The following is a 60,948-nucleotide window of genomic DNA, read 5'->3' on the forward strand; positions in this document are numbered from 1 at the left end:
TGAATTACTCCCACACACACTTCCTGTAAGGTGTACAGGAAAGACTGACTTTGCCCTGTTTCCTAAGAAAAGAACTCCAGACAAGAAGTCCAAGAAGTGGATGTGAATTCAAAACCTTCCATGGACAACTCCAGGGAGACTGCTCAAATTAAAAAGGGGTCCATTTTCTGATTTTCGACTTTCACACATGCCCTTTCTTACATTTGATTTCTCAGAGAATGAGCCTGCATTCACAGGAGTCATTCTTTCAATCATGAGGTGGAGTATCATTCAGGCTCAGCTCTTCGCACTGTGCTGTGCCCTGTGTATAATGGCTCCAGGCTACCAAAACTGGATAAACATTAACATTAGTTCTAACAAGGCCTCCTTGGGTAGTTAATCAGGACGCTTTAAACTTACCAGGCCTCTAGACTTTCCCCACCTTATGTATGTATGCTTTAGAAAGTTGAAGTTCACTGAAAGACTTCTGTTTCAGCCCATGATTGAGTAGTCTGGATTTTAGAGAATTCAGAGGATATTTGGGCCTATTTTTGCATGGTTTGAATCAAGGGCATCAGAAGAGCATGGGTGACTTATATTTACCATTTTAAAAGTATGTTGGATTTTTGATGGACTATCACATTCTTTCTAGATGTGTTGTGCAGAATTCATTGTAAAATTTTACTAATGTATTTCAGATATAGTATACTTTATTCAACAATATAATTAGAGACTATTGTATCAAATCATATTATGGAGTGTTCGTATGTTGGCATGATTTTTATTTATTTCATCTGATAAAATGCTCAGTGATTTCAGTGGCATTTAAAAAGAAGAAAATTTATTTAGAATCATTTAATATTTTAGATATGAATATTTATTTATTTATTTATTTGGTACCAGAGACTGAACTCAGAGGCACTCAACAACTGAGCCACATCCCTAGCCCTATTTTGTATTTTATTTAGAGATAGGGTCTCTCACTGAGCTGCTCAGCACCTCGCTGTTACTAAAGCTGGCTTTGAACTCATCCTTCCTCTGCTTCCCAAGCCACTGGGATTATTCCTATAATCACCTTGCCTAGCTAGTAATGAATATTTAAATATGCAAGAGAGTATTTAGTTTTAAAAGCTTTTTTAAAAAAATATTCAAGGAAAACATTTGTAAGACTTCAGGACTAGAGCTTGACTCTGAAAGCCAAACAAAAACTGTATGTAGAAAGAACATTCTAAAATATTAATAGTTTTTTTTTTTGGATTATGGAAGTATGATTATTTTTACTTTTTTATAACATCTTTTTTTAAGGATTATTCCATTACATGTGATAATCTTAAAATATTTTAAAACACTGAACTCATTAAAAAATTAGGAAAAATTTAAGGGAAGGGATATGCCTAGGAGGCTCTTTCTTAGACAATTCTAGACTATGATGCAGCTGAAGATAATTATTGACAGGTCTAGTGATGCACGTACTTCACCAATGCAAACTCAACTCTAAGTGGAGAAGAAAGTTTTTATCCCATTGACCTCCCCTTTTCTCTTCTTCCGTCTTTTTCAAAATAGACAGTCAACTTTAAGTGGTGTTCAATCCCTGGGTACCAAAAACAAAAACAAAAACTAAAACAAAAAAAAAGAAACATTTATGGTCCATCATGCTGAGTTCTATTTTTCTTTTTAATCTGTGAAAATATTTTGAACATTAAGAAAGACTTCAAAGTATTTTCCCCTATGGATTGGTGAGAAGTGAGTGGAAGAAAATTTTATTTCTTCTATTATTTCTATCATTTATAGCAATTGTTACAAATTTTTCATTAAAGCCAATAATAATGATGATAATAATAAAAGTAAATGATACTAAGTTTCATTATTAATAATAATTGTTATTAGTGCATTTCTGGTATGGTCTTTTCTTTTCAAAGAAATGACCATACCAGAAATGCACTAATAACAATACCCAGGGATTGAACACAGGGACATTTAACCACTGAGCCACAATCTCAATTCTTTTTTATTTGTTATTTAGAGACAGAGTCTTGCTGAGTTGCTTAGGGCCTCACTAAATTGCTAAGACTGGCTTTGAACTTGGAATCCTCCTGCCTCAATCTCTCTATCGGCTGGAATTACAGACTGGGGTGTGGGACTACTTCAATTGCCCACAAATTTGCTGAATGTTTATTATGTATACAACATGTGATAGGATACTTTAGGAAATGCACATATGAGTAAACACTGTCCTTTTCATTTTAATTTTTAAATTATAATTGTTAATGCATATTAATTGTACAACATGATAAGTTTCACTGAAACAATACCCATATACTTTTCCCCATATACTCTCTTCTAAGAGTGTCCTTAAACACTCCAAGTTAACATCTCTTTTTCTAATTGCTATTAATAAAAGTAGGCCATTACTTAAACTTTTTAACTTTTTTTTTTTAATCTGTGAAACAGCCCATGGTTGAGAGAAGCATTCCAGAGCCAAATCTATCTGAGGTTAAATTCAGCTTGGCCATTTACAGGTTGAATACCTTTAGACAAGTCACCAATCTTTTTCGCTATCAGTTTTCTTCTGTCAAATGTGTGGATAATAATATAAACCATATAGGTGTATAAATTAAACATGATTACATTTATAAAATGTACATTGAAGAGTCTGGCAAAGAAGTGTTCAATGTTAGTCTTGGTTATGGGGATAATGTGAAATATGGCAAAATTTCTATCTTGAGTTCAATGCTTTTCTCCTTTCCACACTAAAAATTGAATGCCATTATGAAATGGAAAAAGCTCAAGTGAAATGGAGTAGAAGTTTACATAAGAAAAAATATATATAACATTGAAGTCTTCAGCACTATACTTGAGACCAGACCAAAATTCTGTTGGGGGGAAAAGAAGCAGTTGTTTGTTTTGTCAACTATTTCTCTTGGGAGAATCTTCTGGTAATTAATGTGAGCATTTCCATTTAATATTTCAGGCAGTAGTGGTGCCCATGTAGATCATTGTTAAATTCTATTAGAGTATACAGCTTAAGCACCAAAAACTTGAATGTAATTTTCATCATTCACAATTTTCAGGTATGACTCCATGATTATAATGAGGAAGAATTATTACCAGTCAGTAGCTGACTATCTTTTTCATAATATTTCTCCCATGTGCTTTATTTTTCCTCATATAATTGGAGCCAAAATGGTCACATATGTAAAAATGTGTAAAGGCAATTTATAGTATAAATTAGGTTGTCAAATTGCTACTTTCTCATTTCATTGAGTAAATCTTGAATGATGAATTTGATTTGTCTTCTTCAGACTTATCTGACATATTTCCTGCATGGTCCTTACTACAGCCTCATATATAAGAACCTTTATATTTTTCTCAGATTTTCTTATTAATACTGATTAGTTGTTAAATAATATTTGCTGTTAAAGAATATTTCAATATATTAAAGTTAAGTGTTTGTTCATGTTTCACTCTAAAAAACAATAGAAAGCATCATTAAATCCAGAGCACAAGAGAATTATATTATTATTCAGTATATATATATATATTTTAAAAGAATGTTACTACTTCATTTTTTATCATGTATCACTTCTTTTGTGCATGAAAAAAAAATTTAGATATGTTCTCTTCTTCAAATCCCCAAATTTGAAATTTATCCCATTATTTAAAAACTCTAAAACTCTAATTTCCTTTTCTTGAAGAGTTTCTTAACCTCATTAGATGACAGTATTGCAAGCTTTGTATAGCACGGTGATTTCTTACTATATAACTCCTTAAATATGCTGCAACTGCAGCTTTTGATATTTTGTCATTCTCCCATTTTGAATATTAGAGTCTTATGAGTAAAAAAATAAGAAAAAAGATTTCACAATTTTAATGTGCTTGTGTTTACAATAGTCAGATTTTTTTCATTATAACTGACAAAAATCCAACTCAAACCAAGTAAAAAGTGGGAACAAATGGAAGAAGAATGGGGTCTGTTATAGAATTGGTAGAATTTCTGAGGGGAACAGATAACTTCAGTTGCTTCAGGGAGAGGAACTTCAGATCTCACGTGACCAGGACTTGGCACCATTTGTACCTCATCCGCTAAACTTCATTGTCTCCTCCAAGTGTTTTGTCCATGGAAGGCCAGGATTACAACTTTCTCATTCTATGCCTCAGGAAAGAAAGAGTCCCTTGAAAATATCTAAGAGAAGGATCAGAATGATCTATCTTGGAGACTTAATCACCCTTTAGAACAATCCCTTTCTCTAGAGATGAGGTGCTATGATTGACCAGAACAAGATCCTGTTCCTATCCCTATGGACCAGACTAGGGTGATATACATAATCAGCATTCCCATCACAACTAATTGGAAAGTGGGAAGAACAATTTCCCCAAGGTGGGGAGTAGCTGTTAGCAGATGAAAGTGGGAAGGGGAAAAGTATTCTGCACTGATAAAGATAGTAGATATCCTACTTCATGTACAAGCAGAGAAGAGAAAAATTGTTAGAGTCTGTAAACAAGTCTGGATGGGGCCTGGCAAAATGCCAGAGGGAGTGGTTTGTGAAGTAATAAAAGCAAGCCATTAAGTGTGGAAATTCCTTATTGGTTGACTGCTGTACCTAGTTTATGTTAATTAAGATAAGCTGTGTGAATGTATAAATATCGCTCCGGTCCTACAATAAACGGCTCCTGGAGCGTACATCATGGGAACAAATTTTTACTCCTCACACTTCAGATAGAGCCCTAATATCCAGAGTATACAAAGAACTCAAAAAAATTAGACAATAAGATAACAAATAACCCAATCAACAAATGGGCCAAGGACCTGAACAGACACTTCTCAGAGAAGGACATCCAATCAATCAACAAATACATGAAAAAATGCTCACCATCTCTAGCAGTCAGAGAAATGCAAATCAAAACCACCCTAAGATACCATCTCACTCCAGTAAGATTGGCAGCCATTCTGAAGTCAAACAACAAGTGCTGGCGAGGACGTGGGGAAAAGGGTACTCTTGTATATTGCTGGTGGGACTGCAAATTGGTGCAGCCAATTTGGAAAGCAGTATGGAGATTCCTGGGAATGCTGGGAATGGAACCACCATTTGATCCAGCTATTGCCCTTCTCGGACTATTCCCTGAAGACCTTAAAAGAGCGTACTACAGGGATACTGCCACATTGATGTTCATAGCAGCACAATTCACAATAGCAAGACTGTGGAACCAACCCAGATGCCCTTCAATAGATGAATGGATAAAAAAAAATGTGGCATTTATACACCATGGAGTATTACACAGCACTAAAAAATGACAAAATCATGGAATTTACAGGGAAATGGATGGCACTAGAGCAGATTATGCTAAGTGAAGCTAGCCAATCCCTAAAAAACAAGTGCCAAATGTCTTCTTTGATATAATGAGAGCAACTAAGAACAGAGCAGGGAGGAAGAGCAGGAGGTAAAGATTAACATTAAACAGAGACATGAGGTGGGAGGGAAAGGGAGAGAAAAGGGAAATTGCATGGAAATGGAAGGAGACCCTCATTGTTATACAAAATTACATATAAGAGGTTGTGAGGGGAATGGGAAAATAAACAAAGAGAGAAATGAATTACAGTAGATGGGGTAGAGAGAGAAGATGGGAAGGGAGGGGAGGGGGGATAGTAGAGGATAGAAAAGGTAGCAGAATACAACAGTTACTAATATGGCATTATGTAAAAATGTGGATGTGTAACCGATGTGATTCTGCAATCTGTATTTGGGGTAAAAATGGGAGTTCATAACCCACTTGAATCTAATGTATGGAATATGATATGTCAAGAGCTTTGTAATGTTTTGAACAACCAATTAAAAAAAGAAAAAAAAGGTGGAAAAAAATAAAATAAATGGCTCCTACTCCTGCTGTATCAATCTACACAAGTTGTTCATCACCCCCCGGTTATTTTGCTGCAGCCGGACTGCGGCAAAATATTCTGCTCCATTTGTGTACAATGAATCAAAGAGCTTTCTACTGTCATGTATAACTGATTAGAACAACGAGCACAAAAAGATAGTAAATACCTCTAGCCTAGAGTGTGGGCATGTTGAACACTTAGGTTACCAGCTTCTCTGGATACAGCTGAGAATCTGTTGGTGGTTCATATCCTAGGATTTGTTTATATGAAAGTCCTTGGAGCTTCCTTGAAAAATCCTCAATCCAGGGCAAGGGATTGTCATGGCACAGAAGTATGCTTTAAGGATAATGAGCTAGGATAAAGAATAAGTAATAGCTATGGATATGGATATGGATAATGGATATGGAACTGGCCCAGCCCCTGTGGAGTCATACCTAAGTCCTTGAAAGGGGTACAATAAAAATGTGAGTAAATATGAAAGACTATTTCACTATGATCTCTGCGGGACTCTGAAATGAAAGAGGTCAGAACAGTTCATGACAATAACTTCTATAGTGACCTGAGGTGAGGGTCAGCAGTGGGAATGTGTTATACAAAGGTGTGACTACCTGGAGGTGTGGCTCATTGGGAGCCACCTTTATAAACCAGCTACCATGGCCAGAGAATGCAGCTTTGTAGCTATATTGATTCTGTTTTCCCAACAGGCAATCTGGTAAACACATTAAAGCTAAAAATATTATTCACTTATTCATGTATTCATTAATTCATTGAACAGATGTTTATGCAATGTGCAGCAGACACCATGCACAGTAGAGAAGATATTAAAAGGAACATGACATAGTCATTGAAATGAGCACAGACATAGGAACACACAACCACAATGCAGTAGTGTCAGAGCTAGAAAAGAAGTGGGTGGGGTGTGAGAGCACAGAAGAGAGGGAACAGGGTGTGAAAGAAGATTTTTTTCCTAAAGGGCAACAACTAACTTGAGTTTCAAAAGATGCATATGAATATTCACCCAGCATATTAGGTAAGAAGAGGCATTCTCAGAAGCAGCAGCAATAGTAGAAAGCATAATACAGTGCATTTAGGGACCCGAATGGGATGAATGTTGGGTTGAGGAGAGTGGACAATGAAATAGTTCACTATACCAAACTTGTCAAGGATTTTGTAGCTCACTTGGACAGTTGGATATTATGGTGGGGAATGGAAAGCCTTTTAGAACTCTTAAGGACAGGATAGTAATAGAAAATTATTTTAGCTCACTCTAGCTATACTGTGGGTTATGGATTGGAGGTAGCTGAGAATGGAGGAAGTTCATTTACTTAGAAGATGTAGGTAGGGGTCCCAACTGAGATTCTGTGAGGGTTTAGACTAAGGCAATGCGCAATTACAGAAGGGAAAAAGAGTAAAGGAGGAATGAGAAGATTTGGTAATTAGTTGGATGTGGACAGAGGAGAAGAGATTTTTTTTTTGCATAGTGCTCAGTTAGGATAGGTGAAGTTACTCTGTGGTCACAACAAACCCTGAACTCTCTCAGGCTTAACCTCAAGACTTTTTTTTTCTTTCTAATGCAGTCTCCTTCATTTGAAGCTATCTGCTTGGAATTCTTGCCCTCTAAGGATGCCACCATAGGAATCCAGAATATGTCAACCCCACCTGACATGAAGATTTTTGAGCAGAAAAGCCCTCTGCCCTCCCTCAATTTCCCTAAAAGCAGAACATAAGCTTGCAAAAAGTCCCCTCCTGCCGTCTCTACCAGGAAGGGTAGAAGTTATCATATGGGACAAGTTTCACTAGCTCAGAGTTGGTTTATCTTCATACGTCTACCTGTCCATGGTGTCCACCTCTGGAGACCTAAACTTGTTTTCCCTTATTTGTCACTTCTCTTCATAGTTCTCTGTGGAAGACACTGTATAAGGCAGAGTTCTGAGCCACTGTTCTGAGTTGCCTTTCGTTGAGGTTGCTCCTGTGTGAGGTGCACTGAGCACTTACAAAAAAGTGGTTTGTCCTTCTCTTGTTAATCTCTCCTTTTGTTACAGGGCTCTGTCCTGACTATGAACTTATGAGGATTAAGAGGAAATTGTTTCCTCTCTGACACCCTAACTAAGGGGAGTGGGGAGTGTGAGAAGAGTAGCGTTTCTTAACTACCATGTGGAAGAGACACTATCACTTCCATTCCCATTTTCCTGTCCATAACTAGAGGGACAATCCCAGTGTGATTGCAAGAGAGGTGAGAAAATGTTTAGAAACATACAAATATTTGATGTTGTTCTCATTAATAGTGTAGATTAACAATAAAGACTCTGAAACATGCTGTCTGGGTTTAAATCTCAGTTCCTGTTCTTACTAGCTCTGTTGCTATGGGCAATCTTCACTTATAGAATTCTTTTGAAAATTAAATAAAATTAAATGTCCATAAAATACAGAGTACCTAGGATGGTAGGCACTTAATATTTTATGTTATTATTAGCCGTCTTAAGATGATTCCAATATTTCATTCTGAATGTGACATGAAAAGGGAAAAAGGAGGGGAATAGAACAAGCTTAGGAAGGAGAAGTGAATGTGTAGCCATGTTGAGTTTGCAACATCTGTGGGACCTCCAAAGAAGATCCTTCCTAGGCAGTCACAAGATAAAAATGGAGTTTGGGAGACTGGTGGGGGCCAAGAGCTTAAACCCAGGAATCATCAACAAATAGGTGATGCTTTGAAACGTGGCCATGGGCAAGGTCACCTTGGGTATTTGAATAAGTTCAAGGAAAAAGAATTTTGAGGATGGAACCCTATAGAATACCAACATTTAAAAAGTGAGAGGCATGGAAAAGGAGTCCACATAGATATACTTGTTACAGGGCTGGGGCCTTCCAGGAAACTGAGGCAGCACGAAGACACCTCCAGCCTTGAAACCCTTTTTCTTGTAAGTCAGAAAGATTTCAGACATGTCAATCAAAGTAACAGGCATGAGTTTATTGAAGAGATAGGAAAAAGGAAAGGGGACATTGTCAAGGGAAAGAGTAGATTCTCTTAGAGAGGAGGGGGACTGTGTGCCTTTCCTGCACTCCAGTTTTTTGTTGTTGTTGTTTTATTTTGCATTTTGTAGATGGACACAATAGCTTTCTTTATTTATTTGTTTTTGTTGTGGTGCTGAGGATTGAACCCAGGGCCTCACACACACTTTACCACTGAGCCACAACCCCAGCCCCTGCATTCCAGTTTTATTGTGGATCCCAGAGAAGTTTCCAGAGAGTTCCACCCATATCCACCTCTTGACTTTTGACTGACAGCAGAATGACATCAGGCTTTAACATCCCCACTGCCAAGACAATTCTAGGTCACTTTGGCCTGTGTTGACTGATTTTAGTTGGATTCTTTGCCATAAATTCTTACATATTTTATACTAGGAGAAATTATCCTCATCTCCCTGTGTTTTAAGATCTGGTCTGTGAAAGGGTCACAAAAGTCTCCCACTTCAGTAACTTGGGTTCTTTTTATCAACATTATTTTGGACCTTCATTTCTCCTATAGATCACAGGTAGTTTGCTGAGGAATGTGACATAATCTGTCCACTTAAGCCAGGCAGGCTGTAGGTAACTTGCTTCTTGAAAAAAAGAATGTGGGGTCAGTACAGTGGGCCCATTTTATAGAATTATTCCCTTAACCTCATGTTCCCAACATTTGCACTCTCTGTTCCTATCATAACCAAATTAGTAGGAGGAAACCAAAAGGAAATAGAAGGGGAGTTTGAGAGAGCATTAATCATTTAATAATTAGTAACAACTTACCAATATTTAATTTTTCCTTTAGTTCACCATAATAATACTATTTGATATTAACTTCTAATTGAATTTAGTTTATAGTTTTAAAATAAATCATTATTAAGCAAGGCACAGTGGCACACCTGTAATTCCCAGCGGCTTGGGAGACTGAGGCAGAAGTTTCACAAGTTCAAGGCCAGCCTCAGCAACTTATTGAGGCCTTAAGCAACTTAGCAAGACCCTGCCTCAAATTAAAATAAAATAAAAAAGGTCTGGGGATGTGGCTCAGTGATAAAGTGTCCCTGGGTTCAATCCCCAGTACAAATAAAGAAGAAATACAAGATAGAGTTGAGGTTCATTGGTAGAGCACTTGCCTAGCATGTGTGAGGCACTGGGTTCAATCCTCAGCATCACATGAAAAAATAAATAAATAAAATAAAGGCAGTTGGTCCATCCACAACTACAAAAAAAAGTTGAAAAAAAAGAAGAAATACAAGTGTAACTGAAGTGGGAAAAAATCAGGTTATAATTATCAGCATTTAGAATCCATTTTTTTTTGTCAGCATTGAGTTAAGAAAGCAACTCTTCTCTTACCAAAGAAAGATCTTCTTGTTTCTATAAGGAATGCTAATGAGAAAGATACAAATCAGGCCTCAGGAGCAGCAAAAAATAAAGACACACACAAAGTAAAAGTGGTTCAAAAAATAAAGACACATACAAAGTAAAGTGTTAAGTATTAATCCAGTGGTTTCCTGCTCCAAAGAGGCAATGCATGAATCTATAATAGGTTCATTATAGATTGCGGAGAAGCAAAGTACTTGTACTGTTGACAGTGGGCCTCACACTTGCTGTCTATGACCACATGACTCCAGCCAAGCTCAATAAAGGGTATTTCTGAAATCCTACAACATAGTGATAGTAGCTTACCCTCTGACCGGAAAAGGGCACATCGGCCGGGAGTTGCTTTGCAGCTTTGATCATGAGCTATTTGGTGTCATTTCAAGTTATTACTATTTTTAAGTTTCTAAAATTTCAACCATCTAAACTTTAGTATACTGCCATCAAGTGGTGGGAGGGTCTATAAAAGTAAGAGTGCATTGTATTTTTTCTGCATTTTATTCTACTCAAACTGAGGAAGTTCCCAGGTCTGTGAAAGTGGAAATGACTGGAATTTGTTATAAAGTAGGTGTGAGGAGATGGTTGGTTTGAACCTCACAAGAGGTGACTTTTTTTTTAAATAAAAAGCAAATAAAGGTGTGAAAAGGACATCAGAAAGCTGAAGAATATTGTCACTTCTCCCAGACCTCATAATCTCTGTGGGGAAAGGGCAAAATAAGCTGCCTTCTTCAGAGAGGGCAGAAAGTGGGGGTTTTCACCATTCTGAGCTACTAAATAGTGGACCACATGTAGAAGATGTTTAGTAAAGAATCTGTAGAATAGAATCTCTTGCCCAGAGAGAAAGTTTGACCTTTACCCTGGCTTTGGGGAAATAAACTGGGCCCTTGGGTTGTTGAGCCTGATAGGAAGATCTTTGTTTGCTGGGTACCTTGAGTCACACACAATAGCCTAGCAGTGTAATTCAGGGTGGGGAGCTGACCACACCTGCACAATCTTCGGGAGGATGCTGGCCACTGAATAAAGATGAATAGTGTGACTTAAGGTGAGGGCTTTGGTCATATGATATCAGTCAACCTAGAAACCCATTAACCATGTGAGGAATCAACTAATCAGGACTTTGTGATGAAATCCCACTAAAAACTTTGGTAACCTTCAGGTGAGTTTCCCTGGTTGCATGAGCACTGCTTTAGGACAATTCTGGGACAGCCAGTTGTCCTGACTCCACCAAAGGAGTTTGAGGGAAACTCCGTGCTTGGTACTTCTACTGCACACTCAAGGATATTTGCCCTATGAGCCTCCTCCCTTGGCTGATTCTCATTTGTGTCCTTTTTTGCAATTAACTATAATCCTAAATATAACAGCTTTCAGTGATTTCTGTGAGTCTTTCTGGTGAATTGTCAAACCTGAGGGCTCTAGTCAGGGTTTGAGAACCCTGAACTTGGTGGCAGAAGTAATGACAGTCTTGAGAAGCATGGCCTCCAGCTTTGTAGCTGACCTTTGTAGTTTTCCTCAAATTAGGAAAAAGTCTACAGATCTGACTTTCTTTGCCTTCTGACAGAAAAAAAGTTTATATTTTAAGGACTCTGTATGCTTTCTAAATGAAACATCCATTAGGCTCTTTTATCCAGTATTTTTCTAAAATAAGTTCATGAAATCATTTAGTAGATAACCTATTGAGTTTAATTGAGGTGTTTAAAGTAGTTAAAAAAGAATTAATTTGAATTATTTTTGTGTACATTCTACCAATTTTTTTAATAAAAGAGAAAATAGCATGTTGTATTAATACTTAGTAATTGTATGATGTTTGGCAAGTCACAATTTCTTTGCATTCAAGATGGAATTTGAGACCAGGGAGAGATGCTGAGTCTCAAAGGAAGGGCCTTTGACCCTTGCCCTTGTAACATGAGGGCAGTATTCAAGCACAGAGAGCACTGACACAGCATTGTGAAACTCTGCCAGGGCTTCAACTCTAGACCTGACTCCAGCATCATCCCACACCATCAGGCTGCTGTGTCTCCCTCTGGAGATGGCCTTTATTCTCCCTTGATTATGTCTTTACCTTCTTAAATAAGATGTGTTTATACTTTTGACACATGCTAAATTCTTTCTCATGGCATATGCCAAGAATCCCACTGGTCTTGAAACAAAAACCCCTTCTCAGAACCTTCTTTGGAGAAATTTCTTCTCCTGTGACAATGACTTCTAAAACTAAAGATAAATACATTTTCCATAGGTACTAGTTGAAGATTAAGGATTAGTGAAAATGAAGGCTGAAATGAGATACTATTAATTTTTATTATCTTTTTAAAATTCTTTTAATCTTTGTAGTGTTATCAGAGTTCCAGATGTTTAACATTTGATCAGATCAAAAATAAGTGGAAGAAATTGTCATTTGCTCATTTGAGTCATACTTCCCTGTGATAGTGTTCTCTTGGTTTAAAATGTGGATCTAAATAAAACCTTGCCAAAGGGGAGGGAGGAAGAAAGGGGGAAGGGGTGGAATAGGGAAGGAAATTGAACAACTTAATGTGCATGTACAAATCCAACTATTATGTATAATTATAATATACCTGTAGGTATAAACGTGGCTGTACAACCAATGGGATCCTGCAATCAGTACATGTGAAAAAAATAAGAATTCATACCCCATTGAATCAAATGTATGATAAGTCAAGATCATTGTAATGTTTTGAGCAACTAATAAAAACATAAAAAAATAATATACCAATAAAAAATTTAAAAAGAAACCTTGCCTAGATTCTGAACTATAACCAGGTTGGACACAGTATTTCAAATAAGCTTAGCTACACTAAGGCTCGGGGGAGCCATATCCACTTCAGTGAAGAGAAGAATCCACCAAATAATCCCCTCAGGAAGTTGAGCTGCAGTATTTGATATTGAAGGATTATTCCACCAAATAAGCCTGGTCAGCCAGGACACAGACCCTCTAGTTTCTATTAAAGCTGACAATGATGCCATCTCCTCATCACTCAATTTGAACTCAATGACCTGAAAGTTCTCAAAAAATTATGCCATGCCACAGACTTGGGAATCACCACCATTTGCCTCTGGATCTAGAACAAGATCAGAATCTGCACCAGGGAATTTGTGTGTGTGTGTGTGTGTGTGTGTGTGTGTGTGTGTGTGTGTGTGTGTGTGTTTTGTAACAATCTCTTTAACCGGGATTCTCCAGAAGTTAAGAGTATTTTGGCTTGGGCCAAGGTCTATCTGGAGAGCCCAGGGGGTCCCAGACTGATACAGCAATGCCCTGGGAGTGGCAGTACTGGATCAGTTTCTCCTGGGTGAGGTATGGGTGACACACGACCTGATTAATCACTGGTTCAGGTCTGAGTCCAGGCTTGCTCAAGATGAAAGTGATTGAAGTAGAAGACACCAAGGGCTATAACCAATCCCTTATTTACCAGCTCCTCCACAACCTTCCAGGCATCTAAGAATGTTAATATACTGATGAGGCTATTGCCTTATCATCTTTGGGGAACAACTCCTTCTCAGGCTGAAATCCTGTGGCCAGTGAATAAGACAGATGTTCAGACGGCCCAGTTCTTCTGACAGGCTTCCTTCCCGAGGTTTCTCTCAAAGAATGTATACCACAACTGTCTAAGAATGAAGAGGTATTTCTATGTTATAATTTTCTCTTGGATCTTGAATGGCTTCTCCCACCTCATTCTCATTCTAATAGATGCATATACAATCTATCTGGAGATATCCTGCATCAGTGTCTAAATTCACACCTTCTTTGATTTTGACTGGAGTAGACTTCAGGTGCCCAGACCCAAAATGGGCATTTGGCTTTGGTGCTGAGCTCCACAAAGGTGGCCATGGTGGTACAGAAATAGTTCTGAGAAAGCAGATAGATGTCTAGTGTCATATTATTTTTAAAAATTTTTTTAGCCAAATATCTGGCATATAGTAGATGTTCCAAAATTTTAATTAAGAAAATGACAATATTCTAAGATTTTTATATAAGATTCATGCTTTATAAATTTTACTGACTACAGAGTGATGAGTAGCTAACATTTTTACCTTAATTTTCCTTTAAGAAGCTAATTTTGCCAGGTGCAGTGGTACATGTCTGTAATACCAGAAGCTCGGGAGGTAGAGGCAGGAGGATCACAAGTTCAAAGGCAGCCTCAGCAACTTAGTGAGGCCCTAACAACTTAGTGAGACCCTGTGTCAAAATTAAAAAATAAAAAAAGGTCTGGGGTTATGTTTCAGTGGTTAAGCACCCCTGGGTTTGATCCCTGGTATGAAAGAAATAAAGGAAGAAAGGAAGAAAAGAAGAGGTTAATTTCATCTCTGTATCAATTTATGAGCTGAAGGTATAATAATCTTAGGCAAATTACCACAATCAACTACATTGTAGTTACCAATTCTGTACAAATTATTGTTCTTAAATGAATATAGTTTTTTTAAATTTATAGAATCAAACTACCTTATCATTTTATTATTGTATTTTTATATATTAAGTATGTGAAATAAACTGATACCATTGTTTTTAATGCATTTTGACTAGCAACTTGTAGCCACAAATTTGTGTGTGTGTGTGTGTGTGTGTGTGTGTGTGAGAGAGAGAGAGAGAGAGAGAGAGAGAGAGAGAGAGGTGGGAATTGAACCTGAAACAAAGACTTAAACTTTTCACTTTTGCCTACAAATGTCTTGATATGTAACTAAAATCAGGATTAAAGATTTGGCATCTCTGCCTCCATTTTATATCTGTTTCCTATAGTCTGAGTCACTTTAAATTCCAGAATAACAAGTCTGATGGATAAATATCTTGTGACAAGGGTCAAAACTATGTCCAAGGCAACAGCAACTTTCTCATAGTGACAAGAGCCTGATAGCCAAATCCTGAGATAAAGATGGAGACCACTACTGACCAAGATCATCTGACCAATATCATCTGCAGCAGCAGCTGTGAAGAAAAGCCTCTAGCTGTGTAAACACCCAATCCTTGACCTTATTCCCCTTTCTACAAGATCTCAAAGACATTGTCAGCCCCTGGATAGAGATAAGGACACAGGTTCCCTTGTCTCCCAGGATAAATACACTGATTAAAGTTTCTTTCGTGCTTTTCACAATTACTTTTTCTATTTGTTTTTTGGGGCAAGTGGCCCAGTCTCATCTGTTGAATTCCCAGAATCAGGTCTACCACTCTGTAACAAACCCAGGGCCTCAACATTCCCAGCCCTAGTCAAATTTTGGTTATTACAGATCCACAAACATACTTTTTTTGGGAGGGTGGGGGCAAATTTCTTGCATTGCCACTAGCATTGACTTATCTTTTAGTCATTAATGCTATTTTTAAAAACTTTTCTTTTTTTTTTATTTTGATATATCAGACAAGGTATATTCTTAAAATGCTTACCAAGATAACTCTTGAGTAAAAATGTAATCAATATTTTATAGAAATTTCCTGTTATTGTTGATCAAATACAAGGTGTTTTCAAGTCAGTCTGTTTTGTATTATGATTCTGCTGTGTGTGTGTGTGTGTGTGTGTGTGTGTGTGTGTGTGTCCCCACACCTGCTATACAATTTATATAGTACTAATTAGAATAGGTACGTTCTTGGCCTTGTGAATAAGATATATTCTTTTTTTCACTTCCTCAGTCATGAAAAAAATATCCTATCAACTATTCAAAAATAGGCTATGGACCTCCATTCGAACCTGCAAGCTGTATATTTACTCTTCTTTTTGAAATTCTGCCTTACCGGGAAAATTACAAGAGGAAGAAGTGACAATAGAGAGAAGCAACGTTAACTGTCCCTCAGTTCTTTGCCCTTGCTCTTCTTTTCCTGACCTCTCTTCTTTCCACTCCTTCAGCATAATCAGCTTTAGGCCCACAAGAATTTGGTGAGTCACTTTGGCCTTTAGTGACAAAAGTATGTGGGCAAACGTCTCCAGACGAGCTCTGGAAACTGTTTCTATGGACACAGGACGCGTTGTTTTCGGATCAGCGCAGCGGGGAGTTCGGAGCCACGTGGTTTGTTTGGAAAAGCTGGAGATTAAGATTTGTAGGGAGGTAGGAGAGGCTCTTTCCACCTCCTCCGGCAGGAGAGTCTGGGGGAGAGCGCGGATGGGGAGGCGCCTGTTCGCCTGGGCAGGGGTGAGAACGGAGGGAGGCTGGCAGATAGAAAACCCCTTTGCCTGTTCTTCACATTACCGAGCTGCCTCAATTTTGTCCCAGATTTTGGCTTCCCATTAAATCATTGCAGCATAAAGTGTTTCGACTTGTGCTCCCTACTTTCTGAACCGCGTGGAAGGGGCAGGGGAACTGGGGGCGGGGCGAGAAGTGGGAGATGTGCTCAAGGGCGCAAAATTGATGCATTCCCAACTTGCCCAAGACAGAAAATACTTGGAATGGTTGGCAGGAATTCATCACTCTTGTGGTTGGTAATTATGGTGTGATCTCGAGTTGGCCAATTAATTCATCGAATCCTTTTCTGATTGGTTGCTCACAATATTACCAAAGCATGTATACCATACTTTTAAAATTCTTCGATTTTTTTTCCTCCTTTGGAAACTTCTCTTTTAACCTCAAATTGGTGACAATTGTAGCAAAGGTTAAAAATGAAGAGTAAGCTTTCTCTCAATTTCTCTTATAACAAAAAGGGGCCAAGAAAATGTATGTTATGTCTTGAGCTGTCATCATATGTGAACAAATTTAAAACAAATAAAATTTTAATACATGTTTAAAAAGAGAGAGAGAGAGAAAAAATGTATGTTATGTCTCTGAGCATATGGACCAGGTTTACAGTTACATCTTTTTACAAAAAATTTTTAACTAGTTCTCCCTATTCAATGGCTACCTTAGTTTGCAGGTCATAAAGGCTTGGAGGTAAACAACAGAAATTTGTATATTCACAAAACTGGAGGCTGAAAACCCAACAAGGTGTGGGCAGAGCTACTTCTTCCAAGATCTCCTGGCTTGCAGGTGGCTGCCTTCTCTCTGTCCTCACAAGGTCTTTTTGTGTTGTCTCCCACCCTAATCTCTTCTTACATGGCACCAGTCATAAGAACCAAGGCCCACCCTAACAGTGTTATTTTAGCTTGACCTCTTTCAAGGTGGACTTTCCAAATACGATCACATTCTGAGGAACTGGAGGTTAGAACTTCATCTTATGAGCTGGATGGGAGGTATAATTCAGCCTATAACATGAACCATTTATCAACATTTTAGATTTAATAGAAAAAAAGATTCCTCTGTGTCTGCATTTTGAATATGAAGTGCAGGAATTCACCACTTTTTTCATTATGGAGTAAAAATCAACCATTTAGGAAATAAAATGAGGACTTACTGTGGTCTCAGCATAGTGTTTGGAGTCTGTGTTAGATAAAAACACAAGACAGGGGCCTTGTCCTCAAGGAATAAATGTTTAAATTGATAAAGCCATAAAATGGAAGTAAATTTTAATGTCTCCATTTTCTCGATAATTGCTCACTTCTGCTCTTCAGTTTGTGAGTTTAGAGATTTTTTTGGTTTCCCTGAATTATTAAGAGGAGACATTGAGAACTTGCTAAAGAAGCCTTCTCAAGGGAGCTTATTATATCGACAACCCTGGGTTTTGTTTCTTTTTCTTTTCAGTCCCCAAGGTGCACACTGTTAAAATAAAATAGTGTCCCTAAAAGTAGGTTTTTAAAAGCTGTAATATTTTAGTAATGACTCGTCTTCTGTTGTGCTAATATGTTGATGCTGAAATAAGTCCAATGTGGACAGATCTTTGATTTACTACAAGAGAGATTTTGGAAATTTATTGGGTCCTAATTAGCAAGTTCTCTATTTCACTATATTTTTTCCCTCAAGAAATGGTCATTGTTGATCCAGTAATTAAGAACATAAATCTGAGTTTAGATTTGGCAAGAACCACATTGTGTAATAACTCACTGTTTCATATTTCATCCTCTATCTAGTAAGTCATGAAAGAACATTGTTCATTACAGATAAATCGGAATGTTTATCCCTAAAATGTTATGTTCAGGGACATCTCCAAATTAAAATGTCATTTTTCAGATTCAGATAGTTCTAAAATGATCTGCCTGGTGCTGAGGATCAGAGGTGGGTAGCCCAATTCCTGCTTTAAATGAGCTTCAAGACAGTGGAGAAGAGATGTGTCAAAGAGTGAATCTCTTTAACATGAAACAGTGTGTGCTACGTGTGGCAATGGGGGACAGAGTGCAACAGGAGCTCACAAGAAACAGACTGTCACAAGGCAAGGAATGAGTGGACGCCAAGTAGAGTTCTTAAGGGGACACTTTTACACCAGGATTTGATAGAGTAGGCTTGCGACTGGAAGTCAGGATGAGAGAACATTCCGAGTGGAAGAAAAAGCATGAGTACAGCACATGGTGGGAAAAGGGGTAGGGAATATCCAGGGAAGGAGGAGGGTAGAATATGGCGGATGATAAAACACTGTGATGGGAGATCACTGGAAAGGGAATTCAGCCAGATCTTGGGCTGTCTTTTCTTGAATGGCCTCGTATGTCTTCTGAAGATTTGGGGGATCACTCTGCAACTAATAAGGATCAAGCCAAGATTTGCACACTAGAGCTGGATCTGATCCTATTTAAGACAGCTCCAATAGCATTTTGAAGGATCAACATTTGAAGGATGCAGAGGAACTTTAGGGGTAAGCAAATTAGAAGGTGCAGTAATCCAGGGGAAGAAAACCAGAAAGCTGAAGATTGGACAGGGAACAATGACAATGGAAATCAAAGCCAGGATCGGAAAGGTCCGGTCCTCTTTGTGTCCATGCAGACTCACTCTTCATGTGACAGACTGTGCCCATGTCTATCCCTGAGATTCTATGAGGTAGGCTTCTATGACCACTTAAGAACCTTGTATTCTAGATGGAAGCATTCCACCCTAATTGTAAGAACATAAAAGAATGCTTCAGTGAGAATTCTTTGAGATCATCTCTCCCACCTCAGTTACTATATCAGTTGAAAGGGGATAATTAGATCTACTGAATACAAAACTAATTTTTTTTCGGGGATGGGGGTATGGAGACATAGTAATGATTGGGCAATTTTCCTAAATAGTTCCTATTGATTCAGTTCTACCCTTGGGTTTTATAGGACCATGAGTTTTAGTTTTGAATTCGAAATAAGAATTTAACAAAAATTCAAAATGAAACCAGGAGGAAGTTAGGGAAGGAAACAAGCTAATTAGATGACATTATTACAGAAGATCTTAAATTGTTGGATTATAATACAAGATACCAAAGTGCTTAAAATTCTTAATGTTTCCTAAGTTCCAAAATGATTTTGTAGAGGTATAGTTGAAGAAATATACTGAGAAGGAAACAAGCAGCCAATCAGACATATGGAGACCATTGTTGACTGCTTGGTGGTGGGTATGGCAGAAAAACATAAAATGGACTACAACTGGAGAACATACGTTTTGCAACATTTATAGGAAGGAAATCCCATTTTATCTCTAACTGGTAAGTGTATCTTCACTTGGATTATTTATTCTATCAAACACTTAACATGTTGTCATTTATATTTGCACAATTGAACCTCATAACAATCCCGTGAATAACTTTTATTATTTCTATTTTTATAGATGGACAACACAGCAAGTTAAACACAACTCATTACATTCACACAGCTCTTATGTGGTAGAGTTAAGAATCAGTGCAGGCAGTCTAATCTAGAGACCATGTCCTTAAGCAGGATACTAGGCTACCTTTCTAAGTTTGAAAGTTGGGAAGAATCAATGTTTGCTATATTGCTTTTAAATATGAGATCTATTTCTTTTTTTTTTAAAGAGAGAGTGAGAGAGGGGAGAGAGAGAGAGAATTTCTTAATATTTATTTTTTAGTTATCAGCGGACACAATATCTTTGTTTGTACGTGGTGCTGAGAATCGAACCCGGGCCGCACACATGCCAGGCTGTGGTGAGCCGTTTCTGCAGATTATGGTCGCCATTGCAAGATGGCGCTGGCTCCACTGTGGTCTGTAATAAACAACTCCTTGTTTGGGAGAGTTGGTGCATGGTTTCTCAGCACCCTGTGAGAAAGTTCCACGTGGCAGCTTCGCATTGGGGCTTGGGATGCTTTATTAAGGCTGGGAGGGGCATCCGAGGGAGATTAGAAGAAATATCAGGGGCCTGAATAAACTGCTGAAAGAAGATTCCTGAGTTGTGTCTTCCTTGCGGGCAAGGGGTCGCGACACCAGGCGAGCGCGCTACCACTTGAGCCACATCCCCAGCCATGAGATCTATTTCTTTAATTCTTATTTCCCTTAAACCAATTTTCTCCTTATCCTCCTTCTCCTCCTCCCACTCCTTCTCCTCTTCATCCACCTGTCTCTTCTTTAAGCTATGGCTTTATCCAGAAGAACCTTGATAGGCTTGTCAAAGATTTGTACATACTCATGAAGTAAACTAAAAGCAAAAGCTTGAATGTAGGTTGAAAGCAGCAATAGCATTTATACTTGTGCATTTCTTCTGTGACTGATGGTTAACTCATTTTTTTAAGTTGTTAGGTACACTGAAATATGAAGATAAATTAGGTTCCTACCTTCAATAAATACATAGTAAGGAGGAGACAAGTATATGAAATATTTAGTTAGAGCAAGTAAGTGTTAGTCTAGCAGTGTACATAAGATTTCATATAAACAAAGACATTTGGCTTCAAAATCATAGGATTGGGGAACACTTCCTAGCAGAGGTTTCACTTGTGTTGGGTCTTGAAGGAGGAGGAAAATTTAGGAAGACAAGGAACAGAAGAATGGCATTGTAGGCAGAATATCATAAGTAAAGGAATGCCGGGCGTGGTGGCCCATGCCTGATAATCCCAGTGGCTTGGGAGGTTGAGGGAGGAGGATTGTGAGTTCAAAGCCAGCCTCAGCAAAAGCAAGGTGCTAAGCAACCTCCTGAGACCTTGACTCTTAATAAAATACAAAATAGGGCTGGGCTGGGATGTGGCTTAGTGATGGAGTACCCCTGAGTCAATCCCTGGTACCAAAAAAAAAAAAAAAGTAAAGGAACAATAAAGAGAGGTACAACATTTGAGGGACCACAGGTTGTTCATTTCATTGTGATAGAGTTATCAAGTGTATTTCAACAACAAGCAGGTTAGGTTAAAGACTTAGCCAGAGGCCAGACCTTAAACCTCATATGATAAATTAAGGACCTTGACATTTGTTTGTTTGTTTGTTTGTTTGTTGGCGGGGGTGGGGGGTGGGGGGGTGGTTGCTTTGCAATATAGGAAGTTGAACCCAGGAGTACTCTATCATGGAAATATATCCCCAGCCCTTTATATTTTTTTTTTGTTTTAAGTAAACAATCCAGGCTGTCCTTCAATTTATGATCCTCCTGTCTCAGTCTCCTAAGTAGCTGGGAATACAGGTGTGTGCAATTGCACTTGGCCTAAAATTTGTTTTGAAAGCAGTTGGAGGAATTGGAGCTCTAAGCAAAAAGCATATGATTATATTTTTTTTTTGAAAAAGTAATACAGATGTGAAGAATAGAATGGAGAATAGAATGGATCCAATGTAAAGAAATTTTTTTAAAAAAATATATGAATGTTATATTTTTATTTTAATTTGTTATATGTAGCAACAGAGTGCATTATAATTCATTAAAAATATGGAACACTTCATGAATTTGCGTGTCATCCTTGCACAGGGGCCATGCTAATCTTCTCTGTATCGTTCCAATTTTAGTATATGTGCTGCCGAAGCGAGCACTTAAAGACAAATTTTTAAGCTGTGAAATAATCCAGGAAAGAAGTTATGAATCCTAAATGGAGGCAGTAGCAATGTAAATGGGTAAGAAAAGAAGAGCTAAAAAGATATTTAAGATGTGGCATATACACATTTAGGTGGGGTGGGAGTAAAAGAGTTTTCCAGTAAAGTGGGGACCAAATTCTGTTTTTTGAGAAGAGCTGCATCACAATAGCATTAAAAACAGATCACCAGTCTTCAATCAATTCTAACTGAGAAGGTCTGGGGTGGCAACTGGGAATCATATTCCTTGGAGGTTTCTTGGTTCATTCTGCAGTGTAACCAAGGTTGAGAATCATTATGACACCTAAGAGTATGAGCTAGAAACCTAAGAGATGCTAACGTGATAATGAAGATTGGAAGAGATTTTTGGTTGGGGGATAAAAACAACAGGGGAAGTTTACTCTGAAATCTGCAATTGCAGTTCCTATGGGAGATATAAGTTAGCTGGCAGTGTTGGTTTGGAATTCAGAAGGGAGATTTTGTTTGAATACAGGTAGCAGTAGATGAAGCCATGGGTCTTGAGAGGTTATCTTCCAAGAATATATTGAAAGATGAGAAAGATGGTCAAGCCCTTATGAGCACCAGTATTTAGGGGGTGAACTGAGGAAGAAGGACCAAGTTGAAGAGACAAGTAAACTTCAGAGAAGGCAGGAAGATGTGACTGTTGTCAGAGAAACCAATATTAGCCAAAGTTACATCAATTCAAAGAAAGAGCAGAAAAGTATTCATAAACTTGCTAACACGGACTTTGGTCTCTCATTAAGGTTTGGTTTTGGAATGCAAATGAGGTTTTTCAAAGTCTAGCAAAATCAATCTTTTATAGTTTGTATATATTTATATTAATCATTTACAAGGACTGGGAGTCCACTGCATCACCAATCAAGAGGCTTTGGTGAATAACCAAAAGTGTCCAACATAGAAAATAAGTCTTTATTAGTCAAAAGTATAAGAGGTTTGACCTCATTGGAAATATGAAAAAGCTCAGTACTTGGAAGATATATGAAAATACTCACCATGAATATTATGAGAAGTTGAATAACAAAGTACCTTTTTTTCTAAAAAAAACTATTTTAGGCCACAGCATGTAATGGAACTTATTGCTATTTGAAATATCATTTAAAATAGGTTCATATATTGAAGAGATTATGTTCAGTAACACCTCTTTACTGATATATAATAATAGATAGATACCTTTTAGAAGACATACCCTCTAGAGTTCATTCCTAAATCTCTGTACTGTTTCTTACCTTGGTTCTTTACCTGGTAGCTTTAGCATTACACAAAATCAGGTGGATCAGATTCTGATTAAATGTGGCAGGTGGGGGTTCTGTGTGTACCAGTACTCCAGCAGGATCATGTAAAAAACAATTTTGTGGGGGAAAAAAATCCCCAAATCTGTTCTTCTTGATGGTGAAGGTGAAGCCTTTCCAGATCACTTCCTGAAGGTTTCCACCTTCCAGAAGGTGGAAACAGCTCTCGGCTTCACCTGCTCGCTGTAGAGCTGTTTTTTAAAACACACTCATGAATGATGTTTGGCAAGTCTTTAAAAAATGTGTTTTTGGTTTTGTACAGTTCAATGAAGTGGTGTTAAATTTTTAAAAAAATGTAATTCATCCTAAGAAAATATATAAACCATTGGAATGAAAACGTCATATCATGCTATGCTGTTAAATGTCTTAGTATTACAGAGAATAATAGCTTTAGAAATATATTGTAAACATTTTATTTCCAATCATGATTGCAACTGAATTTTGTGATTCAAACTGGATTTTGTTTTAAAATTTAAAATCAATAAAATATTAAAAATTGAAAAAAAGTACTCATTAATTTATAATAGGCCTTTTGTATTCTTGGTTTAATGAGAAAAGCAAGAAAGTTAATTTCTGGTGTTTCTTCACCTCCATTTTCTCTCAGGCCATTTATCAGGCATGATTGGCACATTGCCAAAGATCCATGAAACTGTGCAAAATGGAAGAAAAAGTGTTGGTTCCAAAGTGTAAGACTTCGAAGTGAATCATATTCTGTTAGTTTCACTAACAAATTTAGTATTCATAAAATTTTTATTGACACTCAAAAATAATTGGTTAGTTTTTCTCAATTTAAAAATTTTGTGATATGTGTAGTGATTTTCCAGAATTCATAAGATAGCCAAATAATTCACTCATAGCAAAATAATTTTTAAACAAAACCATAAATATTGTTCCTTATCATAGGATCCCACATATATAAAACTGGATGACATGGAACATTTTAAAATGTGTGATGTGAGGTTGAAGATGGGAGGACTCTAAAAGTAAGAGGCACAGGACATCTTACTCTAAAATTAACTGCTTTCTGTTTCTTACCACAAGTAAGCAGTGTGCTGCAATTGTCCCTCATATAATTTATACCTTCCCTAAACTGGGAAGCACATTCACTTCAATATGCTGGTCTTTCTGGTTATTTACCTTTCTGTCTCTTATTGAGAGATAGAAATCTTTGATTCCCATGAAAGCAATTGTACTGAGGAATAGAGACGTCTTACCCCCTTGAATTCACAGAAACTAAAATACCTTAGGGCACAAAAGGATTGGTTCCTGGGCCTCAAAAAAATATGTAGTGTTTAAGTTATCTATTATTCTCCTCTAAAATCTGTCCCTGCTTTCCTGTAGGAGATTCAGAGTCCAAGGAACTCACATGTGCCTAACACCTTTATTCTGCATCTCCCCTTGCCCAGATACATCTCTGGTTATGTAGGTCATAATAAGGCAAGCTATTTACCCACAGAATAGAATTTCCTTTGCATAAATTCTTTGTCACATTCGTGCTATGGTTTGGATATAGTTTAAGGATGCCCTCCAAAGGCTCACATGTTGGGAGTTTGTTCCTGAGCCTACTATGTGTGAGGTGATAGAGCTTTTAGGACATGGAGCCTAGTGGGAAGTAACTGGATCACAGGAGGTCCTGCCCTCAGAGGGAGTTAGTACAGTTCTCCAGGGACTCTGGTTATTTCTCATGAGAGGTTGTTATAAAAGAGCAAAACTGGCCCTCCCTACTTTCTGGCTTTGTGTCTTGCCATGCTACGATGAATCTCTTTACACTTCCATCATTGTAATATCATCTACCACTAGGCCTCACTTCAGGCCAAAAAAATGGGGCTGCTTGATCCTGAACTTCGAGTCTCCAAATTTGTAAGCTACACACACCTATTTTCTTTATGGAGTACTTAGCCTCTGATATTTTGTTATAGCAATTAAAAAAAAACCCTAATACACATAAAACTACATCATGAGATGAAGATGAATTAAGTGGATATAGCGAAGTGGCAGAGAGCATGCTGGAACAGGAAGGGGAAAGGTACTATCAGAAGCTTTAAGAATTTATACATGGTGCAATGTGTAGTAAAGGAAAAGTGTTGAAAGAACTGAAAGAAATCATGTACAAAATAATGTGAGCTTGAATCTTTGTCTTTTATGCATAATTGTCTCCATGTGATGTTGACTGAATCATACAATATTGGATAAATAGGGTTTGTTTTTTTTTTGGTTTTTTTTTTGAGCTAGGAAGAAGCTAAGTGTGTACACTAAAAGCATTAATGAGTTCAATTCTACAATTCATATTAACTTAATGGGCTTTGTTTAAATCCATGCCATAAGTTCAGGGGGAAATAGCTTTTTATATGTAAACTAGCATTAGAATTAGAAAGAATTGCTAATTGTATGTCTAGTTTAAAAGTCTAGAAAAATATGCTTCAATTAATGCAGTTATCTAAATTATGTCCTTACTTTCATCAAGGATTAAGTAAGTTATTCTTAGTACAATGATTCCTAGGAATAATTATTCCTAGGAATAATTCTGTATCTCCTATCAATGAATAATTGGTCTAGCAGTAGTAGCAGTTTGGTCCCTTAGCTTAGGTGATAGTCATTCTCTCAGTAACCAGCAAACAAAGGTCAGGTGAAATATGTTTGGCAATGACTTGCCCAACTTTGTCTGCAGACCATTGGAAACATCAGAAAGAAGTATTTTCTCCCATAACCAATAATAATAGTAATAATAATACTACTAATAATAATAAACATTGATGAGTTCAATACTTTCTGTGACCCATATAATACTTACACTTAAATGCCACTGGAGCCTATTGAACTCACTGAGAAAAGATTTATGAAATGAATAGTCATTTGCTCAATTTTTTAAAATAAATAAAGGGAGTTTGAAGCTACCCTTCCTGGATTCTTGCCTCCACTCTACCCCAAGATATTTGTCTTGCACCAAGAAGGTACTTTGTGGCCTTCTGTTTTCTCATCTGAAAACAGAACTAAATTAGACAAGGTATTCATGTTTAAATAACTTACCAAATCTCTAATATAAACTGCTTGACCCTGATGGCATTTTCAGCAATATTAATTAACTAGAAATATGAATTATTGCCACAGTGGGACTAACCAGCTTAGTTGCTATGCTTTCTGTGTGACTAATTGCCTGCTAAATGCTATATTAACAGTCTTGGATCATAGACCAATTTAATTTAAATGCAATGAATTATGTAAATGTGAACTCTGCATTTAGTTTTATTAAAATTATATCATGGCAAAATAAAATAGTCATAAATCAAGCCATATGTCCTTACTTCAAGCCTGAGTCATTTCTAGTTCTCATATGATAATCTTAAAGTTTCTCCAACTCAACTTCCTCTTAAATATAGAAATTCCTGGGACCTACACATATGTGGGAGTACTGATCACATGACCTTCTGAAAAAATGTGGATACATGTATAATTCTATGATTTATTCCATGATCTATGCAATTCTATCATTTATCTAATATAGTAATGTATAACTAAAAATAAATATTAAAATTATCTCTCTCTTTTCCTCTCTCACTCTCTCTTTAAAAAAATTAAAAAAATAAAATAAAATAGTAATGTAAAGATGAGTCATCTCTTATGTCCAAACAGTTACATGTTTAAATTCTAATTGATTCAGAGATTTTTTTTCTTCTCTTCCTTTTTAAGTAGGAATCTACTGACAGACGATGACAGAAAGAGTCTTACAGAAGTTAGAACTCCTGGATAAGCAAGCAAAGATACTCATGAACAGAAGAATAAAAGTCTGTAAAGTGAAAGTTAAATTCAATTTAATCATTAAAAAATTGACATTTCAAGGGGCTGGGGTTGTGGCTCAGTGGTAGAGGGATTGCGTAGCATGCATGAGGCATGGGGTTCGATCCTCTGCACCACATAAAAATAAATAAAGGTATGTGACCTTCTACAACTAAAAAAAAAATTAAAAAATTAACATTTCAAATAATAATAATTTTGATTTTTAGTTAATGATAGATTAACCTGAAAATATAAACTAATTTATAAAAAGCAAATCATTACATTAGGTGAAAGAATCTCTAAGTGGATAATAAAAAGAATTGATTAACTGTACAAGAAAACCTCCAGACAGCTGCTACAGTAGGTTATGGTACATATCACACCTGCTTAGAAATCCTCTGCTGCTGAATATTAAATGTGACTACTGCTATAGTTCTTACCAATGTACTAAACATATGAAGAGTTACTTCGTTTGGGCATGTTAAAAGGAAGATAACATTTGGGATAGTTACCAAATTAGAAATAATTAAAACTTACAGAAATAATTGAAGTAAACTATAAATAGGAAAGACTCATAGAATTCAAGAAAAATATTAAAAGAGAATATGGTTCTCAAAACCCAATTTGGGACATAAAGAAACAATTAAATTTTGGTTTTCTGGAAATTCTTTTAAAATTATATACTGGAGCTGATGATATAGCTCAGCTGGTAGAGTGCTTGCCTCGCATGCACAAGGCCCTGGATTCAATCCCCAGCACCAAAAAAAAAAAAAATACACACACACACACACACACACACACTATATATATATATATATATATATATATATATATATATATATATATATATATCATCTTTTAAAACATTTATTATTTTAAAATTGTAAATATAAAACATACCTTTGGGAAAAAGTTAAACAATGCATAAAGATGCATAAAGAAAAGTAGACATAAAGAAATTAAATAAAGAGAAGTTAATTAGTAGTCTTTGGCCTCTTTCCTATAATCCACTCATCAGAGGCAAATACATTTTTTTAAGAGAGAGTGAGAGAGAGAGGGAGAGTGAGAGAGGGAGGGAGAGAGAAGTTTAATATTTATTTTTTAGTTATTGGTGGACACAACATCTTTGTTTGTATGTGGTGCTGAGGATCGAACCCGGGCTGCACGCATGCCAGGCGAGCACGCTACCGCTTGAGCCATATCCGCAGCCTGGCAAATACATTTTGACAATTAGAGTTGGTTCATTCATATCTTTTTATGTACTCTTATTAAGATAGACATAAAGACATTTATCTTTGCATATAAATTATATGTATTTAGAATAAGAATACACAGACACACAGACACCTACATACATAAAAGTAGATTTTATCTATTTTTTAACATGAAAATTAGCTAAAACATAAATCACTCTGGTATTTGTTTTTTTAATTTTTTTTAAACTTAAAAATATTGTAGACCCAGTTTTTGCAGTTACAAAAACAGTATAGCCAATCCCGCGTACCTTTTACCCAAGTTACCTACAATGGTGACATCTTATACAGTTATGGTACAATATTAAAACCAAGATGTTGATACCTGATGTCTGTCAACAGGACTACAGATTTTCTTCAGTTTTTACTTGCAGTTTATTCATTTTTTGACCAGCATGAATTTCTATGTGTGTGTGTGTGTGTATGTGTGTGTGTCTGTGTACACCTGTGAGTGTGTATGTGTAGTTTCATGCAGTATTATTCCATTTACAGATGTGCGTAACCACCACAATCAAAATCCAGCCCTTTTCTGTCACTATACACAACACTCTCATGCTACTTCTTTTATCCACTGCATTCACCATCTCTCTGTGAAAAGGAATCACTGATTTGTTTTCCATCTCCACGATTTTGTAATTTTGAAAATGTTATACAAATAGAGTCATCCGATATGTAAAGTTTTGAGAGTGACTTTTTCACCAAACATAGTGGACTTTGAAGTTCACCCAGATTTTTGCATGAATCTATAGTTTTGTTATTATAAATAACATGCAAATTTTATTGCTGAGTAGTATTCCATTATATGGAAGAACAGTTTTAATCACATATCCATTGAAGGGCATTTGGGTTCTTGTCAGGATTTGGCTACAAAAAAATAAGACTTCTAAAAATAAAATAAAGCTGCTACCAACATTTTTATACAAGTTTTATACAAGTTTTTGTATAAATTTAAGTTTTCATTTCTCTGGAGTTAATGCCCCAAAATACGACCACTGCTGCTGTCTTTCATCTGAACTTAACAACAGCAAGGCCAGAAAGTTTGGTTTGAATTCCCCCAGACCCATAGGGTTCCCCTTCCCTGAACCTCAGCCCAGAAATTGCTCTAGGAAGTAATCTGGGCTATTGCAGAATTCACCTCATTTGTTTTTCTTCTTTCCAGGATTCATTCCTGCTGAAGAAGGTAGTTTTCATATATTCTGCCTGATTTACTATAGCACTTAATCCTTCATGGGCAGATGCATAAGCTCCCTCTATCTTTTGACTTTCTTTTTCGTTCCTTCCTTCCCTAATCGCCCCACCCCCACCCCCGCACTTCTGTACTGGGATGGAAAAGGGATGCCCTACCACTCAGCTACATCCGCAGCCATTTTTACTTTTGAGATGGAGCCTTGCTAAGTTGCCCAAGCTGGTCTTGAGCTTGCAGTCTTCCTGCATCAGCCTCCAGAGTAGCTAGGATCATCAGCATTTACCACTATTTCTTTAACTTTCCTTTCAAAAGTTTTACCTTTATTCCTCTATGCTGTACTCTGAGAGAATTTTTTAGAGATAACTTCCAGCTCCTTAACTCACTCTTTAGTTATATTCTTTTTTCTTTTCTCTTCAGTCCATCTGTGTAAATATTTTATATTTTAATGATTTTTTTTTTTTTTTTGGTCTTGAGGATTGAGCCCAGAGGTGCTTTTCCACCAACCCACGTCCCCAGCTCTTTTTAGTTTTCATTTTCAGACAGGGTCTCTCCAAGTTGCTTTAGAGACATTGTCTTTGCTAAATGTCATAGGCAGGTCTTTCCTTGTATTCTGAATGTTAGAGTTAGAAGGGAGCCTAAGTGGTCATCTAGTCCAGTACCCTCATTTTATAGGTGGGAAGAGCTTGCTCAGGTCACACAGCAAAGGTATAAAAGTTGGGGCACAAGACCCCAGTTTTCAATCTGTATGTTCTGTCAATATTGCCTGCCGCATGCATTGTGTGTGTGTGTGTGTGTGTGTGTGTGTGTGTGTAAAGTGAGATGAATTTTTGTCCTATCCAAACAGGATATTCCCTCTAGGAAAAGTAATTATTTGTTGTCACTTTGGTTTTGTTGCAGAAAAACAAGCTTTAGTATGTAGGAACAGAAAATACTTTACCCCTGACATTTGATTATCATTCAGAATTTGAAGAGGGTAGTGCTACCCTTCAATCCGCATCGAGGACAGCATCAAAGACCATGGAAGATAAGTCACGTGACGTTAAAAAATCAAAAAAGTAACTATCATAACAACCTCAAACTTTCAGTTTGAAGGTTGCAAGCATTGCTTTATATTTGTATTAAATTATGCAATGTATATAACATGAAAACTTTGTCATATGGCATATTTTATAACAATTATGAGTTAAAATATACTAGATAACTATTTGAAGATTCCCATCATATAAAATATTGTTACGATATTTCACTAGCATAGATGGTAATTTCAATTATGAACTTTTGTTTTTATTTACTTTTTTAAATACTTTTTTTATTTTTCATAGTGCTTGGAATGGAACCCAGTACTTCTCACATGCTAGGCAAACACTACCACCGAGCTACATCCCCAGACACAATTCTGAATTTTAAAGAAAGTTAGTCAGTGACATTTCTCCAAATTAATGTCAGGATTTATTTTAAACTTTAATTAATATATTACAAGAAAATGCCTGCCTAGAAAACTAAATAAGGCAGTTTCTTTGTGTACTTAACAATGGATAGCCTAATCATGCCATACTTGGTCTTTCCTAGCATTATGTACATGTGTAATGCTCTGTAATTTTTCCAAGCATCAGAAATGTAGAGAGCCTGAAAAGAAGTATAAAGAAATAGAATCAAACCAGGTCAACTGGACATTGGTGGTAATGTTGATACTGTTCTTAACTCATTTATTTTATGTCACAATCCAATGTGGGAATTACAGTTTTACTGATGAAAAATCCATGTGTTAGGTTAAATAACTTCCAACGTCACACAACTAGCAAGAGGAAGGATTTAAAGCCTAGTAGTCTGATTTCAGAGCCCATTCTCTTTATCACCATCTAGTTCAATAGGATGACCTCAAACCTGGGCTTGATGCCCAGGTACATGCATCATAGTGCTTTGTAGAGAATATGTGGATAGAAGCAGTTCTATCTTGGGTGAGTAGGAGGATTAAGGTGAGAAGATCTGGAATTTATTTTGGATCTGTTAAGTTTTAGATGCCTGTGGGGAATTCAGGTGGAGGTATCTGGAAGAAAGTTGTATAAATAACTCCCAATCTAACATAAAACATGATGTGGAAAACTGTAACTACTACCTATTGTTTTGCTTGTAAGCATTCTGATAGCAGCACAAAATACAGCTCATTCAGATTTTTTAAATTTGTGATTTACCAGAATATCAAAATATGTCCCCATTGTGAAGCAGTAAGTTAAGAGAAAGCAGTTTGTTCCTAACACAAGTAAATATCAATGGTTTATGTAATTTAATTTTATTGCAAACTTCTTACATTACTACTTTGTTTTAGGTAGATAAACCAATAACTTCAAAATCATTTTTAGAACTGTCCCTATTAAGATGTAATATTTTAATAATTCATAGGAAAAAATTCATAGAATGGAAGTAGCGAACGTGGGGAAGGACAAAAATCATGTGTGGATACACACACAGTATATATGGTTATGTTGTGTGGATTCATTTTTTTTTAGCAAGAAGAGAAATTCATGTATGGAAAAATAATTAAATATGAATAAAGGGGGCTGGAGTTGTGGCTCAGTAGTAGAGCATTGGCCTAGCATGTGTGAGGCACTAGGTTCTATTCTCAGCACCCCATATAATTAAATGAATAAAATAAGGTCCATCAACATCTAAAAAAAATATTTTTAAAAAACATATGAGGGCTGGGGTTGTGGCTTAGTGGTAAAGTGTTTGCTTCACACATGTGGGGTGCTGGATTTGATTCTCAGCACCACATATAAATAAGTGAGTAAAATGGAGGTCCATTGATAATTAAAAAAAATATTAAAAAACAACAACAACATGAATAGAGGATACAATTGCAGTCTATGTAGATTTTTGTTTTCCCCTTGTGCTACTGGGAATCCAACCAAGGGCCTTACACATGCTAGGAAGGCAGTCTACTACTGTGCTTTACCCCCAGCCCATTAGTGAATTTTAATGAGCCAAATTGTTCTCTTAGTTCAATAGACATCATGTAATCTGAGTGATATTAGCCTGGTTTAAAGATTAAGATGGTGAAGTTTACAGACTCATCATCAGGTTTGTATACTAGCTTTGCTTTCTTTTAGCTTTACGACGCAGGGCAAGTTATATAACTTCTCTATGCCTCGGTTTCCTATTTTACAGGGGGGATAGTAATAACATATATTCCATAGGGACTTCATGAGAATTAAATATGTTAATGTATGTGAAAAATTTAAAATTTATTGCCTACACATGGTAGGCATAAAAAAATACCACAACAACAATAAAATTAAAGCTTAGTTTTTGCAATGTACAATCATACATGCTAATCTTTAAAAATAAGACAGTAAGGAAATACACTTAAGTCATGTTTACAGAAGGCAAACTTTTCGGAACTGCACTCTGAAGTTTCAAGAGAGCCCGGAGCCTGAGCCGCAGGCAGGGACAATGGAGGAAAACGAAAGCCAGAAATGTGAGCCGTGCCTTCCTTACTCAGCAGACAGCAGACAGATGCAGGAACAAGGAAAAAGCAATCTGCATGTAACATCAGTAGAAGATGCAGAATGCCGCAGAACCAAGGAGCGCCTTTCTAATGGAAGCAATCGTACTTCAGTTTCCAAGTCTTCCCGAAACATCCCAAGGAGACACACTCTAGGGGGGGCCCGAAGTTCCAAAGAAATACTGGGAATGCAAACATCGGAGATGGATAGAAAGAGAGAAGCTTTCCTGGAACACTTAAAGCAGAAATACCCCCATCATGCCACAGCGATCATGGGCCACCAAGAAAGGCTGAGAGACCAGACAAGAAGTCCCAAACTGTCTCACAGTCCTCAACCTCCCAGTTTGAGTGACCCAGTCGAGCATTTATCAGAGACGTCCGGTGATTCTTTGGAAGCCATGTCTGAAGGGGAGGAGCCAAGTCCTTTTTCCAGAGGCAGCTGAACTCGTGCAAGCCTTCCTGTGGTGAGGTCAATCAACCAGACGAAAGAAAGATCTCTGGGGGTTCTCTATCTCCAGTACAGAGATGAAACCAAGCAGCTCAGGATGCCGAATGAAATCACAAGTGCAGACACCATCCGTGCTCTCTTTGTAAGTGCCTTTCCACAGCAGCTCACCATGAAAATGCTGGAGTCGCCCAGTGTCGCCATTTACATCAAAGATGAAAGCAGAAATGTCTATTATGAATTAAATGATGTAAGGACCATTCAAGACAGATCCCTCCTCAAAGTGTACAACAAGGATCATTCACACGCATTCAGTCACACACCAAAAACTGTGAATGGAGACCTGAGGATGCAGAGAGAAATTGTTTATGCAAGAGGAGATGGCCCTGGTGCCTCTCGACCTGGATCCACAGCTCATCCACCCCACTCAATTCCCAATTCTCCACCATCCACTCCTGTGCCTCATTCCATGCCTCCCTCCCCATCCAGAATTCCTTATGGGGGCACTCGCCCCATGGTTGTTCCTGGCAATGCCACCATCCCCCGGGACAGACTTTCCAGCCTGCCGGTCTCCAGATCCATCTCACCAAGCCCAAGCGCCATCTTAGAAGAGATGTCAAGCCCGATGAAGACATGAGCAGCAAAAACATCGAGATGTACAGAAATGAGGGTTTCTATGCTGACCCTTACCTCTATCATGAGGGAAGGATGAGCATAGCCTCATCCCACGGAGGGCACCCTCTGGACGTCCCTGATCACATCATTGCATATCACCGCACAGCGATTCGGTCAGCGAGTGCTTATTGTAACCCCTCCATGCAAGCGGAAATGCACATGGAACAATCACTGTACAGACAGAAATCAAGGAAGTATCCAGATAGCCATTTGCCCACTCTGGGCTCCAAAACACCCCCTGCCTCTCCTCACCGAGTTAGTGACCTGAGGATGATAGACATGCACGCACATCATAATGCTCACGGCCCCCCTCACACCATGCAGCCAGACCGGGCCTCGCCAAGTCGTCAGTCCTTTAAAAAGGAACCAGGCACCTTGGTATATTTTGAAAAGCCCAGGAACACTCCAGGATTATCCGGCATTGTGGACCTTGGCCCTCCTCTAGTTGAGAAGCAAGTTTTTGCCTACAGCACTGCTACAATCCCCAAAGACAGAGAGACCAGCGAGAAAATGATGAAAACGACAGCCAACAGGAACCACACAGAAAGTGCAGGAACTCCCCACATTTCCGGAGGGAAGACTCTGGGTGCCCAAGAGGCCACGGTGCCACCCAGCCAGCCCCTGCCTACAGGCGCCTCAGCCATCCACATGAGCCTGCTGGACATGAAGCGAAGTGTGGCCGAACTCAAGCTCCAGCTCCAGCAGATGAGACAGCTCCAGCTGCAGAACCAGGAGCTGCTGAGGGCCATGAAGGCTGAGCTGGAAATCAGCAGCAAAGTTGTGGAAACAATGAAGAGGCTGGAGGATCCCGTGCAGCGACAGTGCACCCTAGTGGAGCAAGAGAGACAAAAATACCTCCACGAAGAGGAGAGGATTGTCAAGAAGTTATGTGAGTTGGAAGACTTTGTTGAAGACTTGAAGAAGGACTCTTCATCCGCTGGCCGAGTGGTTACTCTCAAGGATGTGGAAGATGGGGCTTTCCTCCTAAGACAAGTGGGAGAAGCAGTAGCCACCCTGAAAGGAGAATTTCCAACCTTACAAAACAAGATGAGAGCCGTCCTGCGCATAGAAGTCGAGGCCGTGCGGTTTCTGAAGGAGGAGCCACATAAGCTGGACAGTCTCCTAAAACGTGTGCGCAGCATGACAGACATCCTGACCATGCTGCGGAGACATGTCACTGATGGGCTCCTGAAGGGCACCGATGCAGCCCAAGCCGCACAGTATGTCGCTATGGAAAAGGCCACAGCCGCTGAAGTCTTGAAGAACCAGGAGGAAGCAGCCCATGGCCCCAGCCAGCCCTTCCATGGCACGGGACTCCCTGGCAATGTGAAGTCGGAAGTGGTGCCTTTGTCTGGCATGACCGTTCACCACGCACAGAGCTCTCCTGTGGTCATCCAGCCCTCCCAGCACTCCCTGGCCCTGCTGAACCCTGCCCAGAACTTGCCTGTCGGGACTGGTACCCACACAGCCAACCCTCCTGCAGTCACACAGGAAGTAACCTCTGCATCGCAGTCAGCTCCAGCCCCACAGTCCCCTCAGACACCCACGAATGGTTCCACCATGCAGAGCTTGTTCACTGAGTAAATCCACAGTGTGAGTGCCAAGAACAGGGCAGTGTCCATTGAGAAAGCAGAAAGGAAATGGGAAGAGAAAAGGCAAAATCTGGACCATTATAATGGGAAAGAGTTTGAGAAGCTCCTGGAAGAAGCTCAGACCAACATCATGAAGTCAATTCCAAACCTGGAGATGCCACCAGCCTCGGCCCCATTGCCAAAGGGAGATACCCCCGTGGACAAGGGGGAACTCTCAGAAGACTCACCAAATTCAGAACCAGACTTGGACAAGCTGGGGGGGAAGTCACCCCCTCCCCCTCCTCCACCTCCTCGGAGAAGTTACCTGCCTGGATCTGGGCTAACTACCATGAGATCTGGTGATGTGGTCTACACTGGCAGGAAGGAGATCATCACTACCAAGGCCAGCGGTGAAGATGTTGGTTCAAGCCCACAGACAAGAGCCACAAAATGTCCAGCAGAAGAGCCTGCTTCAGCCTGGGCCCCATCCCCTCCACCAGTCACTGCGTCCTCCTTGAAAGATGAGGAAAAAGAAGAAGAAGAAGAAGACAAAATAATGGCAGAACTCCAGGCATTCCAGAAGTGTTCCTTTATGGAAGTAAATTCAAACAGTCATGCTGAGCAGTCCCGGGCTGACAGTCACGCTAAAGACACTAGGCCAGGTGCCACAGTGCCACCCAAGGAGAAGAAGGGCTCCGGTGAGACCCCACAGATGAGCAGGATGCCTGTCCCTATGAGTTCCAAGAATAGACCCGGAAGCCTGGACAAACCTGGCAAGCAATCCAAAATGCAGGATTCTCGCCAATATTGTCAGGTAGTTTTACCTTAAACCCAATTTTGGATGGACATGATTTCCGTTTTGAAGCAAGTCACTGACTTAGTTCATACCAAATACTATGTTTTCTTTGTAAGCTATGATTTACAGTAGACATCCTGGATCTGGGGGCATGAAGAAAGTCTAAAAAAAAAAAACCTTTGTTAAAGTTTTCACCACGCTCTTGCATGCTTGCAATAAAACATCTTTTACTTTGTGAACAAAAAAAAAAGAAGGCAAACTTTTCTTTTTTAATATGTTATGCTTTTTTATAATATTTGGGTATTTCTGAAGAAATTAATATTTTTGAATTATGAAAAACATAAAAATTTCTTTTGTTTTTTGATAATACTCCTTTTAGGTCCTAACTTTATTGAAGGGAAAATTGGGGAGCAGATTAGGATTTTTTTTTTATTTTTGTTTTTTAATTTGTACTAATTAGTTATACATGACAGTCAAATGCATTTTGCCATATTGTACTCAAATGGAGCATAACTTGTCATTCTTCTGGCTGTACATGGTGCAGAGTCACACCAGTAGTGTAATCATACATGTGTAGAGGATAATAAAGTCTGTCTCATTCTACCGTCCTTCCAATTCCCACAGCCCCACCTTTTCCCCTCTTCACAGTCCAAAGTTCCTTCATTCTTCCTTACCCCACCCCCACCATGGATCAGCATCCACTTATCAGAGAAAACATTCGGCTTTTGGTTTGGGGGCATTGGCTTATTTCACTTAGCATGATATTCTCTAGTTCCATCCATTTACCTGAAAATTTCATTTTTCTTTAAGGCTGAATAATATTCTATTGTGTATATGTACCACATTTTTTTTTATCCATTCATCTGTTGAAGGGCATCTAGGTTGGTTCCATAGTTTAGGTATTGTGAATTGAGCTGCTATAAACATTGATGTGTCTGTGTCACTGTAGTATCCTGACTTTAAATACGGTGGGTATAAACCCAGGAGTAGGATAGGTGGGTCAAATGGTGGTTCCATTCCAGGTTTTCTGAAGAATCTCCATACTGCTTTCCAGAGTGGTTGCACCAATCTGCAGTCCCACCAACAATGTATGAGTGTGCCTTTTTTTCCCCACATCCTGGACAATATTTATTATTGCTTATTTTCTTGATAATTAAGGCAAAAAAATTTGATATCTTTGATATATCTTTGATAACATGTGATTTAATAGTTAAATGGAATAGGGTGGGAACAGGAAGTGTGAAAAAAAGTGGAGCACTTATGTGAGAGATTTATGCCTAACTTGCTATGACCAACAGAGTTCCTCAGTTACATGGGCACAGGTTCCTTTAAGGCTCCTCAAGGATTCTGGGAAGTGAAAGGCTTTACCTCCTCCAGCTCTCTTTAGAGAGAATTTCAGTACTCATTGAACATGTTCTCTTCTCTGAGGAGCTGGAAGAGGATTCCCATTAGCCCATACAGTTAAGAAACTGGGGAATCTAGGGAAAGGCTTCTCATAGTAGATGCTCATTAGAATCACTTGAGAGCTTTTTAAAAATGTACCCAGTCCCCCAACCCTTGAGATCATGAACTGTTAGTCTGTGTGTTTTTCAAAGCCCTCTGGGTAATTCTAATATACAGCTAGTGGTTTGAGAACCATTGCTGTAGACTTCTTCATTTCTCATTTTCTTCATCAAGAGATCCTAGATGACACCTGTGTGGCCAGTGATTCATTACATGAGGCTCTTAATACCTTACTGCCCAATTAGAGTCCCAAATAACTGGAGCTTCAGAGGTGCCAGAGGAATCCACACTCACAGGTAAGAGTGGCTAAAGAGAAATCACAAGTCACTTAAAGAGACTCATTTGAAGGAGGGAGATGGAGCCAAACATTGAGTACAGGTAACTCCTCATGAAGCAAATTTAATGGGAAGAACAGAAGAAAGCTTTAGAAAATATGTGTCTTAAGGACAAATAATCAGAGAGAAAAAAAGAGATTAAAAAATAAACCTTTATCACAAACTAAATGGGGAAATTGAAAATAAAATACAGATGAAAAGTGGATAGATACTTTAGGAGATTAAATCAAGGCAGAATCTTGCAAAAAAATACCTTATCAAATTGAAAAGAGACATGTATCACAGTTTCAGTGTACTCAATATGTAAATGTGTATATACTGAATACATGAATCAGAAGAGAGGAAAATAGATGGTTAATGAATGATCCAAGAAATATTAGGAAAAAAATGCTCTTCTTTTAAAGACAGAGTTGAATTTTCAGATTAAAAGGGTCACCAAGATGCTAAAGCTATGATAAAAAAATCACTTAATTCTAAGGGCAGAAAAAACTGTTTGATTACAAAGGAAAGGAAATAAAATTAGTTATATATTTCATTTTAATTTTTAAGGCAAGAAAACAACAAACCAAATGTGAGAAGAGAAAAAAAAAAACAGTAAATTACTTTCAACTTTTGAAATTATATGGTGGTGCTTGTTACGAATAGTGGCAGAGAACTTGGCTGAATTGTGTTTGTTCTAGTATTTTGTGGAATGTAGAGCTTGTGAACAATAAAATTGTGTATTTAGATGGAGAAATTTTTAAGTGTGGTTGGTTCTCTTGACCCATACAGTAAAACACAAGAAGAGATAATGAATTTAAGATAGAATTAAGCAAAAAGGAATAATAAAATATTTGGAAAAGTTTCTTGTCCCCTCCTCTTTTTCAAATGCGAAAAAGCACATTTAGAAGAGAACACTTAGTTTGTGGTAGACTGACCATTGGATAATAAGATGAATGTGGTTATGAACAAACATGGACCTAATTAGATATCAACAGAAGTCAAGAGTAAAGATGAAATTATAAAGCAGAAAAAAAACTATCAGCTGTGACAAGAGAAAATGGGGAAAAAATAAAAATTTTTGACTGTTTTTTTAAAATTTTTTTAATGTCTGATAAAATTCCCAGACCCTCCAGGGCCAGAGTGTAGAGCTGTTTGCAGCATAGATACTATGACATAACCCTCTCGTAAGTTGAGAGACATCTGTATAGATACTCAGCTGCAAACATGCACTATTCTTTTTTTTCCAATTTTTTATTGGTGCATTATAATTGTACATATTGATGGGATTTGTTGTTGCATATTCATACATGCATACAACATAACAATATAATTTAGTCAGTATCAATCCCCAGTGCTTTCCTCACCTCCCACCCTTTGATCTCTTTCCTCTACTGATTTCCCTTTGATATTTAGGAGATCCACACCGACTCTCATTTTTCTTTTTTCTCTATAGTTTCCACATATGAGAGAAACATATGAGTTTCACTTATTTCCCTTAACATAATGGTCCTAACTTTCATCCATTTTCCTGCAAATGCTATAATTTCATTTTTATTTATGGCTGAATGACTCTATTGTTTGTACACATCATATTTTCTTTATCCATTCGTTCATTGATGGACACCTAGGCTAGTTTCGTAGTTTAGCTCTTGTGAATTTTGCTGCTATAAACATGGGTAAAACATACTCTATTCTTCAAGCAAGAGAAGAAGGGCCCAGAAGCAATTCAGAAAAGCACCAAGTCTGCCACTCCCACCACAGACCCAGAGTGCATGGACAGGTGGGATACAGTGCTGTCACCAGCTCAGTTAAAAAGGGTGAGACCCTTCATGGCAACATCAGCAGTTTTCCAGCATACATTTTGAAAATCTTCCAGCTTCTACCCATCACCAAGGCCTTGAATGCATTATTTACTTACAGTATTTTCATTTCACTATGAATTTATTAGGACATAACCCTCTTGTAAGTTGAGAGATGTTTGTAGAGCCAGCATCATTCTCAGGGTGGGACACTTGACCCATTCCCATCTCAGGTAGAGACAGGATGATGCCCATTCTCACTAGAGCACCACACAATTATAGAAGTATTTCCCAGTGATATTAAATAAGCACTTAAAATAAAATACAAACATTTAAAGGAACAGACCAGTTAAATTTAGAGGAGGGACATTCTGTCTACAGTACATAAATGCTGTGATCCTATCTGGTTGACCATTCTGGTATGTGGACTCTCCCTAACTCTGTATCCCACCATGATAATTCAGATCTGCAATGCCCTCAATTTCTCATGGGACTAATTTGCAGCATAGTTTTCTGAAAAGGTTAGTTAGCTTGTGGAGAGTGATTGTCCTTGGACTGCCCTTAATCCTATCACAACAGTGGGGTTCTTGTTCCCTCTGTTTCAAATGATTAACATTAGTATTTTCAGCTCCTGCTCAATCTTTTATATTTTTTATTATAATTGTATTAGTTTAATATCTAAATTTATGTAACTGGGACTTCATATATTTTCCAAATTTGTTTTTTAGATTCATTTTGTAAATTTTCTGATTCTTTTAATTTAAATTTGTTTTTTATGTCTTTCAGATGTGTCTATTTCAAAATTGAATCTGAACCCAGAAAGAGTGATTTTGAAAAGTTAAATTTAAGATCACAATTTGTTCCAACAAACATAAAAAATCAAGAAAGTAAGTCAAGGGCTGGAGCTGGGGCTCAAGTGGTAGAGTGCTCTTCTAGCACTTGTGAGGCACTGGGTTTAATCCTCAGCACCACATAAAAATAAAACAAAGATATTGTGTCCACCTAAAACTAAAAAATAAATATTAAAAAAAGAAAATAAGTCAAAGATAATGTTTTATAAAACATGTTTCTTTCTCCTTTGATTTGCTAATGGGTGCTTTAAATATTTACTATATATTATTGTATGTCTTCAAAGCTCTTGATAATTTAATGTCTCTGTTGAAAGAAGGGTATGAGCAATATAGAATTTAATGAAGAGATGCTAAATATCACAATGGACAATTTATACAATTCATAATTCATGAATATATTTTTTATGTCTATCTTTAGTATTTCTTTCTTCTACGAGGAGAGCAGACACCTGAATTTCCTTTCAGTGTAACCTTAGGAGTTTTCTTGTTATGGCTAAATAAAAATCAACTTTCTTAACTTAAAATAATCACTTTTGCCTAATAAGAGACAACTTGCTTAATAGAAACTTACTTTCAGGATTAGAAATTTGGGGAATCAGTGAACTACGAACCAGCAGTACAGACCCTCAGAGAATTTGAATATGTGCTGTTGCCTTTGGTTTACTTTCTTTGCCATTATCAAACAGCCATTCACTGACATCATTGTCCTCAGTTTCCTTGACTAAGGCCCCTTGACTCCACTTTGCCCACATTGCCTCATTTCTGTATTATATTTTATAATCTAAATATAAAAGATTTGTTGATACTCGCTGCCTTTATTTCCTGTTTTTTATTGTTGTTTTGTTGTTCATTTGTTTTGTTTTGTTTTGTTGTTTTGTTTGCTATTGGGGACTAAACCCAGGCCCTCATCCATACTAGGCAGGAGCTCTACCAGTGGACTTCATCTCCAGATTTGTTTGTTTTGCTTTTTGTTTTTTGGTATCTGGGATTGAATCCAGGGTGCTTAATCTCCGAGCCCTTTTTAAAAACTTTTAAAATTTTGAGACAGAGTTTTACTAAGTCACTTAGGGTCTAACTCTGAATTTACAATCCTCCTGCCTTTGATTCCCAAGTCGTTGGGATTACAGGCATGCACCATGGCATCCATGGCACCTTTTTGTTTTATATGTTTGAGACAGTGGTCTCGCTAAATTGCCCAAGCTGGCCTCTAACTTGCATCCTCCTGCCCCAGCCTTCTGAATAGCTGAGACGACAAGCTTGCACCACCGCACTGGGCTCCTTGCTCAATTCCTGTTTAAACTTCAACCTATTTCAATCCAGTTTCCTGCCTTCACCCTTCTGAAACTACACTGCTCAAGATTACCCATGATCTCTCCACGTTGCTAAATCCCAAAGATATCTCTTTGTTCCCATTTTCATCCACCTCTCCATACTGATATAGTTGGTTGATGGCTCCCTCTTCCTTCACTTTCATCTTGGAGCTTTTGGGACCCACGTCTGTTTTCTTGCTATCTCAAAATGTTTCCATTTTTTTAAATTTCCCTCTTATGTTATGTAGGTGCATTTAATCAGAGCTAGTCCTGAGCCTGCCTCTGTTTCTACATTTTCCTTCAGGTGATCATAACCAGTCTTAACATTTTAAAATAGCATAGAGATGCTATTAAATACTTCGTTAATATCATGCCTATATTGAACAACATAAATGATACCTCTAGATAAACCTTTTGTAGGCATCTTAAACTTAATGCCTAGAACAAGACACACAATTCCATATCCCAATCATTACTCTTAACCTTTTCTCCCCACCTCTTCCTCCAGCATCCTCAGGCCTGGAACAGAAGTCACCTGTGATTCCCCTTTCTCTCACGTCCCAAGTCCAGTCCTTTCCATTCTGACTTATCTTGAATTCATCTCTTTTCATTACTTCTGCTACCGCCATAGTAATCTAAGCCATAGTAATCCAAGTCACCGTGAATACAACCACAGGAGTTTGCCAACTGGTACTTCCTTCATTCTTGTCCTTTTTTCTAATCAGTTTCCTTCTTTCTTGTTAAACCATTATAAATTAAGAAATAACAGACCAAAAAGTACATATAATATCAAAATGTAAAATATAACAGCCATTGTAAAAATCCAACACCTACATAACAAGAAAACAGATCAGGAAATAGAATATTCCCAAGATCTTGACCTTTTCCAGATAATTTCTCCCTCCCTTTTTCCTAAAGGTTACCATTACCTTAACTTCTTAGGAAATCACTTCCTTCATTTTCTTTATATTCTTACTCTCTGTATATTTCTGATTTAAAAAAAAAAACTATATATAAGTGTTATCATACTATATGTTTTATTTATATTTTCTTTTTCTTAGCCTTGTATTCATAAGGTCATTTGTATTGTTGTAGTTTGCGTTCTGTTTTTTTTTTTTTTTTTTTTTTTTTTTTTTTTTTTTATGGTGCTGGAGATTGAACCCATGGGTGTTCTACCACTGATCTATATCCTCAGTCTTTTTATTTTTTATCCTGAGACAGGGTCATGCTACATTGTGGAGGCTGGCCTCAAACTTGAGATTCTCTTTCCTCAGCCTCCTGAGTGGCTGGGATTAGGTGACATTCATTTATTTTCATTGCTGTAGAATATTCTGTTGTGTGGATATTTCACAATTTATCCATCTACTGTTGAATTTGGGGTTCTCAATTTTCAGCCATTACAATGCTAAAATGAACATTCATATTTATGTATTCTACTGTTTCTCAAGAGCATATTACTGGGTATACTTATCTTTAACTATAAAAAACAAGAGCAAACTTTCCAAAGTGTTTGTACCAATTCATTCTCCTACCAGATTTTTGAGATTTTTTTTTGTTATTGTTCTGATTATTTACTGACACTTGAAATTGCCAATTTTTCAAATTTTACCTATCTGGTCATGTATAATAATAGCATGTCATTGTGGTTTAATTTGCATTTTATGATTACTGATAAGGTAGACACATTTTTCATAGACTATTGATCAATTAAATTTATACTTTTAGAAACCACCCAGGTTTTAAGCTCACTGTAAAATTCAATTTTTGGAAGATTAAAAGTCATATGTTTTCTTTTGTGTGTGGAAGCTAGAGAGAAAAAAGGAAAATAAAAGTGAGTGGTGAAAATCACAGGGAGACCAGTGGAGAAAAGGAACTCAGGGATAGGAGTGGGGAGGAAGAGGGGAAGTGTTGGGGAATGATATTGGTCAAATTATATTGGTATATTGTAGGTTGTGTACATGTAGGAATATGTAACAAAAAAATCCATCAGTATGTATAACTATAATGTGCCAATAAAGATGTGGGAAAAATAAAAATTAAAAACATGTTGCCTACTTACAAAAATTCAATTTTTGTCTATTATTTATTCCTTTATATATTCTGGTTACTAGTTTTTGTTGGTTTCATGTATTATGAATATCTTTTCTTTCTCTGTGGGTTTTCCTTTCACTCTTTATGTGATGTCTTTTCCCTTGTGTGTGTGTGTGTGTGTGTGTGTGTGTGTGTGTGTGTGAGAGAGAGAGAGAGAGAGAGAGAGAGAGAGAGAGAATGTGTGGTGCTAGGATTGAACCCAGGGCCTCTCATATGGCAGGCAAGCACTCTACCACTGTGCTATAACCACAGCCCCGTATTATGTCCTTTTTCTTAAATAGAAAATACAGGCATTTTATTTATTTTCATTTTTTATTATGATTTTTATATTTATATATGACAGTGGAATGCATTACAATTCTTATTACATATATAAAGCACAATTTTTCACGTCTCTGGTTGTACACACAATGTATATTCACACCCATTTGTGTCTTTATAAAAAATATGGAATACTTCACAAATTTGTGTGTTATTCTTGCGCAGGGATCATGCTGATCTTCTCTGTATTGTTCTAATTTTAGTGTATGTGCTGCCCAAGCAAGCACCCTATTGTGTCCTTTAGATTAATAGAAATTTATTCACACTAATAAGTTCAAATATACCGAATCTTTACCTATATGACTAATACTTTTTGTACTATAATTAGGAAGTCCTTCTGTCCTTTGTGATTGTAAAGAGATTGTCTTATTTTTATAGTTAAATGATTTGAAAATAAAATTTTAGTAGGTAGGGGTCTGATTGATTTTTTTCTGTGGATAGCCAGTTATCTCAGCCTGTTATTAAGAAGGCTGTTCTCTTCCTAACACTCGTGGATTTTGTACTGGGGTTGTTACTCTGTGTCATTAGATTCTCAGTCCATTTTTGAATCAGTACCACACAACATTAATGTTTGTCTCTTAAAATAAGCTTTGCCATCTGGCAGAGTAATGTTTCCCAGAGAACCATGACTATTTTAAAATTCCCATTATTATTTCTTTTTTGATCTATTAAGTAGTTACAAGTATATGTTTTAATTCAACTTATATGAACTTTTCTATTTATCTTTTTATTGTTGCTTTCTAGCACAATTGCACATGGTTAGAGGTTACACTCCATGAAATTTTATTCCTACAGAATTAGCACTAGCATGACCACCAAGTTCATTGTAAATGCACTGTAGATGCTGGGAAATAATGTATATTTTGCAACGGGTAGAGTGTTCTACCTATGTCTTTTAGATCAAATTTGTTTGCTCTGATTTTCAGTTCTTCTACATCATTGGTAAATTTTTCTGCTTACTTTTTCTGTCAATAACTGAAAATTTTCAGACTTGTTTTTCTTATAATGCTGTCAAATTTTGCCTTGTTTTTCAAAATTTAGAATTATTATATATTTCCAGTGAATTGAACCCTTTTTTCATTATATGACTGCTTTGTTAATCACTGTTACCACAGTTATCTCACCTTTCTTCTATCTAGTATTGGCATGGTATGCCTTTTTTAAAAAATCATTTTATTACCACTTTGTATAATATTGTGGTCTAAATTTATCTCTTGCAAACATCATGTTGTTAAATTGAAAAAATCTAATCTTAGTTTCTTTGGAATGGAACATTATCCTTAATGTGAATACTGATATCTTTAGATTTAAATCTTCCATCTTATTTCTATACACCCTGTTTATTCTCTGCTTCTTTTTCTATTTTCTTATGTTGTCTTTAGGATTGATTTTAAAATTTCACTTTTCCCTTTTATTAGTTTGAAAGTTATATATCTGTTTCTCTATTCTTTAAATGATCACACTAGAAATTACAGTATGCACTTTTTCAGAATCTAATATTACCTCCTCTGGACAGAACCCTTAAATTATTTTACTGCTCTCTGTCTACTATTACTATCATCCATTTTAATATTGTATTTATTAAAAACAAAGACATGATAATAGTATTTTGAAGTGCAACGTTGGAAAACCCTTGTCAACATTAATAATTTCACAAGGATGAGAAGGTAATTTTCATGTAGTTCTTTTTTTGGTTGGTTTCCATTAAATTTTTTTTAAATGAACCTTATTTTTTAGAGCAGGTTTGGGTTCACAGTGAAATTGAGTAGGAAGCACAGAGTTCCTATATACTTCCTGCCTCTCTCCAACTTACCCTCCCCTATTAACAATATGGTTCAGTAGAGGATTAAATTTGCTCTCACTTGTGTGTAGTGTGGCACAGCACTATCCCCCTCATCTTCATTAAACTTTAGGGTTCACTGTTGGTATTAAACATTCTATGGGTTTGGACAAACATATAATGACATTATTCACCATTCATCATGCTGAGAAATTCACTGCCCTAAACTCCTTGGCATTCTGCCTATCCATCCCTCCCCACCCTCACCCCAAATCCCTCTAATCACTTATCTTGACAGGTTCCCCTTTTTCTAGTATATCACATGGTTGGAATTATACAGTGTGCAACCTTTTAAGATAAACTTTTTTTAATCAGTAAAATGCATTTAAGTTTTCTTCGTATGTTTTCATAGTTTGGTTTTGTATTCCATTGTCTGAATGCAAATTATTTTATTCCTTTCCTAACTTTTCTGCTCTTACTGTTGTATATTTTAATATTCTATATTTTAAGCCCATAAGACATTGTCATTATTATTATTTCAGTCTTTGTTCACTTAAATTTTTACTTTTCTGTCTACATCTGGCATTCTTTTTTGTCTTAAATTCCTCCTTTGGAATTTTACCATCATCTCGTGGTAAGCACTCTCAATTTTTGTTTTTCCAACAAGTCTTTATCTCACTTTCATTCTGGAAGAATATTTTCTTGAGTGCAGACTTCTACGTTGAAAGTTGTTTTCTTTTCCGCACGTTGCAAATTTCCTAGTACCTTCTGACTTCCATTTCTGTCATTGGTAAGTCAGCCTACTTGCCATTTCTCTTTTGACTGCTTGTAAGGTTTTATCTTTTCTTCCTTTTATGTGTTTTGACAATGATATGTCCAAGGATCGATTTGTCTCTATTTATATTGCCTAAGGGTCACTGAACTTTGTAAATATGTGTGATGTTTTCATTCACCAGTTCTGGAAAATCCTCATCCATATTTCTCCAAAAATCATGTTCAATGCTTTATTCTTATCCTCTCCTTCTAAAATAGTGATAAGATATATATTAGATTTTTATCCTCTTCTGTCTGCATTTTCCCTCTTTTTTATCTTTCTTTAATGAGTTCCTAATTCTTTCTTCAGACCTATATTCTATGTTTCCATTTTTATCTGTTACTGAACCAGATCTATTATTTAAGGTGAAAAGGTATATAAAATTTTAAAATATGTTAGAAGAAAAAATAGGAATGTATCTTTTTCACATCTGCTATGTTACTTTTATGGTTTTTAAATTTATTTTTATGTCTATTTCAGGGTTGTCTCTTACTTTGTTAAACATAGTAGACATTCTGATCTCTTGCTCCCTGCCTGGAAACTGCAATCATCAATGGTCTGTTTCATCATTCCCTATTATTTCTGATGGTTCACTCTTAAAATATTATATTTTCCTGTTTGCATTATTATCTTTGAATGTGTGTTGATCACTATTTAGAAAATTATATACAGGAAAAATTAAGAATTAGGATGATGATATCTTATTGCAGAGAAGATTTTTTTACTATTTTTGCAAGGTATCTAGAGGCAATACTTATGAATACTTATCATAATACACATGCAAGGTTTTAATTTCCCTGAAACACACAGATGGCAGAAGTACTAGCTTCAACTCTATCAGCAAGCTTGTCTGTTCTGAATTAAAGTTGTAACCCTCTGGGATCCCAGGTAAAACAAATGCATGTGACGTTTTGGGGAGAGGTGACAAACAGAAGAATAAATCAAATATTCCATTTCAGGGCTTTGGTCGGGTTTTGATCTCAATTCATGTGCCTTTCAAGACCTGAGTTTCTTATCACAAATACCTTCAGTGCAGAAAGGGCTTTCCCTGCTGGGCTTATATATCTGAATTCTTACTTTCTTCTAGATTTAGAACCAGACGTTCCCTTATACCTTTTAGCTCTTTCATGCTCTTTAGATTTTTTAAAAAATATCTCATCCAAATTTTTCAGTTGCCTTCAACAAGGGTGCTAGTACTAATTGGCTGACCCTCTGTAATGGTAATAGAAATTTCTAATATATTTTCTTTTCTAAAACCAGAGTGATCTTTTTAAAGTCTGTTGATGATCGCCTGTTAAAGCCTTTTCCATGGCTTCTCACTGCCTTTTGGATGGAGTCTGTACTCTTTATAAAATAAAGAGTCTTGTGACCTTACCGAGTCTTGTGACCTTCACCTATGCATTCAATTTCTCCCCCTGCCTCCCTGCCTTTTACCCCACTACACATTCCGGCCTCCTTTCCATATAACTGCCAGGTTGTCACAAAGAAGTGACTTTCCTGCTCCTCTCTGCCCAGACATATTCACTCTTTTTTATCATGTATAATATATATATATATATATATATATATATATATATATATATATATATATATATATATATAATTTTTTATTGGTGCCTTAGAGTTGTACGTAATGGTGGGATTTGTTGTTACATACTCATACATGCCCACAATGTAGCAATATAATTTGATCAATATAATTCCCCAGTATTTCCCCTCTTCCCTCCCCCTGGTCCCTTTCCTTTCCTTTATTGATCTTTCTTTGATTTTCATGTGTACTCTTGCTCTGTAGCTCCACAGCTACTCCTCATTTGCTAACATCAGTAGATAGCATCTTCTAGGAGAAACTCTCTCGTCTATCCCTCTATCATTCTTGTTCACCAAAATGTGTTTATTGTTGTCACAGCATGTCTTTCAATTTATAATTATTTCATCCTTTGGTTTTTTGCATATTTATTTTCTGTTACCCACTAAAATTGTGTGCATCACTGGGTAAGAACACAATTCCAAGATCCAGCACCAGCACCTGGCATAGGGCAGCTGATCAATAAATAGCTCTTAATTTAATGGATATCAGACTCCATAATGTTATATCTATCATCTCATTGAATCCTCGGACCATCATTGAACAGCTGAGGAAGGTAACACTCAGAGAGGTTAAGTAACTTTTCTAAGGTGGTAGAACTCACAAAATTGGTGTGACTTGGATGTAGTGTGGTTAAATTCAAAGTCTGTATGCTTCACTTTTACACTATGCTTGCTTTTAGAAAATCCAGGACTGGTGATAAAGCTTATGAGGTGGCACGCTTATCCAACATGTGTGAGGTCTTAGGTACAATGCCCAGTACTGTGACAAAAATAACAAGAAACTAGATTAATAAAACTCATAATTGGGAGCAGAAAAGTGTAGGTTGAGGGGGAATACTTTTCTTTTCAAAAGAATTAACCAAAGGATTCTTTTGAATAGCACATATAATTCTATTTTATTTAAAAATTCACTTTTTTCAAGAAGATAAGCATGAAAATGTCATTTGTGTTTGGATTTATTTAGAACCAGTACAAGAAAATCTAAAACCAAGATCTGTTAAATTCCTTCATTATCTTAAGAATAAAACGGATGTAGGTATAATTTGTATACTTACTGCTAAGTAATAGAAATTTGAACTAGCCCTAATAATCATATATATGCTTCTTTAGATTCTGGAATCAAATGAATTTTAGAATTCAAAAGCATAAGGATATAAATTAATTTTATCTCTGATATTATATAAAACTTTATGATTTTATCTCTGATATTATATAAAACTTTATGTGTGGGAACAACAGAAAAGAAAATACTTAATTTCTTGAAACATCTACATGCATACATTTTATTTAAATTTGTAATATTAAAATTTTATATCTGTTTGCTAATCTTTTAATGTGTAGCCAAGATCATGTTTTTGAGCATGCTCAACTTAAATAAAATTATATAATTATAATAACCACTACCATAAATTGGTTTAGAATCAACACTATTGACTCTTTTTTTTGTTAGTTTGAGGTTTTGTTTGTTTGTGTTTGGCACTGGGGATTGAACCCAGCTATACCACTCAGCTACATTCCCAGTTTTTCTATTTATTTTTTCAGTTTTTTTATTTTGAGACATGGACACGCTAAGTTTCTTATGGCCTCTCTTTGTTCCTGATGCTGGCCTCAGAATTGTTATACTGCTGCTTCAGCCTCCCAAGTAACTAGAATATTAATTCTTGATAATCATTGAGTGAGGGTTTCATGGCCACACTGAAAAGTAACTAGCTAGCCTTGGGTGTTGAGATGCCCTGGGGCATTATTCACCAGGTTGTATCTAGGGGACTAGAGAAAGAAATTAATCCAGAGAATCAATAAGGGAAAAATTACTTAAAAAAGTGTTTTAGGTATTTATTTATTTATTATTAACTCTGATGATTGCTGATATGGAGAAAGAAATATGAAGATAGACATACCCAGTAACCATAATTAATAACCATTATATTTTGTCACATACTCCTATATTTATAATTTAAAAAAAAAAAAACTAGCAGTGTCCACCATCCAAATGATCAGTTTTATCCTCATCTACTTAGGTTATTTAGGTTCATGATTAATTAAAATTTATATGATCAAAATTTATATGATCACATCACAAATCAGTGTGCTCATTGTAATAAATTTGCTAGCATCTTATACAGAACATGTAACATATTCATTAAGAAATAAAAAGTCCATAAAATGTTAAAAATTAAATTGTACAGAAAGGCTAAGAAGACCACACAGCTTCTCCATCCTTGCTTCTCTCTCATTTCCTCTGTCAGAGGCAGACATGTTTAATCTTTATGGGCTTTATTTCTTATGATTAGTTCCACATTTATAAAAAATAAGTTTCTACTGCTTTTTTAAATTATCACCTTTAAACATAGCTACTGAATAATCAATACAAAGATTATGAATTAACTTATTTACACTACTTCCTATTTCACCACTTGTGTCCCTTCTGCATATTTGATAGTTACTTTTTTTGCTGGCTCTATTGTTAACTTTTCTAACTTAAAATATATATCTGTTTTTTTTTTCTTTTTTATCATCTATAATCACTAGCTCCTGATTCCCCCCATATAAGATAAAGATTGTAGCAGTCCTATCCTTCCCTCCCACTCTCCTCCACACCCCATTCCTCAGATCAAGAATATTAAGTAATATTTTTGCTTTTTTTAGGTCAAGGATTACATTTCACTTTGCAATAAGTAGGTTAATTCTAAAAGTCAAAATGCTGTTAACAGCATGTCTATTGTTATGACCTTTTAAATAATCATTCATCTTAGAACCAAGTAACGCTGTGTTAGGATAACCTTTCCTTTCAGTGGGTACAAGACAAAACAAGAGACTCTCTTAGTCTCCATTCGTTACTCAGTGGAGTGTTTTAGTTTCCCTCTTATTTGGACCACACATGTGTTGTTCACCTTTGTGTTTTCTATTGCTGAAATTTCTGCTCACTTCTCTTTTTCTTGTGGAGAATGGTGATATCAATGGAAAATACCAATGGTACTTAGGTGTGTGCCAATTATATTAAAATAAAACTCACACCCTCAACAACCAAATCAAGTACTATTATTCCTGCTTATAAATGAGCAGAGGTGTACAAACACATCCCTGAGCTCAAATATCGAACAGAATCAGGAGAACCCAGCAGTTCAATTCCTGCTCTTGACCACTAAGACATTCGGCCTCCAGAAAAGAAGCCTGCCACTTTCTTATCGATTGTGAATACCATCAAGTGTCTTACTCATCCTCTCCACTGAGTGGCACCCACTCAAGTCTTCTTGGAGGAACTGTTCTTGGTGACTGGTGACTTCTCATTCTAAACCTGACCCATTTCTCTTAAGCCTCCTCTGTCACTGTCACCAGGCTCATTCCACTCCTGGTTTATTTCCCAGATTCTAGCATCCTATGTCTTTTTATTTCATGTTGGGCTTTGTTTTTATTTTTCTAGAATACATTGTCAAAAATCTTCCCTGGAAGTGGCACATGAATAGCTGAGCATCTTTTTTTTTTTTTCACACATACTTGATTCGTAATTTGGCTGAGTAGAATTAGAGATTCAAAATCATTTTTTTTGCAACATTTCAAAGACAACGTTCCACTGAGCTGAGTAATTTAATGTTGTTATAAGAAGTTCTCAATCTTTGTATCAATTTTAAAAAAACAAACTGTAGGACCTTTTTGTTAATAACATTGCTCTGAAATGTCTTCAGGATGTGCCTAGGTATGGAAATTTTATTTCAATTTATTCTGTTAAATGCTTAGTAGACTCTGCTTTAAAGCCAAATGTCTTTACTTAATGCCCCCCCCCGCTATTTCTTTCTATTATTGCAGTTTCCTCCCCTCTATTTTCTCTGTTCTCTGATGATCTGACATTAGTCTTCTTGCATTGATACTGTATTGTTTTATTGTTTTTTTTTGTTTTTTTCCATGAAGTAGTAGTGGGAATTAAATTCAGAGGTGCTTTGCCACTGAGACATATCTCCATTCCTTTTTATTTTTTATTTTGAGATACGATCAAACAAAATTGCCCGAGGCTGTTCTCTCACTTGCAATCCTCCTACCTCAGCCTCCTGGGTCACTGGGATTACAGGTGTGCATCACAACTCCCAGTTTTATTTTTTATGTTTTTGAAAATTTGTCCATTAATATGGGAATTTTCCTCAGCTTTTCCTTCAAATCTTCTTACTGAATTTTTGTTCAGCAATCATATTTTAAATTTCCAATATTTCTTTCATATTCTTGGTAATTGTTTTGCCCCTGGAGAATCTTGTCAACATTTGTTCTCAAAAAATTTTTAAAGATATTGAAGTTCATTTTCTTAAATTCTTACCTGTTTTTTTAATGATTTTAAAATTTGTTTTAATTAGTTACACATGACAGTACAATGACCGTGACATATCATACATTTGAATCAGATGGGATATAATATCTTATTTTTCTGAGTATACAGGTTGAAGAATCACATTGGTCACACATTCACATATATACACACAGTAATAATAATGTCTGTTTTATTCTACTATCCTTCTTACCTCCCCAATCCCTCCCCTCCCCTCCCATCATTTCTCTCTACCTAATCTAGGATAACACTATTCTTTTTTTTTTTCTCCTCACATCTTCATACATGTATTTTGTATAACAGTGAGGGTCTCCTTCTGTTTTATTTTTAACTACATATTTCCTCCAGTTTCAGGGGTTTTCATTCATCATATATATCTTTGAAGTTTCTGATTTTTGTCAGACTTGTTTGTTATGTCTGAATGTATCCCCTCAAAATTCACATGTTGAAACTTTGAATGAGATGGTATTAAGAACAGGATTTTTACAGTCATCATAAATGGGATTAGGGAATTTATTTAAAGAGGTGTGAGGGAGCTGTTTGTTCTCCCCGTCCCATGAGGACATAGCAAGGAAGCAAAAATTTGTGGATGGATCAGAAAGCAGGTCTGTATCAGACACCAGATCTCCTAGCAACTTGATCTTAGACTTGCCAGCCTCTGATATTGAGAATCAAAATTTCTATTATTTAGAAATTACCCCATTTAAGTCATTTTATTATATCAGCCCAGACTGAGACACTGTTGATTTGTTCATAAGCAGCTGGGCGTGGTGGTGCATGCCTATAATCCCAGCAGCTCAGGAGGCTGAGGTGGGAGGATCTCAAGTTCAAAGCCACCCTCAGAAACTTAGTGAGGCCCTAAGCAACTCAGCATGACCCTGTCTCTAAAAAAATATAAAAAGGGGGCTGGGGATGGGATTCAGTGATTAAGCACTCCTGGGTTCAATCCCTGATACTAAAAAAAAAAGATGCAAATAGGTTTAAGTTTTCTAGGAAGCTGCCATCAATTTTATATGTAATCCTCTCCCCAGGGTTGAAAAGTTAACTCTTCCTAGTATATGAGAGTTCTCAATGGCCTTTCTTTACTTTAGGCTAAGATGGTAGAGAACGGGTGGTTTGTCTGGTAGCCCTCCTTTCAGAAGCCAACATGAAGAGCTGGCTGTTGGGGTCTAAAATCTACACTAGCAGGAAGTTTAAAGAAGGGTGTTCTTTATTTTAGCCTGGGATTAATTAAATGTAATTTCCTGTAACTTTGCATGTAGGATAGGGCAACTGAAAAATGGTGGAAGGAGCAAATGGCTCAGAAATTTATAGACAGCATTTTAGTTAATTTGTCTCTTTATAACTTTTTTTCTCATTCTCACCCTTAATATCTGCCACCTCTAAGCCTGGAGTTGCTCCAGATCTCATCAGGAAAACAGCATACCTTTTTTTTTATTGACTCTACTGCTATGCTTACTTGAAGTTTCAATTATCTGTCTGTGAGAAATCTCTCATATACTGATATCTGCCTGATCCACCCCTAAGTCCCTCTGTCCCCTCCCTTTCCAAAATGCATACCTCCCTGCTTTCCTTTTATTATAGACTGTTCTTTTTTATTGCTTTGCCATAATTGTAAAGAGGTCTCAGTAGGGTGTGGCTGTAAACAGCATGGTCCAATGTAGTATTAACTCAGAAGCACTCACCCCTTTAAAGTTTACACTTTCACCCGTTCCCCTAATCCACATGCATGCTGATTCCCTAAGGCCTTGGTTCCTCAATGGTTTCTTCTTTAATTTTTATTGAAATATATGTTGGGTCTGGTAATTTTCTAATTTTTAATTGGCATATATAACTACAAGTTTATTGATTACAGTGTGTGATTTTGATGCACATATAGAAGGTGTAATATTAAATCAGGGTATAGCATATCCTATGCCTCAAACATTTATTGTTTCTTTGTGTTGAAAACATTCAAAATCCTCTCTTCTAGGTATTTTGAAATGTCTTATAAATTATTATTAGCTATAGTCACCCAACTGTGCTATAGAACATTAGAACTTAATCTTCCTATCTAACTGTATTTGGGTTTGGGTACTGAGAATTGAACCCAGGGCTTTGGGCATGCAAGCAAGTGCTATACTACTGAGCATTAACTGAATTTCTTTTATTACCTGTTTAACCAGCCTTTCTCTGTCTTCCCTTCCCTTCCCCTTCTCAGCCTCTCGTGGACAATATTATACTCTCTACTTTTGTGAGACCCACTTTTTTAATTTCCACATACAAGTGATAACATGTAGTGTTTGTCTTCTGTGTCTGGCTTATTTTACTTAACATTGATATCCTTCAGTTCCATCTATGTTGCCACAAAGGAAGGGTTTTCATTCTTTTCTATGGCTGAATAATATTCCATTGTATATATAGACCACATTTTCTTTATGCATTCACCGATCAGTGAATTCCATATCTTGCCTATTCTGAGTAGTCCTATGATAAACATGAGAGTGCAGAAATCTCTTCAGCTTCCTGATTTAAAAATATATATATATATATATAACCAATAGTGGGATTGTTGAATCATGTGGTAGTTCTATTAGTTTTTTGAGGAAACCATGCTGTTTTACATATGGCTATAGTAATTTGCATTCCAACTGAGAGTATCCAAGAGTTCCCCTTTCTCTGCATCCTTATCAGAATTTTCTTGTTTTTTTAATGATAACCAATGATATCTCAAGGTGGTTTCAATTTGCATTTCCCTGACTTGTGGAGAACCTTTTACATGTCCATTTGCTATTGAGTTATTTGAGTTCCTTATGTATTCTGAATATTAATTCTTTTTCAGATGACAAGTTTGCAAATATTATCTCTCATCTTATAATCTGTCTCCTCATTCTGCTGATTGCTTTCTTTGCTATACATAAGCATTTTAGTTTATATGGTACCATTTGTCTATTTTTAATTTTTGCTGCCTGTGCTTTTCAGGTCTTATCCAAAAAATCTTTGCCCCTATCAATAGCCTAACATGTTTTTCCTGCATTTTCTTTTAGTAGTTTCACGTCTTACATCTAGGTCTTTTATCCATTTTGAGTTGATAGTTGTATATGGTGAAAAGTTGGGGTTTAGTTTCATTCTTCTGCACATGGATATTCTGTTTCCCCAGCACCATTTATTGGAGTCTTTTTTCCAACATATGCTCTTGGCACCTTTGTTGGACTCACTTGACTATCAATTTTTGGTTTTATTTCTGGGTTCTTGGTTGGTGTGTCTGTTTTTTCACCAGTACAATGCCAATAGGATTTGATGACAATAACTTTGTAATATGTTTTGAAGTCAGGTGTTGTGATACCTCCAGCTTTGTTCTTTTTGCTCAGGGTTGCCTTGGTTATTTGGGATCTTTTGTTACTCCATAAAAGTTTTCCATTGTTTTTTTTCTTTCTGTGAAGAATGCCATCAGAATTGGGATAGGGATAGCATCGAGTTTGTAGATTGCTTTCACTAGAATGGACATTTTAACAATATTAGGTCTTCCACTTCATAAACATGGGATGTCTTTCTATTTGTGTGTATGGATGTTTTTCAATTTCTTTATCCTCTTGGTTAAATTTATTCCAAGGTATTTCATTTTAAGTTTTTTTTTTTTTTTTTTTTTTGTAGTGACTGTAAATGGAATTGCTTTCTTGATTTCTTTTTCAGCTGGTTCATTAATGATTTATATAGAAACATTACTAGTTTTTATAAATTGAATTTTTATCCTACCCCTTTACTGAATTTATTGGTTCTAACAATTTTTTGGTAACATCTTTAGGTTTTTCTGTACATAAGTACATGCCATCTGCATATGGGAACAATTTGACTTACTTCTTTATTTCTTTATTGCCTGATAGCTCTCATGAGGATTCCAGCACTATATTGAGCGAGAGTGATGAAAGTGGGTATCCTAGATTTATTCCAGATTTCAGGAGAAAAACTTCCAAGTTTTCCCTATTGAGTATGATGTTAGCTGTGGGTTTGTCATTTATATGGACTTTATTGCGTTGGGGTACATTTTTCCCTATATCTAATTTGTTGAATGTCTTTTTAATTTTTAATTTGTTCTAATTAGTTATACATGACAGTAGAAATGCATTTTGACACATTGTACACAAGTGGATCATAACTTCTCATTCCTCTGACTGTACATTCTGTTGAACTCGATCATAAAAAGATGTTGGGGGTGGAGCTGAGTTTGTGGCTCAGCGGTAAAATGCTCATTTAGCATGTGCAAGGCCCTGGGTTTGATCCTCAGCACCACATAAAAAAATAAATAAAGTATTGTGTCCAACTACTTCTAAAACATAAATATTAAATAAATAAATAAATGTTGCATTTTACCAAAAGCTTCTTCTTCATCTACTGAAATGATCATTTGATTTTTGCCCTTCATTCTATCAATGAGATGAATCATGTTTATTGATTTGACTATGTTGAACTGTCTTTGCATGCCTGAGATAAATTCCATTTGTTTATGGTATACAGTCTTTTTAAAAATGCTATTAAATCCAGTTTGCTAGTATTTTGTTGAGGACTTTTACATGCATGTTTATGAGAGCTAATGACCTGTAGTTTCCTTTTGTTGTTATGTCTTTGTCTTGTTTTGGTGTCAAGATAATGCCACACTCATAGAATGAATTTGGAGGAGTTCCCTCTCCAAACATTTAAATGTTTGGTAGAATTCAGCAGTGAAGCCATCAGGTACTGGACTTTTTTTTGGATGAAGACTTTTTATTACTACTTACAATCCTGTTACTCATTATTTGTCTGCTTAGATTTTCCATTTCTTCTCTCGGCCTTGGTACATTTTATGTGACCAGGAATTTATCCACTTCTTTAAGGCTTTCCATTTGCTTATATACATTGCTCATAGTAGGTCCTTATGATCCTCTGTATTTCTGTAAGTAATATAATTGTAAAGTTTCTTTTTTCATCCCTGATTGTATTTATTTGAGTATTTTGCCCTTAGCCTATCTTGAGTTTTGTGAATTTCAAAAGAATAAACTTATAATTTTGTTGATTTTTAGTATATTCTTTCCTTTGACTAATTTTTTGGGGGGTATAATGTGTTTTTACAACTGAGCTAGCACCCAGACTCTCTACTTTTTTGATGTAAACCTTTTTTTTCTTTAAACTTCCTTCTTAGTACTGCTCTGATATATTCCATAAGTTCTAATATGTTGTGTTTTTATTTTCATTTGTTTCAAGAAGAATTTTTTTTAATTTACATTTTAAATTTCTTCATTGATCGTTGGGTCATTCAGTAGCATGTTATTTAATTTCTGTACATTTGTAGTTTCCAAAGTTTCTTTTGCTGTTGATTCCTGGTTTTATTTTATTGTGGTCAGAGAAGATAGGTGAGATAATTTGGATTTTCCTAAATTTATTGAGACTTATTTTGTGGTCTAACATATGATCTATCCTGGAGAATGTTTCATATGGTGATGAGAAGAATGTATTCTGCAGCTATTGAATGGATATTCTGTAGATATCTGTCAAGTCATTTGTTCTACTGTATATTTTATCCCTGATCATTCTTTGTGATTTTCTACATCTGTCTGTTTTTGAAAGTGGAGTGTTGAAGTCCCAAACTGTTACTGTATTTACTGTATTGGAGTCCATGTTTCCCTTTAGATCTGATAGTATTTGCTTCATGTATTTGGATGTCCTGGTATTGAATGCATATGTAATTGTTATATCTCTTCATAAATTACTCTGTTTATCACTATGTAATTTTTTTTTGTCTCTCTTTATGGTTTTTGACTTAAATTTTTTTTTCTGATATAAAAGTATAGCTACTCCTGATCACTGTGGGTTTCCATTTGTATAGAACATCATTGTCCATCCATTCATTTTAGTCTATATGTGTCTTTTTACCAGTGAAGTAAATTTCTTTTCTTGTTTTTTTAAGGAGAGAGAGGAGAGAGAGAGAGAGAGAGAGAGAGAGAGAGAGAGAGAGAGAGAACTTTTTAATATTTATTTTTTAGTTTTTGGTGGACACAACTTCTTTGTTTGTATGTGGTGCTGAGGATCAAACCCAGGCCCCATGCATGCCAGGCGAGCGCGTTACCGCTTGAGCCACATCCCCAGCCCGGTGAAGTGAATTTCTTCTAGACAGCATATAGTTGAATCAGTATATATCTTTTGATGGGAAATTTAATGCATTTAATTCATGGTGGTTATTGATAAGTAAGAACGCACTCCCAACATTACATTAATTGTTATTGGATTATATTGTGTCTCCTTTGCTCCTTATTTTCTCTTATCATTGTGGTTTGGTGGCTTTCTGTGGTAACAAGGTATTACTACCTCTATTTTTTTAAAAAAAAAATATTTTTAGTTTTAGATGGACACAATAACTTTATTTTATTCATTTTTAAGTGGTGCTGAGGATTGAACTCAATGCCTTACACACACTTGCCCACTACTTCTATTTTTTATTTGTGTATTTTCTGTACCCCTCTGCGTTTTATACCATTGTCTGTTTTTAGTGATGGTAGTTTATCATTTGGGAACTTTCAGATGTAGGACTCCCTTAGCATTTGTTATAAGGTGGGTCTAATGGTAAAGAAATTCCCTTGGTTTTTGGAAGGTCTGGTTGTTCTTTTAAACTACTTTGTAGAGATAATTATTTGAAATTTCTTTGCATTTCTTTTAAGAATTATTGGTATGCTCAAATTTTCTACTTCTAAAGACAATTTTGGTAATTTTTTTATAATACAGTTGTTTAATTTGTCTTTCAAGACATATATTCTATCCATCTCATAATCCTCCTTCTTACCTACTCAAACTTACCTTTACACCCAATCAATAATAAATACCTTCTGCTCTGAATATGCTGTTTTCCTAACCATCCAGGCTTATGTTGTTGACCTCTCCTGAAATGCCATCATTTTCAAATCTTAGCATTATATTCTCCCTTTTCAATAAATCTTTTCTGTCTGTTCCAGCCTTTATTGATATCCCTCTCTTTTTAACTGTTTATCAGCTACAGATTTTATTCATTGGTTTAGTTCTTGATGATATTACTCCATTACATCATTTACTATTAATTTGTGTATAATAATCATATTTATCTAATAAAAACGTGACCTCTTTGTGGCCTCAACTTCTGTCATATACCTTATTTTTATTTCATATTAATCAGAACTAAACACTTTCTATTCCTAGTATGAAAAAAATGTAGTTCCCAAATAATTGATTAGTTTATCTGTGAGAATCACAAATTATGCACTTTGTATTATATATGCATATGTCTATCTTGGATACCCGTTGTTTTATTTTTGTTTTTGGTACTGCAGACTTAACCCCAGGGTCCCTCTACCACGCAGCTATACCCCTTAGCCCTTTCTTATTTTTAATTTTGAGAGAGGGTCTCACTAAGTTACCGATAGCCTTACTAAGTTGCTGAGGCTGACCTCAAACTTGCAATTCTCATGCCTCAGCCTCACAAATTTTTGGAATAATAGGCATGCACCACTATGCCTGACAAGGTATCTGTAATTTAATATATATAAATGATCTAATCTTTGAAACTAATTCAGGAAAAGCTGGATCATTTTTTTTTCTAGTTGTTTTTCGCTATTCAGAACTCTTCTGATGTACCTATTCTCTGTGGTGAGAGTACATTTCTATTAAAGCAGACAAGTTTTTTTTCTTTAGTATTTGAACTTTAGATGTTTGCTTACATTTGTAGAAATAAATTTGTGTTAATACAAAGGCTAAGTTTTAAGACAAAGGAAATAAAAGTTACTAAAAAAA

General features: G+C 36.5%; 2 non-coding genes and 2 pseudogenes across 2 annotated transcripts; 1 reads left to right on the forward strand and 3 right to left on the reverse strand.

The window, feature by feature from the left end:
* Positions 1-13,175: 13,175 nt before the first annotated feature.
* LOC143389408 (aldose reductase-related protein 2-like) lies at positions 13,176-14,069 on the reverse strand (annotated as a pseudogene).
* Positions 14,070-21,835: 7,766 nt separating this feature from the next.
* On the reverse strand, positions 21,836-21,942 carry LOC143389422 (U6 spliceosomal RNA). Its single transcript, XR_013090138.1, has one exon. It is a non-coding gene; the product is annotated as a U6 spliceosomal RNA (small nuclear RNA).
* A 10,991-nt stretch (positions 21,943-32,933) lies between these two features.
* On the forward strand, positions 32,934-36,526 carry LOC143389391 (sickle tail protein homolog pseudogene; annotated as a pseudogene).
* Positions 36,527-44,805: 8,279 nt separating this feature from the next.
* LOC143389415 (U6 spliceosomal RNA) lies at positions 44,806-44,912 on the reverse strand. The gene has a single exon (XR_013090133.1). It is a non-coding gene; the product is annotated as a U6 spliceosomal RNA (small nuclear RNA).
* Between the last annotated feature and the right edge of the window lie 16,036 nt (positions 44,913-60,948).

Source organism: Callospermophilus lateralis, unplaced genomic scaffold (assembly GCF_048772815.1).
Source record: "Callospermophilus lateralis isolate mCalLat2 unplaced genomic scaffold, mCalLat2.hap1 Scaffold_73, whole genome shotgun sequence".
NCBI lineage: Eukaryota > Metazoa > Chordata > Mammalia > Rodentia > Sciuridae > Callospermophilus > Callospermophilus lateralis.